Source organism: Nicotiana tabacum, chromosome 14 (genome assembly GCF_000715075.1).
Source record: "Nicotiana tabacum cultivar K326 chromosome 14, ASM71507v2, whole genome shotgun sequence".
NCBI classification, from domain to species: domain Eukaryota; kingdom Viridiplantae; phylum Streptophyta; class Magnoliopsida; order Solanales; family Solanaceae; genus Nicotiana; species Nicotiana tabacum.
The window spans coordinates 41,915,275-41,987,363 of NC_134093.1; the positions used below are offsets into that span (position 1 = coordinate 41,915,275).

A 72,089-nucleotide genomic window follows, 5' to 3' on the forward strand; every position below is an offset into this window, starting at 1 on the left:
GAGTTGTTCTTTCTGTTTAAAGGTAAGGAACCTCTTACTCTATATATATTTAAGATTATCCAAGTTGCAGCTAAGTCGTTGAAGTTAGAACTTGTGAAATATATATCGAAAGGCTTGGTAGTAATGTTGTTGGTTGGTGGACTGTTTTGGAGGCTCAATATGATTATTAATGATGTTGTTTGGGCTGTTTGGTGATTGTATTGACTTGTGGGAAGTCATATAAATAGGGGAGGTGCTGTCCGTTTCATCGTAAAATAGGTTGTGGTCGATACATAATAGTTACGACGCTTAAACGATAATGATAGTGTCATTTGTCTTATTGTAGACTAAGGAGTCGTGACATTTGCATAGCTTGAGGTTGGGCAGTATATACAAGGTATGTGAGGCTATCCCCTTCATTATTTTGCACGACTCCGATTGTACATAATGTAATAAACGAGCTCCCAAAGATACTCTACTCTTAGAAGCTAGCAGTACTTACATTGTTGCCCTTCTTATGAAACGATTGATATTGATGTTACCTCTCTTATTCTTATATTATCAATGTTGTTGGTAGTTCCTGATTCTTATAAGATTCTTGATGAAGAGTTAATCCTAATAACGTGTACGAAGGATACCAGCCTTATGTCACTCCGAAAGGTTCAAAATGTGATTCTAATGAGTCCAGCATGCATCATATATATGTATCTATTTTACTCTACCGAGCCGTGCTATAGTCGGCCGTGTACGGCACCTATTGTGCAACCACTGATCAGTTGGGTTATACCGAGCTCCACGTGGCCGGGTACGATTCTGCCGAGCCCTATGATGGCCGGGTACGTTTTACCGAGCCTATTATGGCCGGGTACGATATGATGATGGTGATGCCCACAAAGGCATATGTTTTAAAAGTTTATGTATATATATGTATGTATCATGTATTTCATGTCAGTAGCCCTCAGAGGTACCCAGATGTCACAGGTTGTATATTCTCTATCCCTGTTTACATTACTGTTCTTACTTATGCTTTCTTGCCTCACATACTCAGTACTTTATTCGTACTGACGTCCTTTTTATTTGTGGACGCTGCATGTCGTGCTGCAGGTCCTGATAGACAGGTAGACGTAGCTCCCCCACCACAGTAGGCTGTCCAGTTCAGCGGTTATTGGCGAGATCCCTTCTCCGGACTTGCCGTGGTCTTGGTATGCATTTTTGTTATAGACATTATGGGTATGTCGGGGCCCTGTTCCGGCAATGTTGTAGCACTTATGTTCCTTTAGAGGCTCATAGATAGGTGTCGACTTATGTATGGTTTAGAATGCCTTTTCGGCTGATTTTTGTTGTATAGTCTTTCATGGCATCATGATAGCTCGTACCTTATATATAGTTTCTTGACAGTCTTGTCGTCCCATGTTATGTATGTTCATGACATTATCTTTCATTGTTGGATGTTCATGATCCATGTTTACTATTTATATTGATCTTGTCGGCCCTTAAAGATAATAAGGAAGGTTAGATAAAATGTACATTGGTGCTCGGCAAGTATGGCCCGAGTGCTAGTCATGACCCTCCAGTTGGGTCGTGACATACGCATTCTTGCATATCTTAACAAAACTTAACTTTCTTTGCTTATTCCTTGTTTCAATTCTCATTAGTCAATAACTTTAAATTCTTAGTTAATTTTAGTTAGAAATCATATTGATCTCAACTGTTGATCCTCTTGGATAGCAATCAAGCTAGAAACTATAAGAATGCTATTTAAATCCAATCCATGTGGATACGATATTATACTATACTATATTTGATTAGCGAGCATAATTTATGTCTGTGTTTCAAGCTCATCAACAAGGAAGAGCGAGAAACCACGCAATTAATAACCTGAGTGGGCTTCGAAATATCCAATGTCACGAACTGGTTGGCCAAGACCTGAACATCCATGGCTAGTGGCCTCTCTACTGCCAGTAGATATGCCAAACTGCCCATACTCTTGGCCTTTCTACTCAAGGCATCGGCCATAACATTGGCCTTTCCGTGATGATACAAAATAGTTATATCATAATCTTTCAAAACTCTAGCCTTCTCCGCTGCCACAAATTAAGGTACTTCTACTTGAATAGATGCTGGAGACTCCGGTGGTTGGTATAGACCTCACATGGGACACTGTACAGATAGTGTCGCGCCTCATTTTCTCTCGAAATCGGGCCTCGACGTGTGACAATTCTTTTAAGGAGGTATTAAAAGAGGAGAGTCTCCACCTAATGGTTTGAGGTGCGTTAGGACACCTATTTGCATATGACTCGGGTTTGACTAGTTTGCATCACCAAAGATCGGTTAAGGGCTCGAAATTACCTCGAAGAGAAGGTGTTAGACACTCTTCGAGGTCCACAACTGTGGGTCCCGGCCGAACTTAAATTATATGAAGTAGTTAGATAAACAAAGACAGAGAAAACAAGAAGTTTGGGAAGTTTTATTATCAAAGACTTTGAGTAAATACAAATACTTGATTCAAAGATAAATGGGGGGGTCCTAAGTTTTTTTAGCCTAAAGGATCACCCCGTACAACATAAACAATACTTCATAACTCCGTCAAGATGGGATGTTACTCGTATTATTCAGCGGGCACAGACTATCATCTCCTGCTACCCGATTACTATCTTTAAGTTATTACCTAAAGTGCACTAGTTGATTCTAAATCGTGCCTTATGCATGCACTACCCGTCCCATGCCTATGGTCCAGGAGGCATTTGGACCTCTATTTTTTGGTGTTTCTAGACTTGACTTAGGCTGCTCAAAAATGCTAAAACTAAGCGACAATTCAAAACAAATAGGACTGCAATTAAATCCAATTAAAGGCTCACATTAGCCTCCGCAATTAGGCAAACAAATGCATGCAAACAGATTTTACATATTAGGCAGTTTTCAGAATTGAATGGATTGTAGTTTTTAAACTCTATAGTCATGGTTTCTGGATGATCTGATTCAGATGCGCAAGCCACTTTAGACGTAGGATCTCTAAATTACCAGTTGGTAAGTGCCAGATGTTGTTTAAGTGGTTTATTACAGATTATCAGTGGACAAATCTATAGGCATGATTTCTAGGTGATTTATACAATAAGGAACAGTGAAACTTATTAGAAGTGCTCAAAATTATTACGCTTCCTAATAATTGCGTGGATGAACATCATTTGAAAAGCGAGTAGTGATGTCCTATAGGCATGAATTCTAATGCTTGGCGATTGGAACTGATTCTCATACAATTAGCTCTTATAGGCATGCTTTCTAGGTGGACGATGAGATTGCAATAGCGAATTAATTAGTTAAAACTCTATGGGCATGATATCTATTGAACGGATTAAGGAGAAGTCATTAGCAATTATTTCCTATAGGCATGTTGTCTAGCAACACATAGCAGTAAATACAAGAATAGATAGAATACTCATGCATTGACAACATACTAATTATGCGAGTGTGTGATTCCCTAATGACATAATTTCTAATAGTGCACAAAGAGATTCACATATAACAGGTCGGATAGCAAATAGATCACACAAATCCTACAAACATGCTTTCTACCCCTTTTTCGTGCAAGTATTAGGAGATACCCATTTTCCAATTCCACTATCACCCCAATTGTTATTACAAAATTATTACAGGCCCAATAATGAACAAATTACAAAGTAGTACAAGCAATAACAGTAGGCCCAAGACAGGCCCAAAAGATACCCAGCACTGACAAGCCTTCAACTAAGCTCTTTCTCCACACAAATCTCAACATAGCACAAAATCCATAGGAGAACTCGAACCAAACCCAACAGCCATGGTTTGATCATAGGATCTAGGAAACAATCATTTACACAAGTCAATTTGCACATTCAACAGGCAGAAAGAAGGACATAACTGAGTAGTGAGGAAAATGGCCAAAGAACCTCAGGCCCTAGTGTGTCAGAGTTCACAAGGGTCTTAAAATGGACCCCGAGCAGTGCTCACACTAGGGAGGTTAATAGAGAAAAGCTTTAGTGGCCTTGGCTTTCAGCCGGCCAAGAATGAGAGGTTAGAGATGGCATAGATAACAAATGAGGGAGAGTGAACAATGGTTGAGGGGCATGAATTGAGGGAATACACTTATAACTTAAAGTAGACATAGCAAGGATGAGAACACAAAGCAACTAATCAAACAGGTCATAAAAATTAAACGTAGGATTAGCAAGGAATTAGAAGCAAGTTCAACACTTAGTAAAAGAACACATAGACGGCCACATATTGAAAGAGTTAGGGGGAAAACAAGTTTGCAAGATTGACAAAGATTATCATGCACAAGTGCATAATACTAATAAGTTGAAACCTAAAAGGTCCAAATTATGCTAAGTGTACATCCTAGTGTCATAAGACAGATATGTTAACTCTCATCAGAGAACAAAACAACATCCAGACATGATAGGGGAACACGCATTGCGACAAGTCAAGTAATCACTGAAGGAACAAGGAATTAAGTGAGCCAAAGACATGCTGGGGGAAATATTAGCAGGGACGCAAGGTCATAATTGATAGAAAAAATCTTAACACAAATTAGAACATATTACATATGCAAGATAATCATTGCAGAGGTTCAGAACAGAGTAAAAATAAACTCATGTCAAATGGCAAACGTAGGCATTCAAATATTGACCAGTAAACTAATTAACTAGGGAAAATCTAGGTTATGACAGGGATTCATCTTAAAACAGTTCAAACATGGTAGGGAAAACAAGTTGAGATAACTATTCTTTAATTTAAAACCATCATTAAAGGGGTATGAGATCAAGTGAGCATTCATTACAGAGATTCAGGACAAAGCAGGTAAGCATATTCATGAACATTCAGACACCAATACACAAGCTAAACGAGCTTAGGAAGGTTCAGATTATCCAAGTTAGACATAGACAATCTCATAACTAGCAGCATTAGGAGGAGTTAAATGCTAGAGAGATTTAAAACGAGTGTAAAGCTAACAGAGTTATGCATAAAAGTAGCCCAGAAACACATTAAGCCATAGATTTCAGAAGCGAGAGCATATGCAAATCAGAGACACATAAAAATGAATTGCAAAAGATCAAGTGACTTACAAGTTAAACGGACAATAACAAAGAACAAAAAGTCCACAAGAACCCAGAATCTCAATGCGTCAAAATTCCCAAGAGCTTCAAAAGAACTCCGGGCAATGCTCGCACCAAGGAAAAGTTTGAATAACAGAATCTCAGTGGCCTTGGCTTTCAGCCGGCCAAAATGAAGTACAGAACAAGAGAATGAGGGAAACAAAGCTCCAATGTTTTAGTGAAACTATATCTATTCCAGTCCGCTTCAAAGGAGAAAGGGGAGGGGTTTATATAGTAGCAAAATTAGACGAATAAACAAGGAAACAAAGTAAATAAAAGCCCAAAATAAGGAAAGAAAGCATGCAAAATCGATTCAGATCAATTTAGGAGAGAAAACGGGTAAACCCTAGTTTAGACGAGGAACAAAAAATGGCCAAAATCTCGCTGAATCGAAGTTAATGTATCAAGTCAGAAACATGAAGATAATACAGAATCGAAATCAAATGAACGCAACGACTTAGCTTCCCTAAATAATCAAGTAACCAGTACTAGTAGCATTCAAAAGATGGTAAGTAACTCCGCGTATGCAGGAAAGGAAAGGAATCATGGATGGTTTCCATGTAATGTCGGATTGGGACCGAGATTTGAGTGAGGACGGCTAGGGTTTAGATTTGAGAGATGAGAGCATGTGAGGATACATAGGTGGTGGGGTGGGGAATTTTGTCTCTAGGGTTTGGGGTATTGGGGATATAAGGAAAGGGTAGGTTAATTACGAGTCGTTGATCATTTAAGATCAACGGCCAAGATTGAACGGGGCAGCGGGGCAGGTTATTAAGCAGGTCGCGACTGGGTATTGGGTTAAGGGGTTGTTTGGCTTTGGGATGGGGTAATTGGGCTAGGTATTTAAGTGTTTGGGCCATTCATTTGGTCCGAAATTGGTTTTAAAATTGGGCTGTTGTTTAAATACCCAAGATTTATCAAAAAATAATTTATAAAAGTAATTAATAAATAACAAAAAATATTATTTGTGCACTAAAAATGATAATAACTTAACATTATGAAAATATAAAAAGTTATTTTAGCGCAAATAATGTAATTATACATGAATATAGGCTATTATTGCAAAAATGTACAATTAGCCTAAAAATGCAAATACAATTTTAAAAAAATGAAGTAAAGTATTATAAAATGTACATGTTGGTGTAAATAATAAGTTTGGATGATTAAATCATCACAAAATAATTTAAAGGATAATTATTAGATATTTATATAATAAAAATGTAGAAGAAATTGATTTAGAGCTTTAAAAATTATGGAAAATTATAGAAAATGCTTGTATAGGCTTGTAAACTAAATGGTGATGCAAATATGCCATTTTGAAAGTATATATGCATTTTTAGGAAATATAAGGGAAAAATTAGGTATCAACAGATAGTGTCTCTAAATCATCAATGCATGATCAAAAGCTGCCAACTCTAAGTCGTGAACCGGGTAATTCTTCTCATGAACCTTCAACTGCCGAGATGCGCAGGCAATCACCCTACTATCTTGCATCAACAGGATGCAAGACTACATCGAGCCCAAAATGCGACGCATCACAATACACAATGTAAGGCCCCGGACCCGTAGGCAACACCAATAGTGGGGTTATAGTCAATGAAGTCTTGAGCTTTTGAAAGCTCGCCTCACACTCTTCGGACTATCTGAAAGGATCACCTTCTGGGACAATCTAGTAAAAAATGCAGCAATGGATGAGAAACTCTCTACGAAACAATGATAATATCCGGCCAAACCCTAGAAAACTCCAAATCTCAGTAGCTGAAGACGGTCTAGGCCAACTCTAAACTGCCTCAATCTTCTTAAAATCCACCTTGATCCCCTCACTAGACACCACATTACCCAAAAATGCCACCGAATCAAGCCAGAATTCAAACTTGGAGAATTTTTCATATAACTTCTTCTCCATCAAGGTCTGGAGCACGATCCTCAAATGTTGCTCATGATCTGCCCTGCTACAAAAATATACCAAGATGTCGTTCATAAACACAATAACGAATAATTCAAGATATGGCTGGAATACAATGTTCATCCAGTGCATAAATGCTGCTGGGCGTTGGTCAGCCCAAGTAACATCACTAGAAACTCGTAGTGACCATACAGGGTCCTGAAAGCAGTCTTCGGGATATCCGAATCCCAAATCTTCAACTGATGATACCCTGATCGCAACTCAATCTTTGAGAACACATTAGCACCCTTAAGCTGGTCAAACAAGTCATCAATGCGTGGTAATGAGTACTTGTTCTTCACTGTAACCTTGTTCAACTATCTATAATCAAAACACATCTGCATAGGACCTTCCTTCTTATTCACAAACAGAAACGGAGCACCCCAAGGTGAAACACTAGGCCATATGAAACCCTTATCAAGCAACTCCTACAGCTATTCCTTTAACTCATTCAACTCCAATGGTGCCATATAGATATGGTGGAATAGAAATGGGTTGAGTGTTCGGAAACAAGTCAATACCGAAATTGATATCTCTATCGGGCGGCATGCCCGGAAGATCTGCTGGAAACACATCTCGAAAGTCTCTCACTACCGGAACTGTCTCAACGATAGGAATATCAGCACTGATATCTCTCACAAAGGCTAGGTATGCTTTATACCCCTTCTCAACTATCTAGTGTGCTTTAAGAAAGGACACAACTCTTCTAGGAATATAATCTAATGTACCCCTCCACTCCAACCGCAGAAAACCTGGCATAGCTAATGTCATAGTCTTGGCGTGACAATCCAGAATAACATGATAGGGCGACAACCAATCCCTGCCCAAGATCACATCGAAGTCTACAATACTAAGCAGCAATAGATCAACACTAGTCTCATAACTACCAAAAATGACTAAACACGACCAATACACACTATCCATAATAATTGAATCTGTCACAGGCGTGGACACATGCACATGAGCACTCAAAGAATCACGAGATATATCCAAATATGGAGCAAAGTAAGATGACACATATGAATAAGTGGATCCCGGATCAAATAATATTGATGCATCTCTATGAGAGACCGTAACCATACATGTTATGACAGCATCCGATGCAATTGCCTCCGTCTTACCAGGAAAAGCATCGAAACAAGCCTGGCCTCCCCCTCTAGGGAAACCTCTACCCGCCTGACCTCCATCCCTAGCTGGCGGTGCAGGTAGAGCTACAACTGGAGTAGCAACCATTGCCTGTGAACCCCGTGGACCCTGTGGAATCCATGGAGTCTATGCGGTCCGTGGAGGTGCACCCCTCATGAGTCTGGGGCAGTCCCTCACCATATGTCTAGTATCACCACACTCAAAACAAGCTCTCGATGGGCATGGCTGCTGGATCTAACTCTAGCCTGGTCAGCTGGACTGACCGCAAAAGGCACCCCGTGTAAGAGGTGAACTGGACAGTGGCATAGCAAAATGTGAAACCTAAGACCTCGGAATAGTCGGAGCACTGCTAGAAGCTGGAAGTGCTGAATAAATAGGCCGACTCACATATCTCCTGCCATGATGGGCTGAAACTGCAGCGTGGCACCCATTAAATCCTCCAGTACCTCGAGGCCTCTTGGCCTCCCTGTCCTCTCTCTCTCAGCCGCACATACCCTCCAGCCTTCGAGAGATCTCCACCACTTACTGAAACGAGGTATCTGTCTTAATGCCCGAGCCATACTGAACCTAAAACCATAACTAAGCCCCTCGATGAATCTGCGGACTCGCTCTCTGACTGTAGAAACCAAGGGAGGTGCATGTCAGGACAACTTGTTGAATCTGATAGCATACTCTAATAGTGACATTGTCCCATGACGCAACTTCTAAAACTTTGTGCGCCATGCTTCTGAAGGGTCTAGGGGACAAACTCTCTCAAGAACATCTCTGAAAACTGAGCCCAAGTGAGTGGGGCTGCATCAGCTGGCCTACCCGACTTGTAAGCCTGCCACTGCCAACATGTTGCTCATGACAGCTGAAATATAGCAAAAGCAACTCCTCTCACCCCCATAATACCCATGGTGCGGAGAATATAGTGGCACTTCTCTAGAAAACCTTGCATATCCTCGGTAGTTGTGCCCCTAAAAGTAGGAGGATTATACTTCTTAATGCTGAACCGAAATAACATATCGTGCTGGCATGACACTCGGGACATGATCAATGTGGACCCGCTGCTCTGGGGTACGAGCCGCGAGAGTCTAAGCTCCTCCCCCAGCCTGAGATGTAGCTGGTGCAAGGGAATCAATCATGCCTGAGCTAGAGTGCCGAATATGCTCAAGAATTGTGCTAGGGTCTCCTAAAATCCAAGGGCAATAACAGGCGCCTTGGGTGCCTATCCCCAATTGGAGCTACTAGCGGCTCCTTAATCGTTGCTCGGGAAGGTGCTCTGGCTGTAGCATGTGCCCTCCCCCCCCTCCAGCCTTTGCCCCGGCCCCGGCCTCGTGCAAATCTAGTAGGGGTGCGAGTGTCTAATCATCGGATCCAGTTGTATGTGTCCTCGCCATTTGTGAGAGAATAGAAAGATAAGACTCAGATTTCGAAATCAACAATTCGCACGATAAGGAATCAAGGAAGTGGAATTTCCTAATAGTTGTGTAGCCTCTCGAAGATAAGTACCGACGTCTCCTTACCGATTTGCAAGACTCTACTACACTTGCTTAGGACTCGTAACACCTATGAACCTAGAGCTCTGATACCAACTTGTCACGATCCCGATTTCCCACCTTAGTATGTCGTGATGGCACCTAGTCTCTAAGACTAGGTAAGTCTAACATTTACTGATAGCTTAATAGAAATAACAAAAACTAAGATAATAAAATAGACTGATAAATCTAATAATAACTCCAAAAATGGAACATCAATAACAAATTCCGAAAATCGGTGTACAAAAATCTCTAATACAACACTGTCTGATAATAGGAATAACAATAATAAGGGTGACTCCGAGGCCTGTGAACGTCGAGCAATTATACCTTAAAGTCTTTGATCTGAGCGACCATTGACATCCCGCACGAGCAGATGTACCTGGATCTACATAAAAATGTGTAGAAGTGTAGCATGAATACACCACACGGTACCCAATAAGTGTTGATGACCAATTTTGACCCTCCTTTTTAAAATTTATTTATTTATACTTATTAATTTTCAATAAGTATGTTGAAAATATTTTTTTAATTAATAATACTTATTTTTATATAAATTAAGTAATTAATGATGTTAAGTAAATAATTTAGTATTATATAATTATAAACATATTACTCTTACTTTTTTTGAAACTATTAAAATAACTTTTACAATCATTACATAGGTTTATAATTAATTTAATAAGGTTATTTCTTAATTTGGTAAAATACCCTACTATTTCAAAGAAATCCGAAATTAGTGTCATAAATAGGAAAATAAGTTATTTAATAATAATTAACTAATTTCAGTAATTAGTAATATATTTGATGATCATAATTTGTACTACATTTTATTGAAACTAATTAAGTCTATTCAAATTAATTCTAAAAGTTTAAAGGCTAAATAGGCTATAATTGGAATTCCACAACTAAACACGAAATGTCTATTTCCTAAATTAAAACCAACCCAATACCCAAGCCCAATCCAAATCTAGGTCCAACCCCTCTCTTTACACCTTGGCAATCCATGGCCTTCTACCCGAACCAATTAGAATTTGTCACATCACTCGTCTCTACCACTCACACAACAAGCACATTCCATCTAAGTCGTTGATTCATCTGATCAACAGCCCATATTTTATCTCATTTTTTCTTTAATTTTAACGCCTCACCGGATTTAATCTCAACCGTCAAAACACATGGATCCAACGGGCCACACATTTTATCACTTTAAATGTTTAATCCTTGAATTATCAGGGCCGTTGATCTAAAGATCCAACTGCCCAGATTGCATCTCCTGTTTTTAACTCTTAGAGACCGCCAATCCCTACCCAAACCCTAATCATTTCATTCCTTGACTCGGCCTCCCCCTTTCCCCTTCCTCTCTCTCAACTTACAGAACCAAATCAATCACAAACCTTGCACAAATTCGTGAAAAGTCATGAATCAGCCAGAAAATCATCTCTTCTTTCTCCCCAGCCGTGATTTTTGCTAATTCCCTTCCCGTTTCATCACTTGAAATTCAAACGGCCAAATCTGAAACCCTAGACTTAAAGATGCAGCATCAAATCTCCATATTTCTCTTCTGCTCTGTAAAATCTATGGGATGCATGTCCATCTCTTCAGCTTTATTATCATTTATTCTTGGTTCAGAGGTCAAGTGTAGCGACCTCTGGACATTGGGGCTTTTATTCGGTGGATTTTGCCTTCAACGGTCAGTTTCCTCATCTCAGGTAAAAACTACCACTACTCTCACCTCTATCTTCTTTGATTGCACTCAATGTTGCTCACATTATCAACTCTCTGTCACTCTCCACTATCGTTTTGAATCTGTTGAAAACTAGGGCATTGAATGCAACTATAAAAGGAAGCTTTAATGCACTCACCAAAAACAACAAAAACATGATTTAACTACTGAAGTATCATTAACTGCACCTATGTTCTAAGTAGAAAAGAAATCAAATATAGGGTTCCTAACTATGTTTTGATTATTTTTCTCTTTCCGGTTTCGAGCTTACACTGATTGGGGTTTGAGTTTTGATCTTAAACGGCTAAGAAAATTTCTCGTTTGGTTTGCTGCTCAAAGGAAGGTCAGTGAACGTTGAACCTTTCTCTCTTTCAATTATTTAATTAAAATTATGCTTACTTTGTTATTTTCTGTTAATTAACTTTGCTTATGATGTGTTATAATTAGTTATTTATGCCTTAATGTATTTGTTTCGCTAGTTTATGATTCAATTATCAAGCTTTGGAGTCATATGTTTCTTTAACAATCTAAAAATAAGACCATGTACCAGTCGACTACTCTTGTAATCATAATGAATGTGTTTTTGAGTTGAATAGTCTATGTGTTGATGAGTTATTGTAATTAACCAAGAACTTTAATGATTTTTTATACTTGTCGTGACTCCGGACCTTCGTGATGTTCTACTATGTCCCTCATATACGCCATACTAATTTGTCTTAGTTTTATTTACATTTGAAATGTTTCACCTGATAAACTAAACTAAAATGGATATGAACATTTAATGATGGAAGCTAGACTGTCATCTTAGCTTGGATACATCAGCTCATGTCATTTGAATTAAGTCCTTTCTTCTAATGTGCTTTTGTCATTCTGTTTACTCTTGGAAGATCATTAATTTTCTGTTAACCCTCATGACTGTGTGATCATATCTGGGATCTCACCATGTGAACATGCTCTAAAGTAACTGGATTCTTGTACTTGCTCTTGTGCGCATTCTGATAGCTGCTATTCATTTAGCTTAGGCTATGCCTTAGAAACTTGGTTAAGATATATCTATAGTTTTTGAGTTTAATATGTTGTGTTTGAATGCTAAAATTAAGCTTCATCTTGATTAAGTTTCCATACTTAACCTGTATAACATATCCTTGCCTCCTTAATTTAAAATTTTCATTATTTCTGAAACTTCTATAGTGACACTATTAGTTTGATTCTATGATGTTGATACCCGCCCATATAAATCCAAATCCACGACGACCATACACTCAAATTCATACCACCACCCTCAAATTCTTACACCTCGATTGCTGAAACCTTAGCCAAATTGTTTGAGAGGCTGAGAAGAGCTGGCCTAATATACCCAGTAGAAGGGAGGATTCCTCAGCATTCTTCAAAATACTTTGATGCAACCAAACGGTGTGTCTACCATTCAGGTGTACTGGGGCATGATATCAAGGATTTCTTCAAGCTAAAGAATGAAATTGAGTCGCTGATAAAAAATGAAGCTATTCATTATACCCCAGCTCCGCCAAATGTGAACCGTAACCCATTGCCGAACAACAGGAACCAAAGAGCTAATATGATCACTTTGGATGAATATTACGATTGAAAGGGACTATCGTCACGATTGGGAATGTTGAGGCTGCGAGGGTTCCACCCCGAAGAGTTCCATTGATTACTGTATAGTTGAAGCTACCAATGATGGTCCAAACATACCAACAACAGTCCATAGCTGCCATCAAGAATGAAGAGTGTCAGAAGTACAAGACAGTTCCATGGACGTATAAGCCTTGAGCGGGTCGAGCCGAGATATCAGGTGTGTGGTGTATGCTGACATATAGTGCCTTAATTTCTAGGCAATCCAAGTCAAAGTGCAATAGGTCCGCTCTATCAAAGTGTATTTGGCTTCACATGGTGTGAACTTCTTGCTCAGGTAATAAATAGCCTGCTCCTTCCTCTCGGTCTCATCGTGTTGTCCCAACACGCATCCAAATGTGTTGTCCAAAACATACAAGTATAGTAACAGTGGCTTCCCGGGCTCGGGGGGAACCAACACCGGTGGATTTGACAAGTACTCCTCGATCTTGTTGAAAGATTTCTGACACTCTTCTGTCTATTTCGTAGTAGCATCCTTATTCAGCAGCTTGAAGATAGGCTCGCAAATTACCATAGATTGGGCTATGAATATGCTGATGTTGTTTAATCTGCCAAGGAAACTCATCGCATCCTTCTTGCTCTTAGGCGGCAATAGGTCTTAAATGGATTTGATGTTTGAAGGATCAAATTCTGCCCCTTTCCTGCTCATGATGAAACCAACAATTTTCCAACAGGGACTCTGAATGCATATTTTGTGGGATTTAACTTCAAACTATACCTACGCAAACATTCGTAATTTTTTTTTCAAGTCATTCAAATGTTCTGCACTCTTTCGAGATTTGATAATGACATCATCCACATATACCTCTATTTCCTTGTGGATCATATTGTGAAAGAGGGTCGTCATGGACCTCATGTAAGTGGCACCAACATTGTTGAGGCACAATGGCATGACCCTATAATAGTAAACTCCCCATGGCGTAGTGAATGTTGTTTTTCGCATATTCCTCATGCATCAAGATCTAGTGGTATCCAGCGAAACAATCCACGAATGACTGCAACTCATGCTTCACGTAATTGTCGATAACGATGTGAATGTTTGGCAAAGGGAAATCATCCTTCAGACTAGCTTTGTTGAGATCTCGATAGTCCACACATATCATGATCTTCCCATCCTTCTTTGGCACCGGTACAATGTTTGCCAACCATGTAGGATAATTGGTGACTTTTACCATGTTTGCCTCTATTTGTTTAGTGACCTCCTCTTTTATCGTCAAACTCAAATCTGGTTTAAGACAATACCAAAACCTGCCCCTTTTACATTTGAGGATCCATTAGTGTATAATGTCCAAGTCCCCAAATTAGATTCGGTAAATATCTGCACCACATTTTTAGCTTCATGAAGTAAGCTCGAACTGAAATCTGCTACAAAATCTGCTAGTACTTGTGACTTTATGGCAGTTCGAGGCTAATAAACAATATCATATTCACTAAGTTCTATTACTCATTTAGCGAATCTTCCTGATAACTCATGCTTATGTAAAATATTCCTTAATGGAAAGGTAGTTACGATAGAAATAGGATGACATTGAAAATAGGGTCTTAACTTTCTTGATGACATTATTAACACTAGTGCTAGTTTTTCTATATGAGGATATCGTGTATCATTATCCAATAAAGATTTACTAACATAGTAAATTGGAGATTGCGTACCTTTATCTTCTCGCACGAATACCACACTTACTACTACTTCTGATACGGCTAAGTAGATGAGTAATCTCTCTCCATCACTTGCCTTTGACAACAGAGGCAGTTTTGACATATATGCTTTCAAATCTTTCAAAGCTTATTGACAGTCATCAGTCCATTCAAATTGATTTTATTTTTTAAATAACGAGAAGAATTTAATACACTTCTCTGAGGATCTACATATGAATCTCCCCAGAGCTTATACTCTCCTTGTTAATATTTGTACTTTCTTTTTACTTGTGAGCACATGCAGTATCTCTTCGATCACTTTATTTTGAGCCGAAGTTACTTTGATCCCCCTGCTAGAGACAAGAAAACCTAAGAATTTACCTGAGACCACGCCAAAGGCGCATTTCTTCGGGTTCAACTACATATTATACTTGCGGAGTATTTCAAAGGTTTCATTCAAATGCTTGAGATGATCTTCTGCTTGTGTCGATGGTACCAGCATGTCATCGATGTAGACTTCCATGGTTTTCTTCACATGTTCTTGGAACATCTTGGTCACCAACCTCTAGTACGTAGCTCTAGAATTCTTCAACCCAAAAGGTATGACTTTTAGCAATAAGTCCCCCTGTCTATAATAAAAGAAGTTTTTTTCTCATCTAGGGGACCCATTTTTATTTGATTATATCCAAAATAAGCATCTAAAAAACATAAAAGTTCATGACCAGCGGCAGAAATAATTAGTTGATCAATATGCAGTAAAGGGAATGAATCTTAGGGGCATGCTTTAATTTAGATCAGTATAATATACACATACTCGCCATTTTCCATTTTTCTTTGGCACTACAACAGTATTAGCTAACCAATCAGGGTACTTTACTTCTCGAATTGAACCAATTTTTAGAAGTTTTTGCACCTCCTCTTGAATTACCTAATTTTTGAATGCTCCTTGCTTTTGTTTCTTTTGCTTCACCAGGGGGTCCAATGTATCTTCATTTAACTTATGAGTCATTACCACTGGTGGGATACTTGTCATATCTGAGAGAGACCAGGCAAAACAATCAGCGTTAGTGCATAAAAATTTAATTAACTTACCTTTTAATTACGGGCTTAGGTCTATCCCAATATAGACTTTTCTATCGGGCCAGTGAATGAATAATACAACAGCTTCGAGTTCTTCCATAGTTGTTTTAATAGTCTCATTCTCCTCCAGTTCTTGGATCACATCGGGCCTCGCATCTATATTTGCTTCATTCCTTGCATTTTCAGTTGAGGTAGAAAATAAATTCTCCTCAGCTGGACACTTTAATTGTTATTTTTCATCTCTATTTTTGGATGTTCTGCTTGCCACAGCAACTGTGTTGGTTTCTCGTGCCACCTGCTGATCTCCCCTGATCTAATGAATTCCCCATTATTATGGAAATTTGATAACCTGATGTAATGTTGACGGCACCACATCCATGTCATGGATCCATGACCTTCCTAAAATTATGTTGTAAGTCTTGTCTATATCCACCACTTGGAATTTGTTGTCTTTCACGACACCTCGGCGAATGTTGATAACGTAATATCACCCTTTGTTATAATATTTGAATTGTCAAACTCAGACAAAGATCGAGCCTTGGGTATCACACGATCAGTCACTTGCATCTCATTGACCACTCTTAATAATATGATATTCACAAAGCTACCTAGATCAATCAAAACTCGCTTGACATTATTATCATGAACAAGTAAAGATATTATCAGCGCATCATTATGAGGGATGAACAAGCCATCTGCATCCTCATCATCAAATGTTATGTTGTCTCCTTCCAAGACTTGTCGAATCCGCTTTCCGTGTGTTACTGATATCTTGGCTGTTCTTTTTGCTGCCATATATGTAACTCTATTAACCTCCTTACCCCCAGTTATTACATTCACCGTACTTTTTGGCGATGAGGGATTTGGTGGTTATTGCATGTTTTTCATATAAGACTGCTTTCCTTTCTCACTAAATAGATCAATGAGATAACCTTTGTTTAGTCAATAATCAACCTCTACTTGTAGGAACCTGCAATCTGTTGTTTTGTGACCATGATCATTATGCAATTCACACCAGAATTCCTGACCTCTTTTGATGGGATCCGATCTCATCTCTTTTGGCCATCGCACCTTATCACCCATACCTCTTAACACAGCTACTAACTCGGAAGTACCGATGTTGAAATTATAATCTCCTATTTTTGATCAGGAAGTTTGATCGATAATTTTGATCATTGCTCCTTGTTATGTCCCGTTCCTTTCCAAATCAAGAAGAAGAACTTGCCTCATTCTATCTTGATCTCTTATCAAACCGTGCATGTTCTGGTTTTGACCTAAGATCTCATCCCGCAAGTCCCATGTAAGGTTCGTACTTATTTTTTCGGATCTCCTTTCTAATTCTGAGTGTCTAGGTCTGAACCTCTCCTCCACCTTCGGTTGGGATACCGTATCTTCTTCTATCTGTAACTTTGTGTTGTACCTATTATAAACATCATTCCATGTAGTTGCAGGAAAGTCTCGTGAGCTTTCCTTTAATCTTCTGGCTTCTGAACTTCTCTCATTCAAGTTGCTTGCAAATGCCATTGCTTCCTAATTATTAGGTACACGAGGTAACATCAATATTTCTCGCTGGAATCGATCCATGAATTCTCTAAGCAATTCTGTACTCCCTTATTTTACCTTGAATATATCTTCCATTCTTTTCTCTACTCTTTGAGCTCCTGAATGTGCTTTCCTGAAGCTGAGCAAAAGAGTTAATTGAATTTTCAGGTAAAAGAGAATACCATGTTAGTGCCCCTTTTGTATTCGATTTCCTGCTTGGTTAAAACATTGCCTGTGACTCCTGTAGTAAATACAGTGATGTGATCTTGTGGGTCAGTAGTCCCATCATACTTGGGAATATCGGTCATCTTGAACTTTTTCAGTATTGGTAACAGTGTTGCACTAGGCTTCCATGGTTGCTATGAATACTTGTCAATATCCACTCCTTTAATCATGGGCGGTACTCCCGGTATTTGTTCTATCCGCTCATTTTGTTCCTTGAGCTGTTTCTGCAAGGTCAAAACTAGATTTTGTAAATTAGAATTATTTGGCGTACCTGACCCTCTGGCTACAGAATTATTTGGTATTTCCTCACTTCCCGAGTTTTTAAGTCCTAAATGAGGGTTTTCTACAGTTGTGTTACTGGTGATGGAACCGCTTGAAAAACACTCGGTAAACCACTTGCAAAAACACGCAAAGCTTCACTAATCTGCTGCATGATAAATTGCTTTAAGTGATCTTGCTCTTTTGATTGTTCCTCATGTTGTTGTCCAGCATTACGATTAGCGGATTTGACATGTGAATTTTCTCATGAACATTGTGGAGTATGTGTGGGTGTGTGGTGTGGAGGAGTCCTTTCTAGTTGTCCATCCTTAACCTGAACAATTTCATTAGTGCCAGACATAATTTGTTGCTAAAGACAAAATATATAAATGAAAAGTGAAAAGATTACTAAACTTCCCGATAACGGAACCAATTTGTTTAACCAAAAAATAATTTTTGTGGTCAAAGCAAATAATCGTATGGAGTAAAATTGATGAACGATAGGTGGATGCTCGACAAGTTGACATGTGGAAGTAAAGACAAGTAAGATATGAGTCAATAAATAGTTGGCATCGGTTATGAACATATGACCGGTGTTGAATAAGTTCCAAAGGCGTTGGAACCGAGGACAAAGATTTGAAAGAAAGACATCGGTTGAAAAAGACAGCATCCGATGAGCAACCATTACAAAGAATCTTCTTATTAATGCTCAATCATTATGCAGCCATCAAGAGGGGTTTTATTCATATTAACGAAGAGCATGATTTTGGAATCTTGTCTCTTAGAATTGAGTTATAAATTGGAGAATATGTATCCATAGTAGGACACGAAATATTTTGTACGCAAAAAAGGCAAAACTGGCTCTTATTCTATTAAACAACATTCTTTCTTTTGTTTTTTATATTGCTCTCATTATTGCTTTCAGAGAAGTTAATTCTACAACCAGGTTTGTATTTTATTCAGGTTTGTTTAATTAATTTATTTTTGTTCTTAATTATTTATATTCTTGGATAAAATTAATTCACGTATCTATAAACCACATTACAAATTTAACTATACCATTTTAGTAGATTCATATCAAGATCCTCGGAGAAATGCCATCATTTTTTTTCACTTTTGAAAAAGAAGAATGATTTTTTGTGGACTCCGGAACACCAGAAAGCGTTGAAAGACCTAAAAAGGTACTTATCTAGTCCTCCGTAGTTGTCAAAACCAAAGGAGGGTGAAAAATTATTAATTTATTTAGCAATTTCAGAAGTTGCGGTGAGTGCAGTTCTGATCCGGAATGAGCAAGGTACGCAATTTCCTGTTTATTATGTTAGTAAAATTTTATCGAGAGCAGAGACATATTATTCGCACCTGGAAAAGTTGTCTCTAGCACTCGTAGTCTTCTATAGAAAGCTTAGACCTTACTTTCAATGTCACCACATAGCCATCGTGATGACTTTTTCCTTGAGGAGCATCCTTCATAAACCTGAATTATCGGGTCGGTTGGCTAAATGGGCGGTTGAACTTAGTGAATTCGACATCGAATATAAACCCCATACTGCAATTAAGTCAAACATTTTGGTCGACTTTGTGGCTGATTTTAGTCCTGGTATGATGCCTTTAGCTGCTAAGAAAGCAAATCTAGTATTAGAGACTATTTCCAATGTATGGACCCTATTTACGAATGGAGCCTTCAACGTAAAAGGGTCCGATCTTGGGGTAGTATTAATCACTTATTCGGGAGAGACACTGAGACATGCCATTAGAATTGTTCCTTTGACTAACAATGAAGTCGAGTATGAGGCTTTGGTTGCAGGAATTGAATTAGCCCGGGGACTAGGCTTTGAGGTGATTGAAGTAAAATGTGATTCACAGCTAGTAGTAAACCAAATATAAGGAGTTTTTGACACCAAAGAACCATGGAGGCAGATGCATTGGCTAATTTAGGATTGTCCACAAAAATGAAAGGAGCTGATTTAGGTACAGTTGTTCAGTTATTGCACTCGGTACTAGACGTGGATGGGTATTGCGAAGTTAACTCAACCAACCTAATTTGGGATTGGAGAAATGAGTTTATAGAGTATTTAAGGCATGGAAAATTGCCTGAAGATCCTAAAGCTTCCTGGGAGCTACGAACTAAAGCTGCTCGTTATTGCCTTGTTGATTGTCAATTATACCAAATGTCTTTTCAAGGACCATTGGCTCGGTTTTAGGGATATCAGAGGGTGGTTATATGACTAGAGAAGTTCATGGGGTGGTTTGCGGAAATCATTCCGGTGCGGACTCGTTGGTTGTTAAATTGATAAGGGTTGGTTATTATTGGCCTCGGATGGAACAAGATGCAAAGGCATTTGTACAAAAATGTGATAAGTGTCAATTTCATGTGCAATTAGTGCATCAGCCGGCAGAGCTTCCGCATTCGGTAGTGTCACCGTGGACATTCATTAAATGGCGGATGGACAAAGTTGGTCTTTTGCCTCAAGGGTCCGGGCAGGTAAAATTCCTTTTAATTTTAGCTAACTATTTCACTAAATGGGTTGAAGCATGTGCTTACAAAAATATTGGAGAGAGAGAAGTGATTGATTTCATTTGGGATCATATTATTTGTCAGTTCAGAGTACCAAAATAATTTCTTGTGATAATGGGCCACAATTTATAGGTTCCAAAGTCACAAAATTTCTGGAAGGATTGAAGATTGAAGGGATTACATTTTCTCCATATCACCCAAGTGCTAACGGACAAGAGGAGTCAACCAACAAGGTGATAATTTAAAATCTCAAAAAGAAATTAGGAGATGCTAAAGGCAATTGGCCAGAAAAGCTACCGGGAGTGCTATGGGCATATCGAACAACGAAGAAGTCAAGAACGGGAGAAACGCCCTTTTCACTTGTGTATGGTGCAGAAGCTTTGATTTCAATGGAGATTGGGAAACCGACCATAAGGTATTCCCTGGCTTACAGGGAGGTAAATAATGAAGCAATGCTGATTAAGTTGGATTTGCTTGAAGGGCATCAGAATTTATTATATGTGAGGATGGTGGCGCAAAAATAATGGTTGGAAAGATATCATAACCGCAGAGCAAATCTTCGATATTTCAAAGCTGAAGATTTGGTTTTGCGGAAGGTGACTCAAAGTACACAAGAGGTTAATGCTGGGAAGCTAGGACCAGCATGGGAAGGACCTTACCGGATTTCTGCTTTAACCAGTAAAGGTTCATATCAGTTGGAAAATCAAGATGGAGTAAAATTACCAAGCAATTGGAACGTGGCTCATCTCAAAAGGTATTACTGTTGAAGATACTAATCGATACTGATAGTATGTGCTGCACTCTTTTTCCCTTTGTCCAGTTTTTGACCCAATTGGGTTTTTCTAGCAAGATTTTTAATGAATCAGCAACGTAAAGCATACTACAAAGAAGGATCATCGGCGATTGCAAGAACTCCAGTGTTCGAATTCTCATACTTACCATCCGAACACTAGTGGAACTATTATATAATAGAACACTGAAAGTGTCATGAAGACCGGGGACTGTTAGAACCGAAAGTTATATCTTATCAGGATCGAGGACTACGTGATCAGCCCCATATAAATAAGTAATACAAGTTATCCACATGTATTGGAAGATTTATTTACTTAAGCAAGTAAATATTTATGTAAATGTACTTTTAGAAATGGAAGGAATAAGTCAAAGTCCTTTTGTGTTTTCTTATTTCTTGTCCAAGTGATATATTAATATCTTTTTCATTTAAAAGTTAGTTAAACTTCAAATGCTTATGCTGGAATGAACAAGATATTCTCTTCAAAAAGCACCATAAACATAAGGCCCTCTCTTATGAAACCCTCATAGTCAAAGGGTAGACACGGGAAGTATAAATGCCCGGAATTAAAGTTATCGGATGTAAAAAATTCCCAAGCTTTATCAAATAAAAAGAATATTTTCTCACAGTAATTATGCAAAAGACATCTTTCATTTCTTAAAATGCCAAACTGTATAAGAAGTTTTGGCATAGTTACAAAGGAGGGAAAATATATACATCAATTAGTCTTGCCTACGGAGTCCAAAGGAAGAGAAGTGCCTTCTGCCTCTTTTGTAGATGAAGGATGTTTCGCATCTGGTCCAGTGCCTTCATCCTTATCCTTTTCTTCTTTTTCAGCTTCTTATTCGATTCCCAAAGACTCAGAACTGGTGTTCGAAGAGCTTGAAGCAGTGGGCTAAGCAGAAATGTTGTCGAAGGCAGTTGTCTCCAATTCATGAGCCTTAGTGATGCAACCATCTATATTTGCAATGCCTTCTTTGGCCTCCTCCAAAGTTTTTCTCCTCATATGATAAACTGCATAAGTATTTTCAAGGAGGAACGAGTTTTCTTGATCTTGGAGTATGGCTCGAAGCTTCTTGATTTTGAATTGCAATTGTTTGTTTTCAGCCCTCACGATGTCATAGGTCTGCAAAAGGTTAGTATTTGTCCTTGCGTGTTCATTGTTCTGGTGCATAACCTTTTTTAGCCTTTCCTCCATCCTAGTTCACTTCTCCTCGGCAGCAGCAACTTCCTCGGTTTTGAAACGTAAGCTTGCTTCCAAGTTATTGATTTGCTCCATGAAAACGGACTCGCATTCGGCAGCAACAGTTACAACATCATGTAGCTTAGCCCACTTGGCTTTTAACTCCTTAAGCTCTTCGTGCAGTTGAGCGGCCTCTCTGGTGTGAACCATTTTCTCTTGCTCGGATTGCTCCAATCCGGCTTCGAGATCTCCCATTTGAGCAACTTTAGCTTCTAAAATCGAGAGGCGCTCAACAAGTTGATCTTGTTCAGCAGCAAACTGATTCCGTTCAGCAGTAAGTGCTTCTTTTTCCAAGATCATCTTTTGTAAGCCTTTGGAGGCAAGGAAGTTAGCATGAAATAACAAATTTTAAAGTTATAAGAACAATGGCTAGCAAGAGAAAAGGGAAGAAAAGAAGATTAAACTGATATCTGAGCAGCAAGGTGCATGTTGTTATTAATCAGACACTCAGCAGAAAGAGCGTCTATTTTTCTGCAATCTTTGTTCGAAGACAAAGGCTTCAAGTAGTTGGCGACCCCCATTGGCTTGGAGAGTAAGTGGCATTCATTCAAAACAGAAAGAATGATACTACATTTATCATCGGGGTTTCGGATGGGTGCCGGGAAAGTGTTCTCTGTGTTCCAATGATCTGGTGACCGAGGAGAACGAACATTTTTCATTTGTTCAGTTGAGGCCGGTGGTGAAGCGGGAGCAGATAGTGCTGCAGTTGATGCTGGAGTAGGAGGTGGAGGAATATCGGAGGTACAACTCCTCTGACCGGAAGCAACAATAAGAACCCGATAATGGGACTCAGCGTTTCAACTATTAACATTTCAGTGAAGAGTCCTCGAATTTCATCATGTTGGGCATCCGGTTAAGTAGAGGGAGATCATTTTCTTCTTCTTTGAAGAGAAACTGTTTCGACATCATCTTCGATTTCTTCTTCATCAAGGACCACTGTGGTTGGTCCAGTTGGAATTTCTTTTATTGAAGGCTTCTCCTGAATATCAGCTTTAGAGGTATGTTTTTTTTTTGGTTTTTTCTCCTTGGGATGGGGACTCAAAAAAGATGAACTTTCACCGAAAGTAAGAGAGGCATCACGAACTCTCTTCCGGTCAATGATTGCTTAAATTTGTTGTTGAGCTACCGTTGGGTCAAGCGAAACCTCAACAATGAGGCATACAGAAGACCCCTTCGGAAGACCTGTGTATAGCGAAAGGGAGTCAACAAACTAGTACTAAGTCATTTTTGAGATTGAAAAGGAAAAGAGGAAATGTTTTATTTACCACGGTTCTTGGCCTTCCAGTTGGTGTGTAAATATCTAAAATCTTACATACCCATTGGGCCAGGTTCTGAACCGATGATGGAACCCAACGGGTAATTGAAATAAGAAAAATAGAAATTAGTAAAAGAATGGATTTTCTTTAACGTAAAAGAAAAAAGATATCAAAGAAATTTACGGGCAAAGATCCAAGATTCTGGGATAGAAGGTGTTGTTGCTGGAAGGATGTCCCTGGTGGTGATGACAACGAACCTTTCCATCTAGCCACGGTCGTTATCATCATCGACACTGGTGACAATGGCATGGTGACCATGTTTGCTGAGTTTGATCATGCCTCCACAGAAATTCTTAAGGGAGTAGAGATTGATCAAATGGGCAAGAGTAAGGGTTTCTCCGACCCGGGAGCACAATACCCGAAGGCAAGCCACCGTACGCCATATTGATGGGCTTACCTAATCCAAGCAGATTTGATAGTGGTGGCAAAATTCTAAAATAATGGGATCAATGTCTTGATCCATTCTTAGAGTGAAAGGGTATGTATAAACATACATGAACCCCGGTTTACTGAAGGTGACCCTTTCCACTTCATTGGGGGCTAAAATTTCAATATTCTTTCCTATCGCAATCTTCTTTCATGAAACGGATACTAGCAGGATGAATGGATGAAGGATATCTGCTAGCAGGCCAATTTCTGTCATTTTTGGGGTTGATGAGTTCCTTTTGTACTTGAAGATTCGTCTCAAAATTCAATTAAGAGGGGATGATTATGTTTGTGGTAGGAGGACCGGCATCGGCCTCCTTGGTTTTGTTCTTCTTAGAAGGGCCACCATCGATATAAAGGACAGAGTTTCCGGGGACAAAAGTAGTAGAAGACATGGTGATAGAAAATCTGGGTAAGAAAATTTTACTGAGAAAGAGGGGTTTGCAGAAAAGCTCTAAGGAGATTAGAAGAAGAAGAATTTGCAAAAGAGAAAGGTAAAAGTGATGAGTAATGGAAAAGTTTATAGGCGGCAGAATTCATGGTCATCATTATTTTAAAAACTGGCGACAATATTTGCCTCACAGGTTAACACGTATCCGACTCATTAGATGCAAGGAGACATACGTCCTTTCGAGTGTCAGAAATAGTTTGAAACTTTTCCCACCAAGGAAAGAGGTCTTTTCCGATAACAAAAGGTTTTGTCACCGAAAAGTAGGAGGACTATCTGGATGGGGTAAAATTGATGAACGACAAGTGGATGCTCGACGAGTTGACACGTAAAAGTAAAGACGAGTAAGATATGAGTCAACAAATAGCTGGCACCGGTATTGAATAAGTTCTGAAGGCGTTGGAACCGAGGACAAAGATACGAAAGAAAGATATCGGTTGGAAAAGACAGCATTCAATGAGCAGCTGTTACAAAGAATCTTTGCATTAATGCTCAACCGTTATGCATCCATCAAGAGGGGTTTTATTCATATTAAAGAAGAGCTTGATCTGGGGATCTTGTCTCCTTGAATTGAGGTATAAATAGGAGAATTTGTATCCATAGTAGGACATGAAATATTTTGTATGCAAAAAAGGCAAAACTAGCTCTTATTCTATTAAATAACATTCTTTCTTTTGTTCTTGATATTGCTCTCATTATTGCTTTCGGAGAAGTTAATTCTACAACCAGGCTTATATATTATTCAAGTTTGTTTAATTAATTTAATTTTTTTCTTAGTTATTTTATATTCTTAGATCAAATTAACTCACGTGTCTATAAACCACGTTATAAATTCAAATGTTTTGTTTTATAGGTAACAATAATAGAATAATTTGGGTTTCTAATAATCAATTTTACTTCACTTTCCTAATATAGATGAATAATAAATAATGGAAACAAAATATTGAGAGAATAAGGGAATAGATATCTTATTGATAATCGCAACTTCATTCCAAGAAGAGTGAACAGGATTCTTCAAATAACATAGAATATAATATAAGTGATTGACAATATAATTTCGTGAATTCCTTGATGATCGTACAAGATATGGTAAGGGGGTTTATATAAGGATATAATATGTAATTATTTTGTCCTACTTAATTCTCCCCCGTTACTAATATTTATTATATTGATTACCCATTTTTTGGGTAATTTGTAACTGTTATGGTAATAATAACCAATCATGTACAATCAGGGATTATGTCGATTTTATTTCACATTCGTGGTTATTAATGAACCTTCCTTCATCGTGGTCTTTAATTATTCATCTTGCGCCTATTTCTTCTTTTCCAACTGTGAGGTACGCTATCTTTGTAAGCGATCCCCTGGCTCATGCTTTCCTTAACCTTCGTTCTTCTTTATCCCTTTGACTCTTATGCCACCTATCAACATACCATTAGTCCATGTGACGAGTTTTTTAAGGGGTACAACGAGTAAGGGGTACAACGACCAGCAGTTAGTAATCCAAGTTGCTTTTTTATAACAAAAAGAAATAATAGTATGGTTTTTTTTAACTGATGTGGCTTGTTTTAATGATATGCCATTTTTGCAGCGGTTATATTTCCACGCTAGTGGTTTTTTGAGCTTCACACATTTGTTTTGGGGACTAAGTTTTTAGTGTTTAATATAGTGGCGGTGCCACATTGAACCAAGGGGTGTCAAGTGACACCCCTTCGCCGAAAAATTATACTATATTGCTAGATAATTTTTTATATTTTATGTATATATATTATACGTTGACTCCCCTCGACTTTTCGATGTAGCTAATTATTTATTTTTTGACACCCCTTAATGAAAATTCTGATTAATATGCACACTTTAATTTGAGTTGGAGTGTTCAATAGGTAATAACTTTAATTACAACGTCAAAATAGAAACTGGAGTAAAGTTTAAGGACCGTCCAAGTATTTGGCCTTTAAGTTCCATTAATTAAACTTGTTTTGTCGACACACTCCGATGATCAGAAATAACATATATACTATTTTGATACTGACACATCTTTGATTCGTCCTAACAAAGTGAAATTGAAAACCTTTACTTTCTTGCTCTTCGTTTCCGACTTATGATACAACAAGGGTATGACATGTCTTTAAGTAATAAATATTAATTAATTTTTCTCTATCTCATAGTATTTGTTTTTGGGTTTTTTATTTAAATTAATGCCGTAATAACTTGTCGTTGTCTTTACAGAAACCTATCAGGTAATTTTAACACTAATTATACATAAACATAAGTCTTTGTTCAAAGTCCTAAATTTCTAGATAGGGTGAAAATTTTAGCTTGGATAAACAAGTCATCATACGAATGTTCACATCGATCATTTAGGAAAACATTTTGAGTCTCTTTCTTCCATGTATAATTTTTAATTAAAGCTTTGCTTAATAATATTAATAATTATTTTTAAAAAATTAAATACTTCATGACTTTGACATATACATGCAAAGCAAATTAGTAAAGGAAATAATTGGGGAGGTCACAACCAAGGAAATCGGGGGTCGAGTTTTCAAAGGCCCCCGATGTATCAACAACCAAGCAACCCGCCTCCTTATCCTTCCCATGGTCCTAGTTCTTCCAACAATGAAATGTGACGTATTGAGAACATGTTTAAGCAAAAGATGGTGAAGAATGCCGATTTCGATGCCCAACTTGCCTCACACAACACATCAATCCGCAACCTAGAAGTGCAAATGGGGAAAATCTCTCAAGCTCTAAATTCTCGTCCTAATGGGGCACTACCAAGTGACACGATGGTGAATCCAAAGGGTGGGAACAACATGGGGCATGCCATGGCCGTTACTACAACAAGTGGAAAAGGTGGAAATGCACCCACCTCAAGTCAAAAGCAACTTGTGGACGATGAGCAAGTGGTACTAGAAGAAGAGGTCCTGAGCAATGTGATGCAATCAAATGATGAAGTTCGTGTTGATATTGATGACAATGTGGAATAGACTCAAGAGGAAGTGAACCCGTCTAGGGATCATGTTATTAACATACCAGAACAGGTAGTGCAACAGGCAAAGGCACCAGTGCCTAAGCCTCCTCCTCCGTATCCTCAAAGGCTTGCCAAGCAAAATGGCGAGAATCAATTCAAAAAGTTCATTGACATGATGAATAGTCTCTCAATCAATGTGACATTAGTTGAAGCCTTGGAACAAATGCCCGGTTATGCAAAGTTTATGAAGGATTTAGTGACAAAGAAGCGGTCGATGAATTTTGAAACTATCAAAGTCACTCTCATCAAGTGAGTGCAATTGTGCATTCAATGGCTCCTAAATTGGAAGATCCCGGTGCTTTCACAATCCCTTGTACCATTGGAAGTGCCGAGTTTGCTAAAGCTCTTTGTGATCTTGGGGCAAGTATCAATTTGATGCCCTATTCGGGTTTCAAGACTTTGGAAATTGGGCAACCAAGACCCATGTCACGCCCCAAAACTGAGGAGCGCGATCGACGCTCAACCGAGTGAACCCGACCGAGCAAGCCTGTTAGATTTCATTCTATCCAAACTCATCCACGAATGGATATAATGCATATTTTCCTTAATTAGAAAAAAGGTGTTCACGTCTACAATACCAATTCATTTCTAATAGTTTCATCATTTTTAAATTCTCAAATGGACAAGTAATACAATCACAACATAATATATATATTTTGACTTTCCTAGCACCAATACACAACCCACACTATGTCTACGGAGCCTCTATAAATAAAGAAGAGTACAATGATAATGCCGGCAACAAGGCCCCAGCTATACCTCAAACAAAATACATAAAGTACAAAAGATTCATGACCCCGGAATGAAGTGGGGCTTACCAAGTCAGCTGGGAAGAAGGTGCACTGCTATCACTAATCAATATATCCGGCTGTAGAACCATCTGCATCCATTTAAAGATGCAGCGCCCCCAACAAAAGGGATGTTAGTGCCGTTGAATAGCACTAGTATGTATAACTAAACACCCTCTCAATAGAATGACAAATAATACAACAAGATTATCATAATATCAATGAAAGCCTTAATCAACATCAAACCTCAATTTAGGATCAAGACAGTGTTCAAATTAATTTCCATATCTCACATTGGGAGATTTTTAGTATCGATATACCATTGTTCACAATACCAATACCACCGTACTTTTAATACGGAGTCCGATCACGACCCGATCGGCTAGGCTATCTCATTAGAGAATCAACCACAAATACTATCAATATCAATACCACCGTAAATTTAGTATGGAGTCCGATCATGACCCGATCGGCTAGGCCATCTCATTAGAGACATCAACCACAATTACTATCATTACCAATTTCTAGCACAATCACCACCATGTGTGCGTCATGGTGTCCGATCACGACCTGATCGGCTAGGCTGTCTTATTTGAGACATCAACCTTTTTATATCAATCATCGCATTTCATAATACTTTCACATCTTTTCATTTTATTGGCACTAGTGGCCATAATTATAAGATCATTCTTGGCACGTTGGCCATATTCAGTATTTCATGCTCACCTTATCAATTTCATACATCATTATCCTTATCAACAACAAATACAATTCAAATCAAGGTGTGTAGTACACATGTGAGCAATTTAGGGTCTAAGTCACATAGAGATATTTCACAAAATTTGGCATAATAGCCTTCATTTAAACTTGACTTAAAGTCAAAACATTATTAATGCACAACCCATATTTTAACACATCCTCAATTGGTAACATAACATGAATAAAACATCTGGGATGCTTGTTGAACATATTTCTTTCAACCTAATATTACTCAGAATAGCCAGTTTCATAATGAATCACTCGGGACTTACATAATTTACATGAATATCAAGGGATTCAATTCTAAGAGAAGAGTTTAGCCAGCATACCTCACTTGAGCTTCCCTAAACTCTAAAACATTCCGGAACTATTGAGTCTTGGCCGTACACTATCACATACAATGGCATGCAAGGGTTGTCTTTTACACCCCTTCGAATCTTCTTTCAAAATTCTTTAGTCTCAAATAATAGCTTTGTCAGGTCAACTGACATAACATCTTGCAGTATTCAGTCAAACTCCAAGAATTGGAAAATACTCTACTCTAGCAAACATAGGTCATATTGCATAAACCTTAGTTGAATAGGTCATTGGCATCAACACATAATTAGGAAAACCACCCTAATGTCAACTGGTTATGCACTACATGACTTTTGTGGAACAACGAACCAATCCTGATGAGATGCTAAAGTTCCGGAGTAAACACTTACCAAATCCCTTTCTTCACCTCTTCAGAATGGAAATCAACCACAACATCCCCAAAATCAATATGGTCATGTGGGGGGGGGGCATAAGCTAAAATAATGGTGGAGGAACATTTGCCGAGACCATGGAGATGAGATCAAAATGCACTTAGGAGCATTGACTACTTTATTGAACATCCCGGCCGATACGTTTCTTACCAGGCTGCTAACAGAATTCTAGGATCCATCCAAAATGGCATTCAAGTTCGTCGACTGTGAACTGGTGCCAACACTAGAAGAGGTCACTAGCTTCATAGAGTTGCCATTTGCTGGGAGAAAACTGATACTGCCAGTTACCATACTTGGCCACAGGTTCCTTGACGCTTTTGGTTTGACAGGCAACCGGAGTCTTATGAACATTGAAGATGGATGGCTTTGAGCCTGGACCAATTGTTTGACAGATTTGGACATCGAGAGAGCTACAAGTGGAACATAGGGGAGTTCCAATGTGATGAGGCGTCTTGGGAAAGTATCTATCTTTAACATTCTTTTTGGCATTGCTAGGATTATTGGTTTTCCCACAGAGCATAGGGCGAATCAACATCAACTTACTGTCTGTGGTCTTGGATATGAACAAAAACACTCATAGTATTGTCTGAATGTTCTCGAGGGTGCGATTTCTTCAAAGGCTGCAACCTGTGACTTCAAATATGGGACACGGAACACTTCTTTCAAAGAAAGGCCACAATCGACTATTTTGTGGGTGTCAGAAATATGATTAGGAGTAATAATGAGAGAATGAGGCACTAGGTCTCACCGCACGGGCAGGAAAAATGGAGAGAAATACTGACAAATCTGAGTGGAGAATGGGTAAACTGGAAGCTTTCATGGTTGAACGGCAGGGCAATTCTGAGAACCCCTGGGAAGTATTTCATAGAGTTTATAGGACTCGAAGGCATTCAGGAGTATGCACCTCTATGAGTTCTTTGGCAGTTTGGCCTGATCCAAAATGTAAACCTCTGGTCGAGAACGTCTCTGTATGAAGATAAGCACAATGGGAAGATCCCGATCCCAAGGTTAAGGAAACTTCATGACGAGTGGAGTGACTTAATCATGATACCGCTGGTTCAGAAGTCATGGTGTACCCCAGAATACTTTGTCTGGATCAATGAAGAGGATGAGTTGGCCCGACCAAGCAAAGAAGGAGTGGCCTGGCTAGAAGATGCAGCAATAGCCTTACAAATCTATCACAAGATTTTACCTCATTATCTTGTTACTATCGCTATGCATCGGCAACTGGTCCCAGGGATGGTTGATCATATGTTGCCACCTCTAGAGGATGATGATAGAGTGGTCGATTATATAAAAATTGAATCTAAAATAGAACCAGAAGAAGATCCTAAAGAAGAGCCCGAACACAACGACGACGAAGAAGAAGAGGAATTTAAGGAAGATTCTGAAGAGGAACAGGAAGAAGAGAACATGGGAGATGATTTAGGGAATGGTTACCAGTGGCTGGATATTCCCCCCCCCCCCATCTTGCACCCTTTATCCTGTACCCTTTGTATTTCCCTAAAGGCAAGGTTGTAAGCCCATGTAATCTTGTGGATGTTAGAAAACAACATTGTAATCATCGCTCCCGCCTGTTGTAATCAAAATATTATTAATGAAAAACCAAAATTTTGCTCCAAATCTAAACGTGTCAAAATTTGATTATTCGTCAAATATTCACGACACATGCCTACCTCCAGCAATGAGAGGTCCCTCGCATATTGGGAAAGCACACTTATTTGAATACGTGAACTAATTTCCCTATGCACTTATATTTGTACAAACCCTGAAACTAACTTTTGCTCTTCTTTTCTTTTTCACATTACTTTATTATTATTCCCCCAAAAACAGAGGTTGGTTCGTGTTCACTTTGAAAACTGGCTGAACCACCATACAACTTGAGATCAAAAGGAAAGATGTTCGCAATTGATGACCCGACCGAAAATGCTTTGGTAATATCCGACAACCCGGGGCAATCGGGAGAAAAGAATGATACTCGAAACGACGAGCACGTTGCTAGGATGGCATGAGAAATAGAATCACTAAGGGAGGAGATACAACATATTCGAGAACTGGCGCATTTGGCCATGACGACGCTTCCACAACTACCCTGCTTTCATTCACTAGACTCAATCCCTGATCACTTCCCTTCAACCACCCGTCAAGAAAACAATATCCCCAACCACAGTCACTATAAACCCCATAACCTAGGTTCTACCACTAGTAACCTCGCAAATCTACCAAATCCTCCTATACATACCCCTTATGTCCCAAATTACATCTAGACACCACAGAACCCACCAGTCACAACTAACTCAATTCATACCCCTCCCCGTGACAATGTCACCTTTGCTAACAATGAAACCCAGCACATACTTGCGGCACACACTGCTACACACGAGCGGTATTTTCCACCTGTATATGCCACTTCAGAACCTACCTTCACAATGCTCGGCACGGTTAGAGTTCCATATGAAATTGATCAGTATGTTGAGATGGAGAGGGAAGCAAAGTACAAATAGGAAGAATCAATATCCGAAGACTTGCGAGCTTTGAGAAAACAGATGAAGATTCTTCAGGTTGCTCGAGGGAATGAGAGCCTAGATTATGAACATTTGTGTATACACCTTGATGTGGACATGCCCGTAGGATATAAGCCTCTATAATTTGACATCTTTTATGGAACGGGCGATCCTCATGCACATCTAAGGGCCTACTACGACAAGCTGGTCGGAGTAGGAAGGAATTAAAAGTTGAGGATGGAGTTATTTATCATGAGCCTGACAGAAGAGGCACTCACTTAGTACACCCGCAAGGACCCCAGAAACTGGAAATAATGGCACGATAGGGTAGAAGACTTCATGAACCATTTCAGCTTTAACACCGAAATTACTCTAGAGCGGTTCACCCTGGTGAATTTGTAGAAGAAGCCATCAAAATCATTTCAAGAGTATGCACGTCGTTGGAGGTCGGAGGCTGCAAGGACTCAACCCCCACTAGATGATAATGAGCTAACCAAGTACTTCATCAGGGTTCAATAAGGAATTTACTTTGAGAAAATGATGGTCATGATGGGGAAAAAGTTCCCCGAGTTAGTTAAGATGTGAGATATTTTGGAAGTAGGTATCAATTCCGGCAAGATACAATCAATGGCCGCGTTGCAAGCTTCCAGCAAGGCAATTCAATCTAGTCGATAAGCAGTGGAAAGAAGTAGAAGAAAGAAGTACCAGGAATCATTCCCTACTACTAGTCTAGTCCACCCCACAAAAACAACTCTTACCCTATGAACACCCATCCTTCACACCAACCTGCCTACGCTTCAGTATACAAAACACAACCATACTATAATCCCCAACCTCAATACAAACCACCTCGTGCCCATATAAATCCAAACTCACCACAACTATATACTCCCGTCCAAACCACCACCCATCAAAATTGACCCGTTTATGCATCTCGACCGCACCCAAATTTTGAAGAAGGAAATTCTAGAAACTACACCCTGATTGCTGAACCCTTGGCCTAGTTATTCGAAAGGCTGAGAAGAGTTGGTCTGATATAACCTTTGGAAGGGAGAATTCCCAACCACCCTTCCAAATACTTTGATTCAACCAAACAGTGTGTCTACTATTTAGGTGTACCTGGGCATGATACCGAGGACTACTTCAGGCTGAAGAATGAGATTGAGTCACTGATCAAGAGTTGAGCCATCCAATATACCCCAGCTCCGTCAAATATGAATCGTAACCCGCTACCAAACCATAGGAATCAAGGCGCTAATATGATCGTTTTGGATGAAGATTATGATCTTAATGGGACTATCGTCATAATTGGGAATGTCGAGGCTGATTGAGTTCCACACCCTGATGAACTCTGTTGATTAGTGTATAGTTAAAACTGCTGGTGACGGTCCAGACAAACCAATAACAGTCCATCATCGCCGTCGGAAATGAAGAGATTCAGAAGTACAAGACAACTCCATGGACGTATCAGTAGTAAGGGAAATGTAAGATGATAGATCCTGCGGCTGCCCAAGGAATGACCGGGTCAGGAAGGTGCTCTGCTCCCGAAGAGATAAATCGAGGAAATCCAAGTAGAGAATAGATTGAAAGGAAAACGTAACAGACGCCGAGGCGGCAAAATTTTAGAGAAAGATGCCAGCTAAGGAATACTCCCTAGAGAAACAGTTCAAGAAAATCCCTGCACGCATATCGATCATGGATCTGTTGATGAGTTTCAACAGTCATAAAGATGCTTTGATGAAGGTATTGAGTTGAGTAAGTGTGCTGAGCAACACCACCAGCGAGGCGTTGGTGGCAAAAATTGGAAAGATGGTCGAGGCAATTATGATCTCTTCCCGAAGAGATGAACTTCCTGTAGAAGGTATGGATCATAACAGAGCCCTGCACATCATAGTCAAGTGCGGGGATAAAGTGGTTTCTCGAGTGCTTGTTGACGGAGGATCTGGAGTGAATATTTGCCCACTCTCTACGCTACGAGAGTTGGGTATTCATTTGAGAGAAGTAAAGGAAAGCCATGTGAGAGTGGGAGCTTTTGATTTGTCTCAGAAAGACGTCATCAAAGAGATTTATTTTTCCCTGTAGATTAGACCAGGTGAGTTCCCATTGTAGATTAGACCAGGTGAGTTCCCAATCCTCTTTCAAGTAATGGACATCTCATTTTCATATAACCTATTACTGGGAAGACCTTGGATACATATGGTAGGGGCAGTTCCGTCCACCCTCCATCAATGTATAAAGTTCGAGCGAGATTTCCAAGAGATCATAATTCACAGTGAATGGAGTTGGTCAGCTTATCTAGAACACACAACCCCATTCATAGAAGGGTTTGATGGGGTCACCTTTCACGTGGTTGAGATCATGCAGACTACGAAGATAGAGAAGACTGAGCAAAATCTGGGTATGGAGTCGTCATACAGATCAAAGATGGCCATGAGAGAGATGATGAAGTACGGGTACCGACCAGGGACCGGGCTAGGAGCCCGATCAGATGGGATAAAAGAGCCGATTGAGCCGAAAGGGAAAAATGGTACTATTGGTTTAGGGTATCAACCTTTAACTGGAAAGACTTACACTTCTAACTTTGGAAAGAAGATTTTTGTGCTAGAGTGTGTTCTGAGTCCAGGTCAGAGTTCAACACCAGAGGACGATATTGTAGATGGAATGGAAAGACTGTTCGTAGCCATGATCGAGGAATTCCATAACAAAGTTGATATTAAGATACTGACAATTCATGCTACCGAACTAGGAGAGGCGTTGAAGAATTGGACCGCCAGTCCCTCTTTGGTTCGCCAGGAATCTTGGTAGTGTGGCATTGTAAAACTTTTGAAAAATGTACGGTTTAATGAGGTCTGAACCGTGCATGTACTTTTTGTCAATTACCTCCCTGAACACTTAGACGTTCCCCTTTTGATGAATTAAAAAGAATTGCTTTTCTTAAAATTATTGCAAATATATTTACTGCTTTATTTATACTTAGTTTTTCTTTTCAGCAATCAAATCGATAAAAACCCGCGTTCCGCGATTATGACATTTAATGAAACCTTCGAGCAAAATGATCCCGATTATGAGGAGTACGAGGAGAGCATGATGCCTGATAACCTCCCGGAAGAGATCGAGTAGTTAGAGAGCCAGGAAAAGCCTAATCTTGAAGAAACAAAAGTAATCAACTTGGGAAGTGAAGAAGACATGAAAGAAACTCGAATCAACATATATTTAGAAGCAGAACAAAAAGAAGAACTGGTCGTGCTCCTCTGACAATACATCGACATGTACACATGGTCATATGATGACATGCTCGGATTGAGTACCGACATTGTCTCGCATTGATTGCCTACCGATCCTTCCAGACCGCCAGTTAAACAAAAACCTAGAAAGTTTAAGCCAAATTTGAGTTTAAGGATAAAAGAAGTTGTCACCAAGCAATGAGGCAAATGTGGTAAGAGTCACCAATTATCCTACATGGTAGGCAAATATCGTACTGGTACCAAAGAAGGATGGGAAGATAAGGATATATGTGGACTATTGAGATCTCAATAAATCTAGTCCGAAGGATGATTTCCCTTTACCAAACATTCACATCCTTATCAAAAATTGCACGAAGTATGAGATGCAATTATTCGTGGATTATTTCACCGGGTACCACCACATCCTAATGCATGACCTGTAGTCATTCATGGATTGTTTCACTGGGTACCACCAGATCCTGATGCATGAGGAAGATACGGAGAAGACGGCGTTGACTAAGTCATATGGAATTTACTGTTATATGGTCATGTCGTCCAGTCTCAAGAACGCCGGTGCTACTTACATGAGGGCCGTGATGACCCCTTTTCACGATATGATCCACAGGGAAATCAAGGTATATATGGATGACATCATCATCAAATCTCGGAAGAGTGCAGAGCATTTGAATGACCTGAAGAAATTTTTCGAACATTTGCAGAGGTACACTTTGAAGTTGAATCTTGCAAAATGTGCATTCGGAGTCCCCGCCGGAAAATTGTTAGGCTTCATCGTCAGCAGGAAAGAAATAGAATTGGATCCTTCAAAGATCAAATCCATTCAGGACCTACCACCACCTAAGAGCAAGAAGGACGTGATGAGTTTCCATGGCAGATTAAACTATATCAGCAGATTCATAGCCTAGTCAATGGTGATCTGCGATCCTATTTTCAAGCTATTGAAAAAGGATGCTACTACAGAATGGACAGATGAGTATCAAAAAAGCTTTCAACAAGATCAAGGAGTACTTGTCAAATACACCAGTGTTGGTTGCCCCCGAACCTGGGAAGCCGTTTTGACTATAACTGTCTGTTCTGGACAATGCATTTGGATGCGTGTTGGGACAACACGATGAGACGTGGAGGAAGGAGCATGCTATCTACTACCTGAGCAAGAATTTTACACCGTGTGAAGCCAAATACAATTTGATAGAGCGGACCTGTTGCGCTTTGACTTGGATAGCTGATACGTTAAGGCACTACATGTCAGCATACACCACACACCTGATATCTCAGCTCGACCCGCTCACGTACATCTTCAAGAAGTCGATGCCTACAGGAAAGTTAGACAAATGGCAAATTCTTCTCAACGGGTTCGATATTTTGTACTTAACGTAGAAGGCTATCAAGGGACAAGCATTAGCCGACCACCTTGCAGAGAACGCAGTGGACATGGACTATAAGCTGCTCACTACATACTTTCCGGATGAAGAAGTGTTGTTCACCGAGGAAGACATCGTAGAGTCATACCCAGGATGGAGAATGTTTTTTGACGGAGCAATAAAATTCAAAGGAGTAGGGATCGGGGCAGTACTGATCTTTAAGTTAGGAAAACATTAACCAACTTCAACTAAGATAAGGTTCCCTTGCACCAATAATATGTCTGAGTATGAAGCATGCATCATCGGGATTATGATGGAAGTTGACATGAACATCAAGGAGCTTCTTATCATAGGAGATTCTGACCTACTGATACATAATGTCCTGGGTGAATGGACTATCAAGAATGTCAAGATTCTTCCATACCTACATTGCATGAAAGAGATATGCAATAAACTCACCAAGATTGAGTTCAAACATATTCCCAGAATCCAGAACGAGTTTGACGATGCTCTCGCGTCCTTTTCATCCATGATCCAGCATCCAGATAAGAATTACATCAACCCTGTTGATATAGAGGTTCGGGATCAGCATGCATACTGTTTCCATGTAGATGAGGAGCCAGACGGTAAGCCATGGTACTACTACATCAAAAGGTTCCTTTAAATAAGATATTATCCTGAGAATGCCACCAATGGTCAGAAGCGAGCATTGAGAAGGCTAGAAAATCACTTTTTCCTTAACGGGGAAGTCCTGTACAGGATGACCCAGACTTGGGTCTGTTGAGGTGTGTAGATGCCGCTGAAGCAACCAGATTACTAGAAGAAATACACGCAGGAACATGCGGACCTCACATGAATGGTTTCACATTGTCCAAGAAGATTTTGAGAGCCATATACTTTTGGATGACCATGGAAAGAGATAGTATACATTACGTGAAGAAGTGTCACCAGTGACAGATTCACGGGGATTTCATACGAGTTCCACCTAATGAGATGAATGTAATGGGTTCTCCTTGGCCGTTTGCCGCTTAGGGCATGGACGTAATTGGACCTATAGAACCCGCCGCATCAAGCAAACACCATTTCATCTTGGTAGACATTGGCTACTTCACCAAATGGGTTAAAACTTCTCTATACAAGGTCGTCACGAAGAAAGTGGTAGCAGATGTCATCCATAACAACATAGTCTGCCAATTCGGGATACCAGAGTTGATCATCACTTACAATGAAACCAATCTCAAACAGCGATCTCATGAGAGAGATTTGGGAGAAATTATCCTTCACCTTGTTGGGTTATTGGACCACCATGAGAACATCCACCGGAGCAACGCCATACATGTTGGTATATGGCACCGAAGCTGTGATACCCGTAGAGGTCGAGATACTATCCTTAAAGGTTATTCAAGAAGTCAAGTTAGCCGATGCAGAATGGATACGGGTCAGGCAGGAGCAACTCATGCTCATTGATGAAAAGAGAAAGAATGCAGTGTGCCGTGGTCAGCTATATCGAAATAGGATGGCCAGTGCATTCAAAAAGAATGTGAAACCTCGGCAATTTGCACCAGGGCAGTTGGTTTTGAATAAAATATTCCCTCATCAAGAACAAGCCAAGGGAAAGCTTGCGCCGAATTGGAAATGTATTTATGTGTTCCATCGGGTATTGTCGGGAGGAGCATTGATTCTAGCAGAAATGGATGGAAGAGTTAGCACCATCAACTCGGATGTAATCGAGAGATACTACATTTGAAGACAATAGAATTAAGGTTTGGTTGTAACCAAACTACGCCTGACCTGACATACCACGGTGGGATAGGCAACCCATGTAGGGTTCGGTCTCCCTTCCCTTTTGTAATAGAAAATCCAAATATCATTATGTATGTATTCGGAACTACACCACGACTTGATTTCCTTCGGAAGGAATACGTAGGCATTCCTCATCGGATTCAGTCATCTATTGTAGTTGAACTACGTTTTAGCCTAATTCCATTTAGATACGTAGGTAGTCTGAGTCAAACTCGACCACTTCATTTTCAAATTCTTATCACTTTGCATCTATTATAATCGAACTACATCTTGAGCTGATTCCATTTGGATACATAGTCTTCTTGAGTCATGCTCGGTCATCATCAAAATTTATTTGTCGTTACACTCAAACTACATTCAGACCTGATTTCGTTCGAATACCTTTGTAATTCATTCGTTTAGACTAGGACTCAATCGCGGCAGCAAGAAGCTATGTCACGAGAGGCTCTCCAGGAATCGACATCAACAGGACAGAGTCATCCAGAAACAACGTTCGTGCCAAAAGGAATTTCCGAATATGTCATAATCTGAAACAACGACATTTGCCATAAAAATAAATTATTTTCAAAAAATATTTTCTATAAACTAACATTACACCTACCGAACTTTGTGGCATAATCTTGACAGACCAAGGGCAAGGCCAGGACTATGATCAACACAAACCAATACCCCCCGTGCTAAGAATTTTTCTTTTAATGCAGGACCAATAAGAGGCAAAATTTTGGGGCACACTCAGAGCAATGACGGACCATGCTATTCTCTCATGAACCCTTATATCTCTTTCATTATTTAATTCATTTCCTCATATGACTAAGGACTAACTTCAAGTTCTTTGGAGATATTCTAGAACCAAGCCTCCGACATGATCGGGCATATTGTAAATAACAAACCGTCTGCTCAACCAAGCAGAGCGCCTTGTATATAGCGAGTTGTCAGCTTTTCCAATCAAAGTCGTGTATATAGCAAACCATCTACTCAACCAATTGGAGCGCCCTGTACAGATCGAGCTGTTGACTTTGCCAATCAAAGCCCTATATATAGCAAACTGGTCGCTTCTCTAACTCGAGCACTTCGCACAGATCGCATCGTCACTCCGTCATATCGGAGATTACAAGTACATAGTTGCAAACTTCATAGCCAACTTCTCCTGTCGAAGGACGGACCGTCTGATCCCGCCATACATTCTGTCGATCAACGACCGTAATTTAGTTTTGTAGTCAAGAGTATCTCTTGGGCATGCTCCCTATTTCTTTATTTTATCTTGAATGTGTTGATGTTTTGTTCATGCAGCCTACATGCAAGTTACATTTTTTCAAATCAGAAACTCCCATCATACGGAGATGCATTTACATTTTCAAGTCAAACTCGCATCGTGCGGAGATGCATTTTAATTTTCAAGTCAAATACTCCCATTGCGCGAAGATACTCCTATCGTGAGGAGACTTAATTCTCCGACAACTGTGGAATGGTGCGCATCCTAGCTAACAGTCAAGTCAAATTCAAGTATCCCATCGCCCCGATCCAAATAACGGCTAGCCGGCAGCCAGATATCATCACTCCTGCATCATTTACATCACATCTTAACATATCTGCATTACGATAAATGGGTATGTGTGTATTTTATTTTTGCAGGATCAAGCATTGCGACGTGGAGCTTCTTCTAAGAAGTAAGCCAAGCTACATGCTATAAGGGACAACAAATTCATAAGCGGGCCAATGATCCAAACTCAAACTCAAATACGATAACTGGAACTCTAAATCATCAAATCTTTCAAGTCTTGTAATCAAGCCGCAATTCAAAGCTATCTTGGGTACCAAAACCTTCTCGTCTTGTAGTATCGTCATAATATGATACTAGGGCAAGTCCTGCAACCATCACCTTCTCCAAATCATCATTCCAGAACTACATGAGGCCTATTCCTCGTTAAGCCCGAGGTATGTAGGCAATTCAAAGCTAGAATTCAGCCCCAATTTTCCAAAACTTCCCCCGAAACATTCCTTAACTCTTCCCTTAATTCAACAACTCATAATCTTCCTCAAATCCATATTTCATTCCTGCAATATATGCCTAATGTTGGGACAAAATTGGTCTAGGTTCAAGTTCTTTCCCAGAAAACTCTTTTGTCGTCTTCGGTCAAAGATGGGTAGCTGTTGACGATCAATTTTGACCCTCCCTTTTAAAATTAATTTATTTATACTTAAGGATTTGCAATAAATATGCTGAAAATATTTTCTAATTAATAATACCTATTATGGTATAAACTAGTAATTAATAGTGTTGAAATTAATAATTTAGTATTATATAATTTTTAAATATATTACTCTTACTATTTTTGAGATTATTAAAATAACCTTTATATTCATTACATAGGTTTTATAATTAATTTAATAAGTTATTCCTTAAATTTTAGTAATTAGCCTACTATTTCAAATAATTCAAAATTTATGTCATAATTTGGAAAATAAGGTATTTTAATAAATAATTAATTAATTATAGTAATTAATAGTGTATTTGATGATTATAATTTTTATTATATTTTATTTAAATTAATTAAATTAATTCTAAAGAGGTTAAAGGCTAAATGGCTATAATTGCAATTGCAATCTTAAAACATGAATATTTCATCCTTTAAATTAAAACCAGCCCAATTCACATCTAACCTAGTCCAAATGACCCCCCCCCCCCTCCCACCACCCCAATCCACGTTGGCAATCCATGCCACCCTCCCTGAGCAAATCAGATTTTGCCACATCACCGATCTCAAAGCACTCACACAAGAACACTCCCCATCTGAGCCATCCATCCATTTAATCTACCGCCCACATTTTATCTTATTTTTCCTTTAGTTCTAACGCTGGCCAGATCCAATCTCTGCCGTTGAAACGCAAAGATCTGACGGCCCTCATATTTCCTCATTAAAACCTTCTAACAACTGAATTGAAACCCAAAGATCCAACAACCCAGATCCCCTCCACCCTTCTTAACCCTTAGAGACCAGCCTGGTCTATCTGTCATGACTCCAATTTCCCTCCAAAGGATATCGTAATGGCACCTAGTCTCTACAACTAGGTAAGCCTAACAAATAATGATAACCGAACAGATATAAATTATCAAGTTATTGAAAACAACTGAACAATAGATAAAGCCTTCCGAAAATAGAATCTCACAATACACAGCCCTAAAACTGGTGGAACTGAGTCATAAGCTCTACAGAATACAACTAGAGTACTACTACATCAGTGTTCGAAAGAAAATTTCAACATAAAGTAAATTAGGGAAGGTGACTCTGAGCCCTGCGGATGTGGAGCAGGTGTACCGGTACCCAATAAGTATCAAGCCTAACCTCAGTAGAGTAGTGACGAGGCCAGGTCAAGACACCTACTACGATATGAAATAGTAGCATAAAAATGTAATACGGATAAGTAACAAAAAGTGAAGAAAAATTGATACGGAACAAGATAATAGCAAGAACTAGTACTGGAAGTTAATAATAGAAATAGCATAAAAGAAGCAACTAAAGCGCCACATGATCATGTACGGACTACAACTACTAGAATAATAAAGAATGAAGCAACAAGAAATATTCCTCCCACAACACTTTATAACATAAAACAAATAGCAAGAAACACAATGAGGTACCGCCTCGTGTATTTAGAAATCAAACCGAGGTACCGCCTCGTATAATCAAGAATAACAACCGAGGTACCGCCTCGTATTCACATTTCTCAATTTCAAACATAATCTTTCCTTATACCGCCGCATGAGCCTTACATTTGAAAACTATTTTTCTGAAATAGCTACACGCACTTTAGCCCACCTTATGATGTCGTGTGGCTTCACGCAGTTCTCCTACAAGCAACACGCACATAAGTACCACCTTATGCCGCCGCATGCACATCAACCCAAGTATTATACCGTCGCATGCACGTCAATATCATATCACAATAATAATTCGCACCTTAAGTGCCCACATATCACAACTTGCCAACAACAACAATATCAATCTTTCCACAACAATAACCCATGGATCCACCACAACGTATACAAGAATATCAACAACAAAATTGGATGAAAAATGCTCAATAAGATAGATGTGTCAACAATAACCAACATCGCGTCAACGTATTAACGACTTTCACAACTTCAACACCAAATAACTCAACAATGAGAAAATAATGTATAACCATGAAATTAGATAAGACTAACTCATAATAAAGGAAATAATATTCAACAATGAGTCTCAAATAATGGAAATCAACAAGCAAAGCGATAACACGAACAATTAATTCAAACAACGATAATTAACAACGAAGAGATAACATGTAACAATAAAGTAGACAACAAGTTCAACTAAAGCATGGGAGCAATTTAGCAAGTAGAATGAAGAACAAATACTAAACAAGTCAACTAAGGCATTTAAGGATAGTCTAACACAATTAAGGGTAATTTGACTATAAGAATTTAGAACATAATATGGCATTTGAATTAAAGCATGAAAATAGTCTAAGTAACCTATACCGGTCAAATACCACGTACAACCTATGTACCCACTCGTCACCTTGCGTATACGGATTGCACTTAGCACAAATGAATCAAACAATACCAATCTTAAGGGATAATTTTTCTACACGAAGTTAGGCAAGACATTTACTTCAACTAGGCCAATTCAACACTCGAAAATAGCGTTTACCTTAAAATCCGCCTCCACATGGCTCAAGTCTAACCAAAATTGACTCAATATCATCAAACAATGCTAGGTAATTCAATTGCAACAGATAAAGTTAAGATCTCTACACTTTTTCCAAAAAATTATCAAAAGTCAACTCAGGGCCCACTCGATCAAAACCCGAGTCCAATGGTAGATTCCGTCTACCCATGACCCCACGAGTTCATATATGTGATTAGTTTCAAAATCCGAGTCTAAATCAACTCTCAAAACGCAATTTCTTATTTTTCGAAAACTTGACAATGTTTCACAAATTTTCTACTTTGGTTCACATGATTTGAAGTTAAAATCTAAGACATATTTATGGAATATGATTAGAAATAGATTAGAATCACTTACCAAGGTTTGTAGGTGAGAATCCCCTTTCCAAATCGTCTCCTACCGAGTCTAAGGTTCAAAAACGTGAGAATGAGTTCAAAAATCCTGTCTCCCAACCCTTTAACCAGCTACAGATGTTGCATTTGCCACAATTGTGATCGGGGCTCGTATTTGCGAACCCTAACATGCTCAACATACATCGCAATTGTGATAAAGCCTTCATAATTGCGAACTGGGGAAACATCGCAAAAGCGAACAAACTATTCACAATTGTGAACATGACCAAATTCTACTGGCTTCGCAAATGTGAAGGTGAGGTCGCATTTGTGACAATGGCCCATCACATATCGCCTTTGCAAATGCAAGCCTGGTGTTCGCATATGTAACAACATGCAAAAAATCATACGAACTCGCTCGCACGATCAAAACACAAAAACAAAATGTAAAACTACGAATCAAACACTAAAACGCATGATTTTCAAAGAAATTTTCAAGAACTTCTAGAATTACAACTAAGCATCTGAAACCTATCAAATCAACTCCAAACGACACTAAATTTTGCAGACAAGTTCTAAATTCCATAACTACCCTATTCCAAGTCCCAAAATCAAATTCCGATCTCGATAGTTGAAAGTCAACCTAACCATCCACGAACAGTGGCATCGCCATGCTGAACCGTGGGCCTCTTCGAAAATCAACTCACGCAACCCATCCACATTGAGCACACATAACTGGCCCTGCATTCATAACATACCGTCATCTCCAATAGTAACCTCCTTGTCATTTCCATATTGAACCATGTCCTTGAGGACAAGCAGATGGGGGTCATCATACGGACGCTCTCTGATACAGTCATATAGAGAAGACTGAGAAGCGACACAGGCAAGAACTCAATTGGTTGACTAAGGCCTGAACCACCAATGCTAATGGCTTCTCAGCTACCAGTAAATATGCAAACTACCCAAACTCTCCGCCTTTTGACTCAAGGCATCGACCACCATATTAGCCTTCCCGGGATGATATAAAATGGTGATATCATAGTCCTTAAGTAATTCTAACCATCTTCACTGCCACAAGTTAAGATATTTCTATTTGAACAGATGATGTAGACTCCGGTGGTGGGTAAAGACCTCACAAGGAACACCATACAAATAATGCCGCCAGGTATTCAATGCATGAACAATGGCTGCCAAATCCAAATCGTGGACTGGATAATTCTTCTCATGAGTCTTCAACTATCGAGACGCGTAGGCAATCACCCTACCGTTCTGCATCAACATCGTGCCAAGGCTAACACATAACGCATCATAATACACAGTATAAGACCCCGAGCCCATAGGCAACACCAACACTGGGGTTGTGGTTAAAGCAGTTTTGAGCTTTTGAAATCTCGCCTCACACTTCTCGGTCCATCTGAAAGGAGCATCCTTATGGGTCAATCTAGTCATAGGTGCAGCAATAGATGAGAAGCTCTCTACGGAACGATGATAATAATACCCGGCCAAACCAAGGAAACTCCGAATCTCAGTAGCTGAAGACGGTCTGGGACAGCTCTGCACTCCCTCAATCTTCTTCAGATATACCTTGATCCCCTCACTCGACACCACATGACCCAAAAATGCCACCGAATCAAGCCAGAATTCACACTTTGAGAACTTTGCATATAATTCCTTCTCTCTCAAGGACTGGAGCACGATCCTTAAATGCTGCTCACGATCTTCCCGACTACGGGAGTACACCAAGATGTCATCAATAAACACAATGATGAATAAATCAAGATAAGGCTGGAATACACTGTTCATCAGGTGCATAAATGATGTTGGGGCGTTGGTCAGCCCAAATGACATCACAAAGAACTCGTAGTGACCATACCGAGTCCTAAAGGCAGTCTTTAGAATATCCGGATCCCGAATCTTTAACTGATGATAACCTGACCTCAAATCAATCTTGAAAAACACTCTGGCGCCCAATAGCTGATCAAATAGGTCATCAATGCGTGGCAATGTGTACCTGTTCTTCACTGTAACCTTGTTCAACTGACGGTAATCAATACACATGCGCATAGATCCATCCTTATTCTTCACAAACAAGAATGGAGCACCCCATGGCGACACACTAGGCCGAATGAGTCCCTTATCAAGCAACTCTTGTAACTGCTCCTTTAACTCCTTCAGTTGCATTTGGGCCATACGATATGGTGGAATTGAAATGGGCTGAGTGCCCGGCAACAAGTGAATACCAAAATTGATATCCATGTTGGGAGACATGCCCGGAAGATCTGCTGGAAATACATCTGGGAAGTCCCTCACTACCAGAATTGACTCAACGGTAGGAGTATCAGCACTGACATCCGGACAAAGTCTAGATAAGAAACAATTCGCTGAGCCTTTACAAATGAGATAATCCTGCTAGGAACATAATCTAATGCACCCCTACACTCTAACTAAGGTACACCTGGCATAGCCAATGTCACAGTCTTGGCGTGACAATCAAGAATAGCATGATAAGGCGATAACCAGTCCATGCCCAAGATAACATCAAAGTCTACCATACTAAGTAACAACAGATCAACTCTTGTCTCGAAACCACCCTTAACAACTAGGCACGACTGATACACACAATACACAATAATAGAATCTCCTACAGGCATGGACACATAAACAAGAGTACTCAAAGAATCACGAGATACATTAAAGTACGGAGCAAAGTAATATGACACATATGAATAAGTGGATCCCGGATCAAATAAGTTTGATGCATCTCTATGACAAACCGAAACCATACCGGTAATGACTTAGTTTGAAGCAACCCTCTGTCCTACTCGGAAGAGCATGGAATCTGGCCTGGCCTCCCCCTCTAGGGTGACCTCTACCCTCCTATCCCCCACCCTAACTAGATGAGCTGGTGGAGTGGCAACTGGGGCAACAATCATGGCTTGAGAAGTTTACAGACCTAACTGAATCCGTGGAGCCTGAGTAGTCTGTGAAGGTGCACCGCTCCTGAGTCTGGGATAGTCTCTGACTATGTGGAGGGTATCACCACACTCAAAACCATCTCTCGGCGGGTGTGGTGGCTAGGACTGTCTCGGGCTTGATCGGCTAGACTTACCGCTGAAGGATATATGTGCAAGAGGTGCACTAGAAAGTGGTTGAGCAAAGTGTGCAACCTGAGATCAAAGAAAAACCAGAGCAACACTAGAAGCTGGAAGTGCTGAGTGAACTGGACGGCTCACATAGCCTCTACCATGATGGGTTGTAGCTGCAGCGTGACCTTAAATCCTCCAGCACCTCGAGGCATCTTAGCCTCCCTATCATCTCTATCACGGTCTCGCATACCCTCCAACCTTCGTGCAATCTCCATCACTTGCTGATACAGAGTGTCTGACTCCAACTCTCTAGCCATGCTGAATCTAGTACTCTGGTTGAGCCCCTCGATGAAACGACAGACTCGCTCTCTGACTGTAGAGACCAAGGCTGGTTCATGCATGGACAAATCATTGAATCAGAGATCATACTCCGACACTGACATAGTAACCTGGCACAGCCGCTCGAACTCCATGTGCCAAGCATCCTGAAGGGTTTGAGGAATAAACTCTCTCAAGAACTCTAAAAACCGATCCCATGTAAGTGAAGCTGCCTCAGTTGAGCTACCCACCTCGTACACCCGCCACAACTGATGTGCCGCTCACTTTAGCTAGAACGTATTAAAAGCAACCCCACTGGTCTCCACAATGACCATAGTGCGGAGAATATGGTGACACTTCTCAAGAATACCATGTGTATCCTCTGAACCCAAACCACTAAAAGTGGGAGGGTGGTAATTCTTGAACCTCTCGAGCCTAAGCTACTCCTCCTCAAATGTTGTTGTCGTAACCACGGGCTGAACCGAAGCAATAAGTTATACTGCTATAACCTCTTGGACCTGATCAACCTTGACCCATTGTTCGGGGGTACGGGTCGCGGGAGTCTGTGCTACTCCCCCATCCTGAGATGTGGCTGGTGCAAGTGGGATCAACCTCGTATGAGCTAAGGTACTGAACATGCTCAGAAACTGTGCGAGGGTCTCCTGAAATGCTGGGGTGGCAATAGGTGCCTCAAGTGCCTACCCACGACTGGAGCTACTAGTGGCTCCTCTGTCGCAGCTCGGGCAGGTGCTTTGGATGCACCACGTGCCCATCCTCGGCCTCCGCACTGGCCTCTCGCGGCTCAAGCAGGGGGCACGGGTGACTGATCATCGGATCATGCGGTGCGTGTCCTCACCATCTATGAGAGAATAGAAAGTCAAAGATTTAGTTTTTGAAATCAACCAATTCGCACGATAAGGAATCAAAGAAGTGAAGTTTTCCTAATAGTTTTGTAGCCTCTCAAAGATAAGTACAGACGTCTTCGTACCGATCTGAAAGACTTTACTGAACCTGCTTATGACTCGTAATACCTATGAACCTAGAGCTTTGATACCAACTTGTCACGACCCCAATTTCCCTCCGAAGGATGTCGTGATGGCACCTAGTCTCTACAACTAGGTAAGCTTAACAAATAATGATAACTGAACAGATATAAATTAACAATTTACTGAAAACAATTGAATAATAGATAAAGTCTTCCGAAAATAGAATCTCACAATACACATCCCTAAAACTAGTGGAACTGAGTCATAATCTCTACAGAATACAACTAGAGTACTACTATATCACTGTTCGAAAGAAAAATGCAACAGGAAGTAAAATAGGGAAGTTGACTCTGAGGCATGCGGATGTGGAGAAGGTATTCCTTGAAGTACCCCAAGCAGCAGCTACAACAACATCTAACGACCGGCATGAGCAGACGTACCTAGATCTGCACAAAAAGATATGTAGAAACGTAGTATGAGTACCCCACAACGGTACCCAGTAAGTATCAAGCTTAACCTCAGTATAGTAGTGACGAGGCCAAGTCAAGACACCTACAAGGATATGAAATAGACAATATAAAAATGTAATACGGATAAGTAACAAAGAGTGAAGAATAACTGATACGGAACAAGATAATAGCAAGAACTAGTACCAGGAGTTAACAATAGAAATAGCATAAAAGAAGCAACTAAAGTGCTACAATGATCATGTACGGACCACAACTGCTAGAATAACAAAGAATTAAGCAACAAGAAATATTCCTTCCACAACACTTTGCAAATGAAACAAATAGCAAGAAACACAACAAGGTACCGCCTCGTGTACAATGAAATCAAACCGAGGTACCGCCTAGTATAATCAAGAATATCAACTGAGGTACCGCCTCGTATTCACATTTCTCAATTTCAATCAAAATCTTTCTTTATACTGCCGCGTGACCCTTATATTTGTAAATAGGTTTTGAAAACAGTTTTCCCGAAATAGCTACACACACTTTAGCCAACCTTATGACGCCGCGTGGCTTCACGTAGTTCCCCTACAAGCAACACGCACATAAGTGCCACCTTATACCGCCGCATGCACATCAACCCAAGCCTTATACCGTCGCATGCGCGTCAATATCATATCACAATAACAATTCGCACCACAAGTGCCCACATATCACAACTTGCCAACAACAACAATATCAATGTTTCCACAACAATAGCCCATGGCTCCACCACAACGTATACAAGAATATCAACAACGACATTGGATGAAAAATGCTTAATAAGATAGATGTGTCAACAATAACCAACACCGCATCAACGTATTAACGACTTTCACAACTTCAACACCAAATCACTCAATTGTGAGAAAATAATGTATAACCACGATATTAGATAAGACTGACTCACAATAAAGGAAATAATATTCAACAATGAGACTAAAATAATGGAAAGAAACAAGTAAAGGGATAACACAGACAATTAATTCAAACAACAATAATTAAAAATGAAGAGATAACATGTAACATTAAAGGAGACAACAAGTTCAACTAAATCATGGGAGCAATTTAGCCAGTAGGCTGAAGAACAAATACTAAACAAGTCAACTAAGGCATTTAAGGACAGTCTAATAACACAATTAAGGATAATTTGACTATGAAAATTTAGAACATAATATGGCATTTCAATTAAAGCATGAAAATAGTCTAAGTAACCTAAACTGGTCAAATACCATGTACAACCCGTGTATCCACGTACAACCTGTGTACCCACCCGTGTACCCACTCGTACCCAATGCAAAGGGGTAATTCCCAACACGAAGTTAGTTAAGACACATACCTCAGCTAGGCCAATTCAATACTCAGAAATAGCTTTTCCCTTAAAATCTGCCTCCACACGGCTCAAATCTAACCAAAATCGACCGAATATCATCAAACAATGCTAGGGGATTCAATTGCAAAATATAAAGTTAAGATTTTTACACTTTTTCCAAAAAGTCAACAAAGTCAACCCGGGGCCCGCTCGGTCAAAACTCGGGTCCAACGGTAGATTCCGTCTACCCATGACCCAACGAGTTCATATATGTGATTAGTTTCAACATCCGTGTCCAAATTGACTCTCAAAACTCAATTTCTTATTTTTCAAAAACTTGACAAAGTTTCACAAATTTTCTACTTTGATTCAGATGATTTGATGTTAAAATCAAGATACGTTGATGGAATATGATTAGAAATATATTACAATCACTTACCCAAGGTTTGTAGGTAAAATTTCCCTCTCCAAACGTCCCATACCGAGTTTAAGGTTCAAAAATGTGAGAATGAGTTTAAAAATCCTGTCTCCCAACCCTTTAACCAGTTGTAGATGTCGCATTTGCAACACAGATGCGAACCCTCGCAATTATGTACTGGGGCTCGCATTTGTGAACCCTGACAGGCTCGCATAAATCTTGGGGCTCGCATAAAGCCTTTGCAATTGCGAACTGGGGAAACATCGCAAAAGTGGAAAAACTGTTCGCAATTGCGAACATGACCAAATTATGCTGCCTTCGCAAATGTGAAGGTGAGGTCGCATTTTCGACAACTGCCCATCACGTGTCGCCTTCGCAAATGCGGGCCTTGTTTCGCATTTGCGACACCAGAGCACCAGACATCAGCTTCTGCAGATTTCCAGTCCAAAACACTTCCGGAACGTGTCTGAAACTCACCCGAGCCCTCGGGGCTCCAAACCAAACATCCACAAAAGTCTAACAACATCATACAAACTCGCTCGCATGATCAAAACCCAAAAATAACATTTAAAATTACAAATTGAACACTAAAACACATGTTTTAAAGCAATTTTCAATAACTTCTAGAATTACAACTAAGCGTCTGAAACCTACCAAATCAACTCCAAACGACACCTACTTTTGCAAACAAGTTCTAAATGCCTTAATGGACCTATTCCAATTCCCAAAATGAAATTCCGAGCTCGATAGCTAAAAGTCAACCTACGGTCAAACTTTTTAACTTTAAATTGCCAAATTTTGGTAAATCAACACAAATCAACCTACGGACTACCAAATTCAATTTCGGGCATACGCCCAAGTCCAAATTATGATACGAAGCTATCAGAGTAATAAAAACACACTTCCGGGGTCGTTTTCACAAAAGTCAAAGTTTGATCAACATTTTCAAATTAAAGCTTCTAAGTCTAGAATCAAGGGTCCAAATCAACTCGAAGGCTTCCTGGAACGAAACTAATCAACCCCGCAAGTCATAAAAGAATAAACTCACATGTGTAAAGCAATAAAAGGAGCAACGAGGTACATTTATACAAAATGACTGATCGGGTCGTTACACTATTCCAAACTCTAAATCATTTCACTCTTGACAAAGCCGCCCACTTTCCCCTTTCTCTCCCCTTTCTGTCAACGCCACAGACCCTAATCAATCAAAAACCTTGCACTAATTCGTGCAAGGTCACAAATCGACCATGAAATCATCCCCTTTGCCTCCTAAATCCGTGAATCTCGCTGGTTCCTTCCCCATTTTATCACTCGAATTCAAAAACCCCTAATTTGAAACCCTAAACTCAAAGATGAAACTTCGAGTCTCCGGATTTCTCTTGTGCTCTGTCAAATCGGAGCATGCATGAGCATATCTCAAAGCCTCATTATGATTATTCGAGGTCGAGAAGTCTAGTGCAATGACCTCTGGACATTGAAGCTTTGTCCGATGGGTCGTTGCAATCAACTGTCAACCTCTCTACTCTCAGGTAAAATTCCCGCTGATTTTCCCCCCTCTCTCTCTCTTAAATTTTCACTCGATTTTGCTCGTATTATCTGGTAGACTCCACTACCAAGTTTGAATCTGCTGTCAACCCTAGGCATTGAATGCCACCATAAATTGGGGCATTAAATGTACATACCTAACACAACCCAAGACGAGCACACAATAGCTTACAGAATTAATTCACAATAAAAAATGTAGGTTCTAATTGATTTCTCATCTTTTCTCTCTTTTCAGTTCTGAGTTCTATTCACTGGTAATTGTTTTGAGCATTGGTTCCTAAACGGCTAAAAAGAGTCTTCATTTTGTTTGCTGCTCAAAGGAAGATCAGTGCACTTCGACCCTTCCTCTCTTTTAATTGTTTTAGTTAACATCATGCGTACCGTATTGTTCTTTGATGATTGTTTCTATTCATGATGTATTATTATTGACTTATGTTTGATAATCATGATTTGTGTATGAACCAGCTGTTCTCTTTAATAATTTTAAATTAAACCAATATTAATCGACTACCTTTGTAATCTTAATGAATGTTTCTCTAAGTTGAATAATCTGTGTGCTATTGAACTTATGTGATTAACAAAGAACCATAATGATTATTTACACTTGTTCTAACCCTAGATTTCATGATATTTTGCTAATAGTTTCATGTCTGCTCTAATAATTATGCCTTAGTGTTATCTATTAATTTGTGTCATGTACTTGAGTCACCTGTTTGATAAAACTAAGACTATAATAGTTATGAACATTAAGGGTTGATTACAAATATGTCATATACCATCCTAGGTTTTTTGAGTTGCCTTCTTTTTTCCAACGTGCTTCTATGATTCTGTAACTCTTGAAAGATCATCATAATGATTTTCTGTTAACCTTCATGATTGTTTGTTCATATCTGTGAGTTTCACTGTTTAAATATGTTCTGAAGTAACTGGACTAAGTCCTAATGAGTTTTTGTAGTTAGTCTTGTATATATCTTGTCAGCTGTTGTCTACCTATTTAAGTTATGCACTATGAACTTGGCTAAAGTTGTATCTGCTATGATTGAGCATCATCTGTTATGTTGGTATGTTGAACTAAACTTCACCATGACTAAGTTATCACCCTTAACCTGTATAACTAAACCATGCCTACTTAATATGAAACTTTCATTGTTCTAGATTTATAATGAAACGGTTGGTCTGATCCCATGCTATCTGATACTCAACCATGTTTGTAATATTGTAATCCTGTAAGAATATCTCATGTATGTGTCTAAGTTCCATCCCTTTGGTTTTCTGCACTCATCTTGTTCTTAAACAAACTTCTTGTTTATCCTTCATACCTATGCCTATGCGCTCATGTTGCATTATTATATAAGAGAAAACTGAACCTTGGGCATGTATAGGTTAACTGTGACTCACCTATAGACTTAAGAGGAACTTTCTAATGTCTATTAGCCCTGCTTTTAGAATAATGCCTTAACTCTTAATGATATGGATGTGAATATGAGGTTATGAACTTTTAAAGGGAAAGTGATCATGGCTTTCCTTAGGTTAGGACTAACATGCTAATACTCCTTAGGGATCCTAAATATGGTTGTTAATTCAAAAGTTAGGATTTAATATATGCATGTGAATCTCTGTTGAACTCAAACATAGTCTGATAAGTTGTGAAATACTGCAAACTCAATTAAGGACTTCCGTAAACTTGAACTATGTATCTTTTCTACTCCCTAAATTACATGACTTAATGTTTGGACTTCTGCAATAGTCTGCTGGTATCCCTTTCTTTGTTTACACCTGTAATAGGTTTCTTTGAGTATTTTTAAGCATGTTGAAAGTATTGACAGTGTACCACACACTTGTGTTTGGACTGTGGTCTAAATGGTGTAATTTGTTGTTTCACACTCACAATAGTATTCTGTATAGTTTCTGTGAGAAGTGTACATGCTTGAATCTCTGTGCTATTGTTACTATCACATTGAAAGTTACAGTGAATGCTTCATTGGAATTTAAATCTATAGGGAAGAGTAAGTATTAATTCTATATGGAAGAGTAAGTGTTAAACCTATAGGGAAGAGTAGGTGTTCTAAAGCCCCGTAAAATATTTCCTAAAAAAATTCGGATTCCATGATGCCGAAGTAGGCATAGAGGTTAATAGTAGTGCCATGGTTTGGACTTTTTGGATTGAACATCGCCTAGGAAGTTGAAGGAAAATGTTGGGCAGAAGTAGGTATTTCAGCGGCCTGTTCTGCAGCCGCAGAACAACTCTGCGGACCGCAAAATGGTCACAGAGTGAGGCAGCTTTTTGGGGCATTTTTTATGTCAATTTCACATTCAATTATGTGACCGCATAACCGTTTTGCTGGCCGCACTTTGGTCGTATAGTCATCCTTAGACTTTTGCGGAGGGAGGTTTTGCGGCGTATTATGCGACCGCAGAACAGGTCTGCGGGCCGCATAACGGCCGCAGAGTGAAGCAGGCTAGCCCAGCTCCCAGAGCCACCTTTCACGGTCATTTCGCAGACCGCATAATCATTATGCAGTCGCATATGTGACCGAATAACCTATTCCGGAGCTTCATTTATGTGATTTTTAAACTCGGTCCTATTTCGTTAAAACATATACCATAGACCATTTTGAGCTTATTTCTGATATCTTTGGAGTGAGAGAGAGAGTCCTAGAGGGAGAAAGTGATCCTCATCAAATATTTCTCTTCAATTCTTGCTTAAACTTTGAATATTATCACGAGAAGCACCCTAGGTCTTCATCCTAAGAGGTAAGATTCTATCACCAAGCTCTTAAATTCGAAATATAACTAGAATGGGAAATTAGTAAGGTAGTTCATGGGGATGGGAGTACTTACCTTGCATGCATGTATTCTTAAGGTACGTGGGGAGGTAGGGAGGTTGTGAAATAGAAAAGAATGGGGTGTGGTATGGTGAAGTCCTTCATAAAATGGCCATGGAACCTTAATACACACATAGTATTTGATAAAATGCTCAAGTGAGCTAGAATCATGATCGTTTTCCTAATTTTTTGTTCAATTTCTGCTATATTACTAAAATCAATTGAAGTTACTAATATTTCGGAACATCTTAGAGTTTTAAGAAGCTCAATTGAGGTATGTTGGCTAAACCCCCTCTTCTTACAATTGAATCCCATGGTATTCATGAAATCGATGCAAGTCCCAAAATGAACGTCATAGAAATTGCTATCCCGAGTGTGCTTGTTTTAAAAATATATGTGTAATATGTATTCCCATGCTTCCATCATGTTATCTCATCGTCAGAGGAAATTTTCAAACTTAGAATATGTGCCTTAGATTCTATATTGCTCGCATGCGAAATCAAAAAGTCTTGAATAAAAAACCATGTTATTGTTGATTATAATAAAAATGTTGGAATGTGGAAAAAAACCTGAATCTTGAAATACGGCCAAGCGCCAAGAATAACTTTATAATTGGGGCCACTCGTGCCATTGTGTTGAGAATATGGGAAAGAAATATGATGTAAGATGACTAATTGAAAAGGGGTGATTTCTCGAATGAGATGGCTTAGCCGATCGGGCTGAGATCAGACTCAGTGTAAGAACACGGTGGTATTATGGATTGTGGAATATTGGCACTAAAAACCATCCAATCTAATAATGCAGGAATTGACTTAAAAATCTATGTGATCCTTAACTTGATGTCTTAGTGTTATTTAAAGCTCATATTGCATTCTTGACTGTTTTCCACTGTATTATTGTTCATTCTATTGAGACAGTGTTTTAGTTTTACATACTAGTACTATTCGACAGTACTAACGTCCCTTTTACTGGGGGCGCTGCATCTTTAAATGGATGCAGTTGGTTCCATAGCAAACAGTGTTGATCACAGATAGTGTTGCATCCTCTTCTCAGCGGACTCAGTGAGCCCCATTTCATTCCGGGGGTCATGTATTGTACCTTTTGTTTATATAGTGATCACTTTTTGAGGTATAGCCGGGGCCTTATTGTCGGAACCATCTTTACTCTCTTTTGTATCATTAGAGGCTCCGTAGACAATATGTGGGTTGTATATGGGTGTTAGAAAAGCCAATGGATCATGTTGTATTTTGGGCTCTTGTTCCACTCAGTCATAAAGATATATGCATTTTAAAACTTAACAATGATGTAACAAAATGAAGCGACTTAGTAGTGTATATATGTATGAACTTTCTACTGCCTAACTAATGAGAGAATGCATTCTCTGGATCATAGGTGAGTCAGGTAGATAGTGTCTAGCAGTCTTGCTCGATCGGGTCTACTCGGTTGAGCGCCGGTCGCGCTCCTCGAGGTTGGGGCATGACAAACTTGGTATCAGAGCCTAATGTTTTAAATGGTCCTAGGATATATCGGAGTCGTGTCTGGTAGAGTCCTTCTTATCGGTGCGTTGTCGACCACATCTATAAGTTGGAGGCTACTTGGACATTTAGGAACAATACCCTTCTTTGATATTCTGGATCGTGACTAATTATGCAACTGTTCCTCCTCTAACTCGTGCTTTCCTTTAACGTTCAGTATATGGCACCTAAGAAGAGAGCAAGAACTGGCCAAGGGGCCAATGCTACTTCAGGAGTAGCAGTTGACCCTCTATTTGATGATGCGGGTGAATACTGAGAATAATCCTCAGACTGCTTCACTTCCTGATTCCACTACACCTGGCTAGGCCACACCAGTCTCTACACCTATTGAGGGTGCGACGGTTCCTACACCTGATATTCCGGTTCCACCTCCAGCCCCAGCTTCCGGTTTTGGTATTTCTGATAGGGATCTTAGGGGAGCTATTCAAATGCTGACTTAGATAGTGGCTTCTAATGCCCAAAGGTCGAATGTTGCACCCACACCTTCTAGCCCACAAGGGGATTCTAGTAGTTCTAGGGTGAACAAGTTTCTGCAGTTGGATCCTCCGGTGTTCATGGGTGCTAATCCCGAGGAGGACCCATAGGACTTCATTGATGAGATGCATAAGACTCTCTGGGTTATGCGCTCTATTAAGACGGAGGGAGTGGAGTTGGCCGCCTACCGCATGAAAGGGGTGGCCTATTCTTGGTTCGAGCTGTGGGAGGACTCTCGGGAGGAGGGGAGGCCTCCAGCAAGGTGGAGTGAGTTTGTTGATGCTTTCATGGACCATTTCTTACCGGCCGAGACTAGGGCAGCTCGTGCCGCAAAGTTTGAGAACCTTAAGAAAGGAAGTAAGAGTGTGTGAGAGTATCACATGGAGTTTACGCATCTGTCTAAATATTCCATTCTCATGTTGCCTACTATGGAGGCTAGAGTGCGCCGGTTTGTGCAGGGCCTTAGCCTCCTGATTATCAATGAGTCCGCTATAACTGCCTTGAACTCAGATATGAACTGTAGAAAAATGATAGCATTTGCTCAAGCTACAGAGGGCCGTAAGTTGAAGAACATAAGGGAGTGAGAGGGTACCAACAAGGCCCAGTCCGCGGACAACCCTGGAGATTCATTTGGTGGTAGAAGATCAGTTTTTAGGGGAGGGTCATCAGGGCCATCCCAGTCTGATGCTCAGTCTTCATCCAGTGCACCGTTAGCGGGGCACACTCAGCAGCAGGGGGGTTGCGTCAGGCCCAATGAGGGTAGCAAGGGACCCCACCATCAGGGCCAATCAGGAGAGAGATTCTAGCAGCAGCAGAGGCCCCCATGCCCCAAGTATGGGAGGATACATATGGGGATCTGCTACCAGGACCTGCCGATATGTTACGGGTGCGGAATGAGGGGTCATATTCAGAGGGAGTGTCATTTATCCCGCCAGGGTGCGGGTAGGGGCATAGGACAACCATCCAGTTTTGCAGCTAGGGGTGGTGCGTAGTAGGGAGTGGTGCAGCTAGGGGTGGTGCGTAGAGTTTAGGAGGACACAGCCGTTTCTATGCTATGAGTGGTCGCAAAAGTACAAAGGCTTCTCCAGATATTGCCACAGGTATATTGACTGTCCAAACTCATGATGTATATGCTCTTATTGATCCCGGTTCCGCCTTGTCCTATGTTATCCCTTATGTTGCTATGGAATTTGGGATGGAACCGAAACATCTTCATGAACCGTTCTCTGTATCTACTCCAATTGGCGAGTCTATTATGGCCGCACGGGTTTATAGGGGTTGTATTGTCATGGTACGTGGTTGGGACACCGTGGTCAATCTCATTGAATTGGGGATGGTTGATTTTGATGTAATTATGGGGATGGATTTTCTTTACTCATGTTTTGCCAAGTTCGATTGCCGAACTAGAACTGTGAGGTTTGAATTTCCAAGTGAGCCACTTGTTGAGTGGAAGGGAGATAATGTGGTACCGAAGGGTAGGTTTATTTCTTACCTTAAGGCCATGAAGATGATTAACAAGGGTTATATCTATCACTTGGTCCGGGTTACGTACACCGATGCTGAGGCAGCTACACTCGAGTCTGTGCCAGTTGTGAATGAATTCCCAGAGGTCTTTCCTGATGAACTCCCTGGGATTCCGCCAGATAGGGAGATTGATTTTGGGATTGATGAGATGCCAGGCATGCAGGCTATATCTATTCCGCTCTACAGGATGGTACCATCAGAATTGAAGGAAATAAAGGAGCAATTGAAGGATTTGTTAGAAAAGGATTTCATCCGACCAAGTGTGTCATAATGCGGCGCACCGCTCCTCTTTGTGAGGAAGAAAAATGGAACACTGAGGATGTGTATTGACTACCTGCAGCTCAACAAAGTCACAATCAAAAATAAGTACACGTTACCAAGAATGGATGATTTGTTTGATCAGTTACAGGGTGCTAGATACTTCTCCAAAATTGATTTACGATCCGGGTATCACCAATTGAAGATCAGGGAGCAGGATATTCCGAAAATAGCTTTCAGAACCCGGTATGGGCACTTTGAATTTCTGGTAATGTCTTTTGGGCTGACAAATGCCCCGAAAGCTTTCATAGATCTTATGAATCGGGTTTTCAAGCCTTTCCTCGACTCATTTGTGATATTGTTCATCGACGATATTCTTGGGTATTCACGAGGTCGGGAGGACCATGCCGATCATCTTAGGGTATTGTTGCAGACTCTTCATCAGCACCAATTGTATGTGAAATTTTCAAAGTGTGAATTTTGGCTCGAATATGTCACACTCTTGGGTCATGTTTTCTCTAGAGAAGGAATTAAGGTTGATCCTCAAAAACTTTCAGCAGTAAAGAATTGGCCTAGATCTATAACACCAACCGAGATTCACAGCTTCTTGGGCTTAGCAGGATATTACAGGAAGTTTGTGGAGGGGTTTTCTACTCTTGCCTCTCCGTTGACTAAATTGACACAGAAAGCAGATAAGTTCCAATGGTACGATGCTTGTGAAAAGAGCTTCCAGGAGTTAAAATTGAGATTGACTATAGCGTTGGTGTTGACCCTGCCAGAGGTTACAGAAGGTTTTGTGGTATATTGCGATACTTCAAGGATCGGTCTTGGGTGTGTATTAATGCAACACGGCAAGGTTATAGCTTATGCTTCTAGGCAACTCAAGAATCATGAAAAGAACTATCCAACTCATGACTTAGAACTTGCGGAGGTGGTTTTTGCATTGAAGATTTGGCGTCATTATTTGTGTGGTGTCCATGTGGATGTATTCACGGACCACAAGAGTCTCCAATAATTTTCAAGCAAAAGGAGCTGAATCTGAGGCATAGAAGATGTCTTGAGTTACCCAAGGATTACGACATCGATATTCCGTATCACCCGGGGAAAGTCTATGTTGTGGCGGATACTCTTAGCCGGAAATCTATGGGTAGTTTGGCTCACTTGGAGGCATGTCAAAGGCCATTGGCCAAGGAGGTTCATCATCTAGCTAGTTTGGGTGTTCATCTTGCGGACTCTAGTGAAGGAAGGGTAATTGTGCAAAATAGGGTTGAATCATCACTTGTTGTGGAAGTCAATGATTAGCAATACAACGATCCATTATTGGTACAGCTGAAGGAGGGGATTCATAAACATACGACTATGGCTTTTGCGCTTGGCATGGATGATGGTACATTGAGGTACTAAGGATGACTATGTGTTCCAAATGTAGAGGGTCTCTGGGAACGAATCATGAGCGAGGCTCACGCTTCTAGGTATTCCATGCATCCAGGTTCTACAAAGATGTATCACGATCTCAAGGAAGTCTATTGGGGGAATGACATGAAAAAGAATGTGGCAGACTTTGTGTCAAGGCGTCCGAATTGTCAGCAAGTGAAGGTCGAACATCAACGGCCTGGTGGGTTGGCACAAAACATAGAAATTCCAATGTGGAAGTGGGAAATGATTAATATGGATTTTGTGGTAGGATTACCATGCACTACGTGCAAGTTTAACTCAATTTGGGTGATTGTAGATCAGCTCACAAAATCAGCACATTGCTTGCCAGTTAAATCTACCGACACAGCAGAACAGTATGCTCAGTTGTATATCAAGGAAATAGTTAGGCTGCATGGCACTCCAGTTTGTATCATCTCGGATCGAGGGGCTCAGTTGACGGCAAATATTTGGAAGAAATTTCAGCAAGGTTTGGGTACTCAGGTGAATCTTAGTACAACCTTCCATTCACAGACTAACGGGCAAGCAGAGCGGACTATTCAGACGCTTGAGGACATATTGCGTGCTTGTGTTGTTGATTTCAAGGGTACCTGGGATGATCATTTGCCACTCATAGAGTTTGCTTATAACAACAGCTTTCATGATTGTATTCAGATGGCACCATTTGAGGCATTGTATGGTAGGAGATGTAGATCTCCCATTGGGTGGTTTGAAATTGGGGAAGCAGAGTTGATAGGGCCAGACCTTGTGCATCAAGCTATGGAAAAGGTTAAGACCATTAAGGAGTGGTTGAAGACTACTCAGAGTCACCAGAATTCCTATTCAGATGTTCGTCGTAGGGATTTGGAGTTCAAAGAAGATGATTGGGTATTCTTGAAAATTTCTCCCATGAAAGGCGTAATGCGATTTGGTAAGAAAGGGATATTGAGTCCGAGGTATGTCAGACCGTACAGAATCATTCAGAGGATCGGTGAGGTGGCGTACAGGCTTGAGCTACCGCCCGAGATGTCATTAGTGCATCTAGTATTCTATGTGTCAATGTTGAAGAAGGTAGTTGGAGATTTGTCCGCTATTTTCCCAATTGAGACCATTGAGGTTAATGAAGAATTGTCATATGAATAAATTTCTATTTCCATGCTTGAAAGACAAGTCCGGAGGTCGAGAAATAAATAAATTGCCTCCGTGAAAGTGTTATGGAGAAACCAGCAGGTTGAAGAGGCCACTTGGGAGGCCGAGGAAGAGATGAAGAAGAAGTATCCTTACGTGTTTGAATAGCTGTGTAATCCTTTTTATGAACTTGTCACCTATGAATTCTATATCACTTGTTCAGTTAAGGTAAGGTGTTCCTTTTGATTATTTGTTGTTTACATGAGGCCACAGTTGGTATCGTTATGAGTTATGTTACATCGTTGGTTTGTGTACATATTTTTAGGATGTGATTATGGGGCTCTCTGACAGATGGATAAGCCCAGTTACAAAGAAAACTCTGACGAATGATCTTAAGTGGGGGGGGGGGGAATGTAAGGCCCCGTAAAATTTTTCCTAAAAAAACCCCGGATTTTGTGATGTCGAAGTAGGCGTGATTCCGTGATTTGGACTTTTTGGACTAAACAATGCCTGGGGAGATGAAGGAAAATATTGGGCAAAAGTAGGCATTTCTGCGGCCTATTTTGCGGCCGCAAAACAACTCTGCGGACCGCAGAATTGTCGCCGAGTGAGATAGTTTTTTGGGGCATATTTTATGTCAATTTCGCGGCCAATTATGCGACCGCATAACCGTTTCATGGGCCGCACTTTGGTCGTATAGTCATCCTTAGACGTTTGCGGAGGGAGGTTCTGCGGCGCATTATGCGACTGCAGAATAGGTTTGCGGGCCGCATAACGGCCGCAAAGTGAAGTAGGCCAACCCAGCTCCCAGATCCACCTTTCGCGGTCATTTCGCGGACCGCACAATCATTATGTGGTCGCATATGCAACCGCAAAACCTGTTCCGGAGCTTCATTTTTAGGGTTTTAAAACCCGACTCTATTCCGTTAAAACACATCCCATAGACCATTTTGAGCTTATTTCTGATATTTTTGGAGTGAGAGAGAGAGTCCTAAAGGGAGAAAGTGATCCTCATCAAATATTTCTCTTCAATTCTTGCTTAAACCTTTGAATATTATCACGAGAAGCACCCTAGGTCTTCATCCTAAGAGGTAAGATTCTATCACCAAGCTCTTAAATTTGAAATATAACTAGAACGGGAAATTAGTAAGGTAGTTCAACGGGATGGGAGTACTTACCTTGCATGCATGTATTCTTAAGGTACGTAGGGAGGTTGTGAAATAGAAAAGAATGGGGTGTGGTATGGTGAAGTCCTTCATAAAATGGCCATGGAACCTTAATACACACATAGTATTTGATAAAATGCTCAAGTGAGCTAGAATCATGATCGTTTTCCTAATTTTTTGTTCAATTTCTGCTATATTACTAAAATCAATTGAAGTTACTAATATTTCGGAACATCTTAGAGTTTTAAGAAGCTCAATTGAGGTATGTTGGCTAAACCCCCTCTTCTTAGAATTGAATCCCATGGTATTCATGAAATCGATGCAAGTCCCAAAATGAACGTCATAGAAATTGCTATCCCGAGTGTGCTTGTTTTAAAAATATATGTGTAATATGTATTCCCATGCTTCCATCATGTTAGATTCTAAATTGCTCGCATGTGAAATCAAAAAGTCTTGAATAAAAAACCATGTTATTGTTGATTATAATAAAAATGTTTGAATGTGGAAAAGAACCCGAATCATGAAATACGCCAAACGCCAAGAATAACTTTATAATTAGGGCTACTCGTGCCATTGTATTAAAAAGATAGGAAAGAATTATGAAGTGAGATGATTGCTTGAAAAGGGGTGATGTCTCGAATGAGATGACTTAGCCGATCGGGCCGAGATCGGACTCCGTGTAAGAACACGGTGATATTGTGGATGAAATTGTGAATATGGTTGATGTCTCATATGATATGGCTTAGCCGATCGGGACGAGATCGGACTCCGTGTAAGAATACGGTGGTATTGTGGATTGTGGCATATTGGCACTTAAAATCATCCAACCTAATAATGCGGGAATTGACTTAAAAATCTATGCGGTCCTTAACTTGATGTCTTAGTGTTATTTAAAGCTCATATTGCATTCTTGATTGTTTCCCCATGTATTATTGTTCATTCTATTGAGACAGTGTTTTAAATTTACATACTAGTACTATTCGACAGTACTAACGTCCCTTTTGCAGGGGGCGCTGCATCTTTAAATGGATGCAGGTGGTTCCATAGCAGACAGTGTTGATCACAGATAGTGTTGCATCCTCTTCTCAGCGGACTCAGTGAGCCCCATTTCATTCCGGGGGTCATGTATTGTACCTTTTGTTTATATAGTGATCACTTTTTGAGGTATAGCCGGGGCCTTATTGTCGGAACCATCTTTACTCTCTTTTGTATCATTAGAGGCTCCGTACACACTATGTGGGTTGTATATGGGTGTTAGAAAAGCCAACGGATCATGTTGTATTTTGGGCTCTTATTCCACTCAGTCATAAGGATATATGCATTTTGAAACTTAACAATGATGTAACAAAATGAAGCGACATAGTAATGTATATATGTATGAACTTTCTACTGCCTAACTAATGAGAGCATGACCATACATTAATTTTATTTGCATTCTTAATCACTAGCACTTGTTACAGTTTAATTTGGGTCTTACCTTGGTCTTATTTGTAGTTAATTATTATACTCGGCTCTATCACTAATGTCTTCCTTTCATTTTTTGCACATATGATCAAACTGGGTCTGTTGAGTTTTCAAGAACTCAGGCCTAAGTTCTAACCCTGAGTCTGAAGTCCCTGAAGGTGCTGTTGTTGTTCGTTGTCCCCTAGGCCAGAAATTCCGTAGGTCCAAACCATGAGTCCAATTCCATTTCCTTTATTACATTACATAATTAGATGTTGCTTTTATGTGTAAATGATAAGAACAAATATCGAGTGAATGCTTTCCTTTTATCATCTTTTGAATTACTTTAGAAACATAGTCCAACTAAAAACCATAGGGTAAAATTAAAAAGAATTGATATCTCTTTCATTAGTTAAATTACGCCAACTTGTTTAATTACTTATACTATACAGTTTCGCTTGTACTAACCATTTTCATGAAATTCTTTGAAGATTAAGACAAATTTTGAAAAAGTAAGCAATCCTCTTTAAAAGCTAAAATCAACCAAATGATTTCAAAGTCAAGTTTTCTAGAAACAAAATGAAACACCATTGCAATCAAGGAACACTTCAATAATCTTTCTTCTAAACTTGATACAAGATTTGAATATCAGTTTTCAAAGTATATCTAAACCCATATCTCCAATAGCCCTTATTTTACGAAGGTTGCACAAAAAGCCATTTTGTTTCAAAAGTAAAGTTTTTTAAACCTAACGATACTTACAGTGTTTATAAATAAAAACATTATAAACCTACTTACAAAAGTTCTTTCAATCACATAAATATGAATACTTTTCAAGGCTTTTACAAATGAAAACTACACTCTCCTTTCAAAGGGGCATAGATTATTTTCAAGTGATTAGTTTTAGACAAGACATAGAGTAAGCTATACACTTTTAGGCACTAACTAAGTTGAATATAGATATTAAATTCCCTAAACCTAGTTTAAGTCCTATGAAGCTACCTTAAGTAGATTCTAGGGGTTGCCTAACACCTTCCCCTTAGAAGAACAAGAACCATTATCGAAATCTCACTGGTTAGAAGATTAATAGGATAATGATTTAACAATTGAATAGGTACCATAATATACCTTTAAATATTAGGTGACGACTCTCTTTCATCAACAACAGGGAAACCACCAGTTGAACCTTATTTTGACTCATGCAAAATATGTTACAACAACTAGTTGTCAAATAATAAAGTACATAAAGTAGACATCTATGGAATAAAACAAGTAGCAATGAGACATATAAACATTTAATAATAAATTTTTGAAACATTAATTATTACGAAGTCACTAAAATGCCATAACCTGTCTCGAGGGAACAAGATCAGCTGATACCAATATCAAATCAAATCTCAAATATTACACACAAGTCTGCTGAGACGAAAGGCCCGATCTCATGAGAATAACTCACAATACTGTGGAGAACGATCCAATCCCATAAGAGTAATTTATAGCACTGCCGAGGCAAACGATCATATACCACAAGAATACCGATACCATAAGAATAATTTACAATACTGCCAAGGTGAACGTCTCAATCCCATAAGAATAAAGGAACTCTCTCACTCGCGAAGATACATGCTAGTCAAGAAAACGCGGAACTACCGTTCATCAAATATTTCATAAATCCAAATTAAGAGACTCGGTCAATGTATTTATTTTAATCTCACTCTTAGTCAAAAATCCAAATAACCAAACAAACAAGTTTTAATTCAAATAGTACATTTAAGGCATGATATGGATCTAAATCTACCGGAACATAAATATGAATCTAGCTACGCATGGACTCTCATCACCTCGTGCATATGTAGAACCCATAACAAGTAGCACACAACAATTTAAAAATATCTACCGGAGTAATTCTCTTTTACAAGATTAGCCAAGAGACTTAACTCGCTTCCAAGCTCACTACTCGGCTCTCAAACCTCACTAGTCGCCTCAAAACCACGCCGAGCAACCCAAAACTAATCAAAGGACGTATAAATAAATCAATATATGTTAAAGAGTTCATAATTTAACTATTAGAGTAATTTTTCAATCCAACTCAGATAGTCAACCAAAGTCAACCTCGGGCCCACGTACCCGGATTCTAAAAATTTTCAAAGATAAGTATTACTCATGGCATTATGAACTCAAATATATAACTTGTATTCAATTCCCTAATCAATTTCGTGGCCAAATCCTATTTATACTAAATCCTATATTTTTCAACAAAAATCTCAAAATTCCATAATTTCTATGTCAAAATCTACCTGTAATCCATGTATTAAACTCATAATTGGTAAAATCATTTATCTTGTGATGTTTGATGAAAATCCCCTCAAAAGTACTCAAAGAATCATCCAACCCAAGTGAAAAGTGAAAGAAATGAGCCTATGTCCCGAAATAAAAATACCTTCTGCCTAGTGATTTCTTCATCGCGATCGCGAAAAGTCCGTCGTGATCGCAAAGGCCTAACTGCCTCGGTGCAATTTCCTCTTCGCATTTGCGACACACAACTTGCATTCATGATGCTTCCTGACCCCTGCCCTCGACGTTCACGGTCACAGAGCCACGTTCACGAAGGCTTAACGCCTGCCAGGCCATCCACCCTCTTCCTCATTTGCGTTCGCGCTTGGACCTCCGCGTTCGTGATGGAGGAGAGCCAGGTCATTCCTCATATTTGTGGAGCCTTCTTCATGTTCGCGAAGGGCAATCAGGTGCTCCCTCCATAAATATAATGAATACCTACCCGAAGTCCAAACACATAAAATAATATTGAAACCAAGAATCACACCACAAAACCAAATTTTAGAAAACTTGGAATGATGGAAAATTTTATGCACAAATCAGAAATCATTATACAAACCTATTCCAAGGCTCAGAATTCCAAACAGACATCAACAATACCAAATTTTACTCCAAATCAAACTTAGAAAACTCGAAAATTGTAAGGCCCCATAAAAGTTCGCCAAGGATTTTTGGTTTTATGGTGAAAAAGGTAAGCTAATGTGTATGGAATCTAGTAGAAAATTTCAAAAGTTGAGGAATAAAGAGATTGCCTTTGTCAAATTGCTATGGCGAAACCAACAAGTTGAAGAGGCCACTTGGGAGGCCGAGGAACAAATTAAGAGGAAATACCCTCACTTGTTTGTGTAACAAAATCGTTGTGTCTTAAAGTATGTTAGACGTTTACTTTCTATGAGTAATGTTCAAACTTGTACTGTTTAAGCTAAGGTGCTCCTTTTTGGCAATGCAATGCTTATAATGTTATAGTTGGTGTTATTTTCGTGCTATGATATGTCGATGTGTTATTGTTAGGATTGGTTTTTGGTGCTCTCTAACAGGTGGATAGGACTAAATATAGGTTGTAGATAATTTTTTCAGCTCGAAAGCTCGCCGCGGTAAGGATTTTTTGACTTGCAATAAATCATGGAGTTAGGAGAAGAGATTTATAGAAAACTGTCTGTTGATCGTAGAACCATCGCGGATTTGATCAGAAGCAACTTAATTTTGAGGGTCATTTCGTTGTCCAATGTGCGACTGCAAAACTATTTTGCAGACCGCATATCAGTCATATAATCAGCATAAAAATTTTTGGAAGGAGATTTTGCGATCCAATGTAAGACTGTAGAATCGTTCTGTGAACCACGAATCTGATAAGGCTAGCCCAAATAATGAGGACCATTTTGCGGTCTATTTAGTGGACTGCATACTTATTTTGCAATCCCATCTGCGATCGCAGACCCGACTCGGAGGGTTAATTATTGGGAAATTTTACCCGACCCAATTTTAATAAAAATAACTAAGGGGGTCATTTTGAAGGGAAAAATCTAATATTTTAGAGATAGGGGATAAAGCTAGAGAGAGAAGGAGAAGCTCCTAACCATCTGCTCTTCAATTCTTGCTCAATTCTTGATGATTCAAGAAAATCACTCACAATGCCTTCAATTAATTAGGTAAGATTTAGCCCCTTAGCTCTCATGCAAAGATTTGTAAAGGGTTTGAGTAAGATTTTATACTGTTGGGGCTTATGGGATAGTGGTCGGTAGCCATAAGCCCTCAATTGTTAATTTGGGTGTATGTGAAGAATGGGAAGTGTGATTCTCGAGTTGGGAGTTAGTTGTTGAGCATGCACGTGCCGATGAAGGTGGTATGGAGGTTGTTGAACTATCATTGGTGAATTATTGACTTGGGGATTAGTTGTGGGGTGAAGAAATCCCATTATAGAGAATTATATTTCAATATGCGCACTATATGTTTGATGAAATTCCTATATGATCTAGACTATGAACACCTTCCTAATTATGGTCCAATTTGACTATGTTTCTATATACTGAAGTTGCTAAGAGTAGTGGGACGTTGTAGTAATCCTAAGGAGGCTAAATTAAGGTATGTTGTCTAAACTCTTTTCATAGAATTGGATTTCGCAAATTCCTTGTAAACTCCAATCATAGTTTGTTCAAGTTCCTATTTCTATTGTTCCAAATTGCTTCTATGGTTTTATCCAAGTGCTTGTGTACTCAAGTCATTTCCAATTGTCCCTATTATATTACTCTCCTTTTGGAAAAATATTCCAAGAATAACTGATGTATCAAATGCTTATGATTTTAACTCATGTTTCGATTGCAAATTACTATTCTCTTCATTTGGAAGAAATTCAATGTGTTTAAGGCTCTTATTTATCATGTATTTAAAGCCATGATTTCCTAAAATGCTCTACATATTGATGTTTTATGATGATCCTTGTAAGTAAATAAATATGAAATATGAAATGCGGCCATCGTGCCAAGAGTGAAGATTATAATGTATGGCCAAGCGTTCCAATGAAATGAAAGATTTAATGAAAGACTATGAGAAGAATATATTTCTTTTGTATAGAAAATATTATTCCTTGTGATTGGGATGGATGGATAGTTAGCAAAGACCATGTCGAACGGCATTTTGGTGAGAGGGCCTAGCCAACCGGGCGGAGATCGGACCATGCCGCGAATATGGTGGTATCGTGCTTCTATGTCAACCCTCATACATTGGGGTGAGACTGCTTAACCGATTGGGCGGGGATCGGACTCCATGCCATATGCATGGTGGTGTGTCGGTACTAAGGATTTCCCAACCTAAAATGTTAATGCTTACTTGAAGGTTTACCATGTTTTAACTTGGCATTTAAATAGTATTGATTTTCTTATTGTTTCCATGTTTCTCTCTTTTTATGTTGCATTCCATTGCATGAGAGGGTATTTAACTTTAAATACTATTATTATTACATATGTACTAATGTCCCTTTTGCCGGGGGCGCTGCATCTTTAATAGATGCAGGTGGTTCCTCAGCAGGCGATACTAATCATTAATAGCATCATACCCTCTTCTCAGCTGATTTGGTGAGCCCTACTCTATTTTGGGGCCTTGTGTCATTTTGATTCGTGTACATTGTATTTTGAGATATAGCCGAGGCCTTATCACCAACACTTCCATATTCCTACTCATGTCCACTTAGAGGCTCTGTAGACATGTTGGCGGTTGTGTTTTGAATGGGAAAGACAAATTAAAAATATTGTTGTAGTTGTCGGATGTTCCCATTTCTAAATATGAACTTGTAACCTTTTGGTATTTATTAATGAAGCTCCCTTAAGTAATGATAATTGATGTTGCACCTTTTATCCTTTCGTTGTCTATCTCATTGCCATTTATTCCTAGATTTTTCTTGGGCGAAGGTTGGGTAGTAGACATCATGTAGGCTTGCTTGATTGGGATATCTCGGTTAAACGTTGATCCCGCTCCCCATGATCAGGGCATGAAAAAAACCTTAAGATACCAACATCCAACAATAAGCGCCGAAACTCAATGCGAATATACGCTCAAGTCCAAAATCATCATATGAACCTATTGGAACCTTTAAATCCCGATTTCGAGTTCGTTTACTCGAAATGTTGACTCAAGTAAAACTTGGCCGTCTTAGACCACTATTATGGGCTAAGTGTTTCGAATTCAATCTGAACAATTCCAAAACCAAACCAATATCCCCCGCAAATGATAAAACAGGAAAAGCGCATACGAGAAGTCTTAAATAGGGGAACATGGCTCTAGAAAGCAAAATAGCCGGTCGCATCGTTACATTCTCCACCTTTTAAACAAATGTTCATCCTTAAACGTGTTTAGAATCATACCTAACGTTCCGAATAAATATGGATATCTGCTCCGCATGTCCTCCTCGGTATCCCAAGTCACCTCCTCGGCTGGTTGGCCCTCCACTGGACCTTCATCACTGAAATCTTCTTAGTCTCAACTTGCGGACTTGCTTATCAACAATAGCAACTGGCTCCTCTTCATAACCCAAGCTCTCATCTAGTTAAACTGTACCATAATCCAACACATGGGACTTGTCGGCATGGTACTTCTGGAGCATAGACACATGGAATACCGGATGAACTCCCGATAGACTAGGAAGCAAAGCAAGCTTGTATGCAACCTCTCCAACTTGCTCAAACACCTCGAACGGACTGATGAACCTCAGACTTATCTTGCCCCTCTTTTCGAACATCATGATGCCCTTCATTGGTTAGACCTTCAAAATAACCTTCTCGCACACCATAAATGACAAATCACACGCTTTCTGATCCGTACAACTCTTCTGCATTGACTGATCTGTGCGAAGTCGCTCCTGAGTCTACATTACCTTATCCAAGGCATCCTTTACCAAATCAGTACCATATAACCTAGCCTCGCCGGGCTCAAACTAACCGATGGGGGATCGACATCATCGACCATACAAGGCCTCAAATGGAGCCATCTCAATACTAGAGTGATAAATGATATTATAAGAAAATTCGATCAACGGTAAGAATCGATCCCGCTGCCCTCCTAAGTCAATAACACATGCTCCAAGAATATCCTCCAGAATTTGAATTTATCCGCTCCGATTTCCCGTTGGTCTGCGGATAAAAGGCAGTGTTGAGCTCTACCCAGGTACCCAACTCACTTTGTAATGCTCTACAGAAATGTGAAGTGAACTGAGTGCCTCTATCTAAAATGATGGAAATTGGCACGCCATGAAATTCGACGATCTCCTGAATATAAATCTAGGCCAACCTCTCTAAAGTGTATGTGGTCATCACCGGAATAATGTGTGCAGACTTGGTCATTCTTTCGACAATAACCCAAACGGCATCGAATTTCCTCAACGTTAGCGGCAAACTAACCATGAAATACATAGTGATACATTCCCACTTCCAATCTGGTATAACCATTTGTTGAAGCAAGTCACATGGCCACTCGTGCTCGTACTTAACCTACTAGTAGTTTAGACATCTCGCCACATACTTGGCGTTGTCCTTCTTTATTCACTGCCACCAGTAATGCTACCTCAGGTAACGATACATCTTTGTGGCACCTGGATGAGTAGAATAACGCGAACTATGTGCCTCCTCTAGAATCATCTCGCTCAGGCCATCAACTTTAGGAACATATAAGCGACTCTGGAGTCGCAGAACACCATCATCTCCAATAGTAACCTCCTTGGCATCACCTCGCATCACCATTTCCCTAAGAACCAGCAAGTACGGATCATCATACTAATGAGCCTTGATCCGCTCGAATAAAGAAGGCTGAGCCACAATACATGCAAGAACCCGGCTGGGCTCTAAAATATCCAACGTCACAAGTCGATTAGCTAAGGACTGAATGTCCAAAGCTAGTGGCCTCTCCTCTACTAAAATGAATGCCAAACTACCTATACTCTCGGCCTTTCTGCACAAGGAATTCGCTACCACATTCGCCTTGCCCGGATGATAGCGGATGGTAATATCATAATCTTTCAGCAACTCAAGCCACCTTCGATGCCTCAGATTAAGATCCCTCTACTTAAACAAATGTTGCAAATTGCGGTGATCAGTGTAGACCTTGCATGACACTTCATAAAGATAATGCCTCTAGATCTTGAGACCATGAACTATCATAGCTAATTCCAAATCGTGCACGGGGTAAAATTTCTCGTGGGGCTTCAATTGATGTGAAGCATATGCAACAGCTCGCCCCTCCTATATCAATACAAAACCCAAATCAATGCGTGAAGCGTCGCAATACACAGTATACAACCCCGAACTGGAGGGCAAAACCAACATTATTGTTGTAGTCAATGGCGTCTTAAGCTTCTGAATGCTCACCTCACAATCATTGGACCATCTAAACTGAGCACTCTGCTGGGTCAATCTAGTAAAAGAGCAGAAATAGACGAGACGTCATCCACAAACCGATGATAATAACCTGCTAGCCCTAAGAAACTCC

At 39.8% G+C, this 72,089-nt stretch overlaps 2 protein-coding genes across 2 annotated transcripts; both read left to right on the forward strand.

The window, feature by feature from the left end:
- Window positions 1-37,293: 37,293 nt before the first annotated feature.
- On the forward strand, window positions 37,294-37,680 carry LOC142168910 (uncharacterized). The gene has a single exon (XM_075230085.1). It carries the CDS (start codon window positions 37,294-37,296, stop codon window positions 37,678-37,680), a length of 387 nt encoding a protein of 128 aa, XP_075086186.1.
- A 561-nt stretch (window positions 37,681-38,241) lies between these two features.
- Window positions 38,242-38,763, forward strand: LOC142168911 (uncharacterized). Its single transcript, XM_075230086.1, has one exon. It carries the CDS (start codon window positions 38,242-38,244, stop codon window positions 38,761-38,763), a length of 522 nt encoding a protein of 173 aa, XP_075086187.1.
- Window positions 38,764-72,089: the final 33,326 nt, after the last annotated feature.

Coding starts and splice junctions, on each gene's coding strand:
- LOC142168911 (XM_075230086.1), top strand. CDS start 38,242: ATGAAACCAATCTCAAACAGCGATCTCATGAGAGAGATTTGGGAGAAA.
- LOC142168910 (XM_075230085.1), top strand. CDS start 37,294: ATGTCTGAGTATGAAGCATGCATCATCGGGATTATGATGGAAGTTGAC.